Raw genomic sequence first — 70,345 nt, 5'->3', positions numbered from 1 at the left:
GGGAGAGCTCAAAACACGAACAAGGGTGGAAGAAAGTGAGGGGTGGTGCATGGGGGCGGCCGTGGGGAGGGACTGCCCCGTGAGTCCCCAGGACACCCTGACTGGAGGGTCCAGAAAACTTCAGATGCAGGCCACAACCGTTGCGTCCCTCCCCACAGGTGTCCCTCCCCCACGGGGCCCGCCGGGGGTGCCCAGAAGAGCTGCAGATCAGACTCCCAGGGGTCGGCCCAGAATGCCGCCCAGCAGTGCTCATCCGAGGCCTAAGGCCCCCCGACGTCCCCCGGGCCGGCCCGGCCCCACCGCAGCCAGGGCGATCCAGTTCCCAGACGGCCTCTCCAGCACAGGTAACAACAACGCTCTTGAGGAAACTCGAGAGGTTGGCGCCTTGAAACAGAGAAGGAGGTCAAGAGAAACATTTCCCGACGTTCAAAAGGAACAGTTTGGGATAATTAATCAGCACATCACCAACACCAAGGGATTGTTGCATATCAGAAGACATATAATTAAGGAAACAATAGAAGGCTTGTTGTGTGTTTTGTTCCTCAAGAATGCTAATTATGTTTAGCAGCCTGACACATCCCAAGCTTCGTCCCCAATATTTAGGAATCAAACGGAAGTTGGCTGCGAGGGCTCTCACTGCCTAGACTTAGAACAGGGAGGGTCGTGGAGCGAGACAGGCCTCCGCCCGGCCTCGTGGACGGGAGCTGCTGCTTGCTGCACCCGTGACGGAAGGCGCTTGCAATTACTAAACTGCACTCGCTGTTGCTTAATTACACCTTCGGATCAGCACCTCATTTGCCTAGGGTGCAACTGAGCTGCTGTGGGTGTAATTACTTGCCACGGACACTACTTAACAATGCAGCCACGACCTGGGGGAGCTGGGAGCCATGCTCAGCTCTGCTCGGAGAGGCCGTGGCCCCGTGGCTGTGGTTCCCAAGGCCCGGACCCTGGCAGACCAGAACAAAGGAAGGTAGCCCCGGCCCAGCTGCTCCCTGGAAGCGACCCGGGTTCCGGGGAGCTCAGAAATGTCCACCTGGAGGTGTACACAGAGCAGCTGGGTGGACTCTCCTGGACTGACCTCCCCCGCCCCTCTCCGTGGGTCCTTCCTCAGCCTCCCCCACGAGGAAGTGACTCTGGAGTGGGACAGGGACTCTGCCCAGGCTCTGCCTCAGCTGTCCTGGTACTCCCTGCTGGGGCCTGGCTCCCACGGGAATTCCATGCTGAGACACAGCCTGGGAAGTGGTGGCTAGAGGTGCTGGTATCCAAGGGAGACAGGCACGTGATCACGGGCCCCACAGCCCCAGGTAAGGGAGCAAACCCCACTCCTGAGACCCCTCGAGCCCGGTGAATACGTGTGGTATGGCCAGTCTGGCAGCACCAAGATCGCTGGTTCACACAAAGGAAAGGGAGGGACCCATATCAGCCTCAAACACGTAGATGGAAGGAGGACACGTGTTTACGGATGGGCCCGCCATCGCCCCGAGGAAAGTAGCGTTATCACGGAATCATGGTACTGCAGTTAAGCTTTTAAAGGAATCCTGTTAGAGATACATCCCGAATCTGTCACTAGTGAAAAGATGCAATGTCTGTGATTTGCTTCAAATTAGTGACAGGATGGGGCACACCTGGAAAAGACACATGGGACTGGAGTTCTTCAGTAACGTGTATTAGTTTGCCATGGCTGCTGTGACAATGTGGCACACTCTGGGTGGTCTAAACAGCAGAAAGTTCTTTTCTCACAGTTCTGGAGACTAGGAGTCCAAGCTCCAGGTGTCAACAGGGATGGTTCTTGCTGAGGGTCCTGAAGGGAGGGGCTGTTTTAGGCCTCTCTCCGTGGCTATAGATGACCAGGCCCCACCCCTTCCCATCATCATGCCATCTTCCCTCTGTCGGTCTGGTCCGGATTTCCTCTTTTTATAACAACACCCATCATAACGGGTCATGGCTCATGCAAATGATCTTATCTTAACTCGATAACCCTACCTCCAAATAGGGTCACGTTCAGAGGTAGTGGGGGTCAGGGCTTCACCATAGGAACGGGGGCACACAGTTCAACTTACACCATAGTTGTTGGAGATGGTGACATGCAGATTACACTATTATTTCTATGGTTGTGTACGTCTGCATTTTTTTCTCATGATAATGGGAGAAAATGAGAGGAGGAAAAGCTTCAAACAGTTACCATGCCACCAGATAAACTCCAAGGAGATGAGACTTTTTCTCCAGAGCACAAAGAAAATCCTGAAATTCGAAAAGAAGGGAAGAGAAGAGAAGAGAAGAGGCGAGACCTGAAACTCAGACCTGCTTCAGAAGAAACCAGAAGGCAACTTTGTGAGGTAGTGAGCTTCCCAGCTCTGGAAATATCCAAGCCCAGGCTGCCCAACCGCCAGTGGGGCCTTCTGCAGGACTCTTTCTTGGGGTGGGGGAGGGTGGAGTTGGCCTGGCAAACGTCTATGGCTTTGCCCAATACTCGGGTGCGTTGCTGAAAATGCCAGTGCTGTCTTGGGCTGCATTACCAGCAGTATACAGGCCAGAACACAGCTGGGGTGCTCTACTTAGAACTGAAGGGAACCACCTGGATCCAGGTGCCCCATTCTGGGAGCCTTATTGCAAAGGGGACATTAAGCATTTATGAACTACAGGGCTACATCTGGAGGGGAGCAGCCAGGTACTGAAGGAGCTGGAAACCATGCACGGCATTTAAGAAAGTTCCTTTCGCCTCCTCCTAGAAAGGTTAGAAGCTACTTTGAACAAATTATACACATCCTTTATGCACTCCTATTATGCGAATGATAGTTCACCCACTCTCTTTGCTTTTATCAATGAACATTTACATATGTTAAAGATCCCATTTTAGAACGTAAATGATGCTTCATTCTTTTTAACTGCTGCATAACATCCTACTCTAGGGTATTTATTTTACTAATCCCTTACCAATGGACATTTAGATTGCTTCAAATATTTCCCTACAGCATACAACAGTGATTATTAGCTTCGTGCATATGTCATTTCACATAAATGAGAAAATCTGTGCAACAAATTCCTACAAGTAAAAGGGAGGAAGGAAGGAAGGAAGGAAGGAAGGGAAAGGAAGGAAGGGGAAAGAAAGGGAGGAGAGGGAGGGAGGGAGGGAGGAAACTGATGCCCAGAGAAGGGGGGGGCGGGGCTCAGGGAAATGGCCTCCTGGAGACAAACATGGAGATGAGACCTGAGTGAAAACCACAATCAGGCAGCAGAAAGCGCACAGGTGGGGATGGGGCTAGGGTGGTTCCTATCTCTTTACCATGACCCTCCTCCCACCCCAGCTTCATCCACGTGACTGGGAGGAGAGAGCACGTCAGCTACGTGGGAGGGAGAGAAAGCAGGCCTCCCCCTCTCCAGGTGCTCTCCATTGCCCCGTGAGTCCGCCCTAGAAGGAGAGGCTGGAGAGGGCAGCCGGCAGGCGGGCAGTAATGTGGGTCTGACCTAAGATGAGGGGAGGGCCCAAAGCGATACAGTGCTTGTAAAGTGCTGGCACATAGTAGGTGTCTGGAGCAGAAGCAACAGCTACTCACCCCCCGCCCACAGGTTGGCCCACAGTCTGGCACAGGCACACGGGAGGGCAGGGAGCTTCAGAGAGGAGCAAGATGCAGATTCCCAGAGGCTCCCGGCCCCACCTGTGCCCTCCCCCGGGGCCACGACTCAAGTGAGCCTCCCGGACTCTTCTTCCAAGTCCGAGCTGTCCCACACAGCACCCACCCAGAGAGCTGACAGGCGACGAGGAACTGTGAGCAGACCTATGTCATCGGTCCACACACACAGCACATGCATACACACAGACCTAGCCACTTGTCTTTCTCTACCCTCCTGAGCACTGTAGTACATTCTAAGTCAAACCCCCTTGCCAGCTGGGAAAACGCAAGCTTCATGGGGCAGTCGGCCGGCTGTGTGGGAGGCAGGGCGTGTGGGCAAAGAAGAGGAGCCCTTAAAGTGCCCGGGCGTTCCCTAAGCTTTAGCAGTGACTGCACGCACACCAGGGCCTCCAGAGCTGAATGAGTCCCCTCTGTGCTGCCCCTGGATGACAAGTAGGGAAAGTGACATCTGAATCAATATGGCATCATTTACTTAATGAAGCAGCGGCCTTCCACTTGAAGTGATCTACAGTATTAGACACCACTTCTGTTTTTCATGGAAGACATAATTGCCATCATTTAGAGTGAGGGACAAGGACAGCAGGGAGGGAGGGAGAAGGCAGGGCGAGCCTTTCAGGAGGCAGACCGCCTGGGCAAAGGGGGTGCTGTGAGGCGGGGGGAGCCAGGACAGAGGAGCCAGCTGCACCCCACACTCCTTTCACGGCCCCCACCAACACACTCAGCCACGCCCCCTCGCCATGATCACACCTGTGCTCACCCACACACACTCACACATGCACTTGCAGGCTCTCCCCCACAAACACAAATGTTCACAGTCACTCTCAAGCATTTGTATACACACACACACACACACGTGCAGTCTCGGCTACTCAGCCTCACTCACCCATGGCTACCAGCCTTTTGCACGATGTTCTGGTACTTTGTGGTAGCGGACGGTGGTGGCCACTGCATCCAGCCTCCACGCTGGGAAAGGGGCAGCGGCGGTACCCAGCTAGGTGCCCACCAGGCAAGTAGGGGCTGCTCAGAACAAAACTGATTCTTAATAATAAAGGCGCCTTCAATAGCACCACACCCAACACACAGAACCCCGCCAGAGCTCCGGCGGTGGGCGGGGTACAGATCACGCACCGCCTAAGGGGCGTGGGGGTGCGGGGTTCACTCGAGTCCAGCTCTCATTTCACTCCCTGAGTCACAAGGCAACCATCCACCAGGAAGAAAAGATGCCTTTTCCTAAGTTTTGCAGACAGTACGGGCTACAGCAGGCCCATCTGCTACAGTGTGCACACCTACACTCCCATGTCCGTGGTCCGTGTGCCTGAGGTTACATTCTGTGCAAGCACCTTCAGGTGTTACCACTCACGCCTCCGTGGCCACCAGCACGCAAAGCACATGGCAAAAGCCAGGCACAAAACGCTCATCCTCATCATACTCACTCTCAAGAACCCAGGTAGCGATTCTCTTGGTGCGTCCTTGGTCTGGGCCCTGAACCCCAAGGAATCCTGTCTTAAGAACAGGATCCACTGACCGGGCAGGTCTCCCCCAAATGATTCCTCCTGTCCCCTCTGGCCTGGCACCAGAATGAGGCCACTGCCCAAACAGTCGCAGCTGAGGTGAGAGGCCGGGCACTGTGGGGCCCATTAAGTAGCCAAAACATGGCCCACCCACCTCTTGTGTCTGCAGTGGGTATGGGGGCGTCGGGGTGGGGGGGACAGTGAAACTCTGTCCCCAGGAAGTCCTGGCTCCCACCTGCCAGGACATCGCAGCCCCTGGGAGGCAAATAGGGAAGAGTCCACATTCACAGGCATGATTTCTAAGTAGGCCAGACCCTCTAAATACGGCTGCGGGGTCCAACAACCCAACCCCCAGGTAAAATTTCACTTGTCCGGGGAGCACAAGGGACAGGCCACAAGCCAGGCCTTAGGATATGTAGCTTTAACGACGACTCCTGAAACTTTCTTATCTTCTGTGAGCCTCTCGACAAGAAAGGCTCTCCAGCCTGAAGAGTCCTGGATCATCCGGGAGCACCCACCTGTGTCCCAGCATGGTGCCCTGGGTGGGCAGGAGAGGATGGACAAGGAAGTGCCAGCCCACACCTTCCTTCTGTCGCCCCCAACCCCTTACACACACACACACACACACACACACACAGGCAAGGTCTAGACCTGCGGACACCCGCTGACCTGGGTTTGGGGCCTCCCTGCCTTCCCCAGCCCAGCTCCAGACCAGCTCCCCTGGTTTAGGGGAGAAGAGGAGGGGCGTGCACATACTCTGGGGAGCAGAGCAAAGCCCGAGAAAGTGACCCCGTTTCTGAATGAAATTGAGCTGCCATTTTCATCTTCTTCCCAAATGTCAGCGGCGTTAGATCAGATTAGGAACTAATCTCTTGCCAAAATTCATTTCGGAACAAAAGAGGTAGGTGTGGGTGGGGTGGAGGTTCATTGTTTGTTTCAGTATTAACGCCCCCCCCCTCACTTTTTCCCAGCGACTGCAGCGGGAGTGAGGGTTGTAATCGGAATCGAGGGCACTGAGGCCCAGAGGAGGCCTAGGGGAGCTCCGGCGGCACGCCAGGGCAGGCGCGGGCTGGGCTCCGCAATAGCGCTCAGAGAGCAGCGCCGCTGTTATCTGAATGCTCTGGAGCCTCCCAGGCCCCAGGGTGTGCCCGGGGCGTCCTGCTGGGCTCCAAGAGGAAAGAAGCTCTTGGCCAGAGTGGGCAGGACCCCAACGACCGGCACTTCGAGGGCCTCGGTGCCCGCACCGCATCCTGCCGGCCAGACCAAGGTTCCTCCCCAAACACCGGCATTTCCCCTCGCTGCCCCGGCCTGACCAGCAGCCTCTCACCCGGCGGGTCAGGGTGGTAAAAGGGATAAGGAAGGGCGATTGGGGCCTAAAGAGAGAGGAGGAACAGGGGAAATAAACGCCCCGATGAACCGGTCAGCACCTTGCCGGAGGCCTCATTTGACAAGTGACCAGAACACAGCCGCTGGCCTGAATGCATAATTACCCCCAAGTGAAAATTCCCCATCTCATTTGATATTTGGTTCTTTGCAGAAGCTATAGCCTTCGTAAATAAAATACAAAGTAAGAAACCTAATCCCGCCTGCTAGAATGTTTAATTCATCATTATGCGAGCTAATTGGAAGGTGATTATATGGTAATTGCTCATTAGTGGTGTATATTTATCGCTGTACCTTATGTCAAGGCCATGGGAATTGTGTAGAGTCTGTTCTCTCATTTCAAGGATCAATTTCAGAAGCAGGAGCAAAGCAGGCAAGATCAAGTTCTTCCTGACGTCAGGGTCCAGCTGAGGGCTAGGGACACCCACGATATATATAGGGCCTGGAGCCCGCTGCGGACAGGGGCAGCTTGGGGCTGGACTGAGCCCAGAGTCTGGAGGTACGGGACAGCCGGGCAAAGCCGGTCCTCCCAGAAAGACAGAGGACAGGTGGGGCGCTGGGGACCCTGGGCCATTTTTAAAATGCCCCTCTCCTCATCCCAGGCACCGCCCCCCCCCCCCAGGCCCTTCAGATGCATCTTGGCCTCTGGGCTTATTCAGGAGAAAGCCCTACGCTTTCCAACTCCTCCAGCCCTGTGTGCAGAGGCAGTAGCTGTGGGCTAGACAGAGAGAGTGGGAGCAGGAAGGTGAGTTTGGGCTTGGGCGGAAAGAGCGAAATTACAGTGGTGGAGACCTGGGCTCGCTCCCCCATCCGATCCCGGAAGAGTCGGGCAACTCCCAACTTCCCACAAAATCCTCCCGGTTCCCCCACCCAGCGACGCGGGGTGCTGGCCTAACGGCAGTGCCTGATCAATGCCTAGGGAGGAGGAGGTCAGAGTCTTTGCGGGGTTGACGGAGAGACAGGGACGACTGAACTCGAAGCAGGAAGAAAGGTGGGACGTGAGCCCGAGCCAGCCCCGAGGCGAGTGCCTGAGCTGGGACCTTGGGAGAGGTCGGAAGGCAGATACGAAATCCCCAGGGTGCGGAGGAAAGAGGTGGGCTCAGGCAGCAGGCAGCGATGGGGGCGCTTGGAGACCAGCCTCCCGCCCAGCATCCTTGCACGTGCGCGCGATCTTTGGCGCGCTCTGGCGCCCCCTCTGAAGAGTGCGACGCGCCTTTGCCCTACCCGGACCCCAGCCCATGGCGCCTGGCACTCCCACTTGCAGCCCCCGGCCCCCCCCCCCAAGTCCCCGCTCCACGTCGGGCAACAGGCACTAATGAACAAAAGGCCAATTAGACGCTGGGGCGCGGCTGATGAATGGACCTTTCGCTTTCAAGTGTGGCATCGCTTCGCTTCGGGTTTCCTGGTGTACGGGGTCTCGCCGGGAGAAGCAGCCTCCCCGAACGGGGTCACGGCTGGGGTCAGCGAGTTCTCAAAACTCCCACTTCCCCCAAGCTACGGGGCTGGTTTGGGGAAGTGAACTGGACGGCGCGGGAGCGGAGCCGCGGACAAGGCGCGCCTATGGCGCGCACTTCGGCCTCCCCGTCCGCGACCCAGCTCTTTAGACCCGTTTCTCCTTCCGCCCGGCCCGCCGCCGCCCTGAAGAGTCAACAAGTAAATCAAACGCTGATTGCTGGAATAATAAATGCCGGCCTAGAAAAATGCGGTCACGAAAAACGACCTCTGTTTGCCAAACTTCGGAGCGAGTGTGGTGCGCCGTGGGAACAGTACCAGAACCCAGGCCTCCTCGCTAGACACACGCACACGCGTAGATCCCGAAGCGTGCAAATTGCCCGGGCGATGGCATGGGCGCCATCACGCGGGGACCCCCACCCAAACACAGAGAAATATTATCGCGAGTGGCACACATACACACTCTGAGGCCATTCCCATCGTCTGAGATCTCCGGCTACAGCCAGGCTCACAGGGTGCACTGCGCGACCAGACAGAGGCACACAAGTGCATTTCTACCCCTCTCTAGGCACCGTGCAGACAGCAGCACAACTAACTGCACGTCCTTGTCCTAACTCGACACAGCCTAGATGCACAGGGAGAGCGGGACAGCCTGACACACACAATCGACACCGGTAGCGCTGGCCTCTCCGCCCTCACACTCACGCAGGTGGCACGCACAGTTAGCACCTCCACATCCTGACTTAATTAAGTCCTGGCTCGGACACACCATTACCTCTCCGCACAAACAACTGTTTCACGGACCTGACTCGGACACTCGACCTGTGCGAACACACGAGCACAGCCTTTCACCCTAACTCACACCCACACCCTGATTTCCACTGGCAACTGCACACACGCGGGCAGCCCAGCCCAGACGCCCCCACCGCGCAGCGGGGCCCGGGGCCAGGCCTCCCGGCGGCCAGACTCCCTCCCTAAGCGGCCGGAGAGTCCGAGACTTTGTTTTCCTGCTACTCGAGGCGGGGACGGGGAGGAGCCGAGGTTCCCAAGGCCGCGCGCAGGCCCGAGCCCCCTTTCTGCCTGGCCCGCTTGGCCCGGCTCTCTGCCTACCACAATCCGCCCCTAGCACAAAAGTGGCCCGGCAGGTTCCCGGCCGTCGCCAACGCTCCCGCTTCGGCTCGGCTTGTCTGCCAGGAACTGAGTCGGAGGGAGCTGGGGGCACCGGACATGCAGAAGAGAAGCAGAAAAGGGTAACTGCCCGGAGATGGGGATCCAAGGTTTCTCCCACCCCCGGAGTTTCTGTTGCCAGGAACCCCCCACCCCCACCCCCACTACCAGGTTCCGGGCCGCGCGGAGGAACAGGATCCCAAACTCCAAACACTGGCTGGATTCACGTGTACCTCAGCGGAAGGGGAAGATAGCCGGGCACACAGGCCACATACACTCGGTCTGACTCTCGCAGGGAAATGCAAACCGAGAGCCCACGCCTCTCCTCTCCCCAAATCCATTAGGCACTGGGAAACGCACAGGGAAGGCCCGCAAGCAATCAACAAGGGGGGTAGGATGTGAATCAAACATGTAAAATACATCCCAGTTCAGGGTAACAGGCAGGACACGAGGCAACGTGCATGCGGTTCGACATGTTAAGGGAGGAACACAGAACGTGGCCGTCGATGCCCGCAGAGCCCTGCCAGGGGCGTCCGAGCCTGGCACTCAGGAAACACGAGAGAGGACCCAGACCTGGGGCGCATGGCTTTCACGCACCCCTTGTCCCAAAGGCCGCAGCCCAGCCCGTGTTTCAGGCACTGCCGAGGGGACGCAGCGAGAAGGCACGCGCGCGCGCCCGCACTGCCCTGCGCCCAGCGCCCAGATAGTCATCGTGGGATGGCATCTCGCAAATATTTATATTCCTCAGCGCCACTGCAGCCCGCGTCCACATTAGACGCTCTAATCCTGCCACTTTAAATAGATGAATTAATAAAGCAAACGAGCGGCTAATAAGCTGACTGTCCTGCCTTTTTGAGGTGGGGGAAGGACTCGAAAGTGCGCCAAATTTGTTTGCAGTGGATCAAGGCGAGCCGCCTCTGCTTCACTTTCTTTATCTTAATTCCGACTTGAAAAGATATAATTATCTAGTTTGAACAGAGCTGCTATCAAATCCTTCTTTGGGCCGGGAAGGGGGGCGTTGGAGTGGATTGCGGCCCTCTGAGCCGCTCCGTGCAGCCGGAGATAGCGCGTAATGAAGATGTGGAGGCCTGAGATACAAAGGGCATTAACCTCATTAGCATGAAACCTTTTCTTCTTACCATTGTGGGACCCTTTCAGCCGCCTAATCCCCCCTATTTTCAAAGCTTGGTTTGTAATAAAGCTTTTAGGGGTTTTTTTCAAAGCTAATGGTATTCTCTGATGATTTTATTGCTGTTACACTACATAGGACGTTTACCAAAAAAAAAAAAAATCTTGGTCACTCTCCCCCTTTTCTGGTACTTAAAAAAAAAAGTATATGGTTCTGCAGAAATAAACCTGTTATCCGACTGGGAGATTTTCTTCTGAAAAGTCCGCCTGAATTTTTAGCAGATCTGGGCTGCATGTTAGAGGTGCTCTGTCTGGGCTTGGGCAAGTGGGTAGAAGGAAAAGGTAAGTTATTCAGACAAAGGGGTGCCGGGTACTGGGGCACTGACTGCAGAGCCCTTGGGACAGCCATCGGTCACCGAGGTCTTGCTGACCATGCGACTGGAAACCCCACTTGAGTCTCCAGGAGGGTCGGGCAGCACCAGCTCCTTCCAGGGACAAGCAGGGTCTCCCGAGGCAGGTCCCCCCTGCCCTGTTCACCCCCACAACCTCCTGCATTCAGGTCTCCCCACAACGCACGCACCTTCCCAGGGGCGTCTGCATGAAAATGCACCTTGAACAGCCAGGGTTCTCAAGAGGAACGGACACGGAGGGGAAAAAAGAGGAGAGAGAGGCAGAGATATATTCAAAAAATAAAAGAGGGAGAAAGACCAAGAATGAATTCCACTTTAGAAGAGGGGAGGGAAGGGGAAAAAAAAAAAAAAGAAAGGAAAATTTCCATAGTGCCCTATAGTCCCCACACGTGCACAGAATGTCTAATCTTAACTTTTCAAGGCAGGATGTTAACAAAGCTTGTATTTTTGCCCTGCATTGTAACTTGGCCTTATCACAGTGTAAAGGGTGGGGAGATTGTCCTAAATTATGTCCAGGCAGCCCCCCTGGATCCATGGATTAAGAGATTAAAGGAGACCACTGGGCAAGGCCTCCTCTTTCCCCTTCATATTCCTGGTATGATAATTGCTTAAACTGATTTGCACTTTCACAAAAGCTCGCAGGACGCTTTGTAGCTCGAACAGAACAGACGAGGTTTCTCTATCAATGGAAATAAAACTGATTAATGCAGCCTATCAGGATAAGAAGCAAATGAAGCATGCAAAAACAACCTCGTCCCCCCAGAAGGGGGAAGGAGGTGGGGGGAGCGAAGTTTCCTTCAAGACTGGTTGCAACTTTTTCTTTAATGTGAAAATCAAGAGTTGGAGGTTTCTCAGAAAGCTTGCCTTATAAGGCTGCTGAGGCCCTTGGGCCTGCCTCACCACCTTGGGCAGATTGGGGGCAGAGAGAGGAAAAAAGAAAGGGAGAGGGAGAGAGTTACAGAGATGGAGAGAGAGAGAGAGAGAGAGAGAGAGAGAGAGAGAGAGAGAGACTGACTTGCACTTCAGGGCTTAAAGTCAGAAACGGTTTAAAAAATCTCCAGATTCTGATTCTGCCAGGTGTTACCCCAAATCCTGGAAGAATTTTCTTCAATGCATAACTATACACATCTAGATGTTTAAAAGATAACTAGAGGTTAACAGAAGCAGGCCTTTTTAACCTGCAGTTGAAGCTGAACTCCCTCAGTCAGCCTTGCAATGGGCCAAGATCTGGTTGGAAAAACTTTTCTCCCATCCCTTTTCTGAAGGACTTAGGTTGTCTTAATCCTCTCCCCTCTCCACCCTCGTCTCTCTTTAAAACGCCCAAGAATCCATCAGTCTGGCCCTTTTGTGGGTGGGGAGGCTGGGCTTCTTGAGCCTTAGTTGGGGAAGGACCACACTCCAATTATTGGACATACTTTTTTTTTTAAGAAAAAAGTTTCCTTCGGTTTCCCAAGACAACTACTCTGAGGGCATATTGATAAATCTTTATTGACAAAATATTGACATTGACATACTTCTTGGAAGTATATAGTGTGTTAGAATTCTAACAAATTAACACAAAACACAAAAATATTTACATTCTGGTATAGAAGACATTAAGGAAGCATTTGTCACTCTCTTTAGTAAGTCTATGATCTTGGAATAGAAACTCAGTGCTTGAAAACTTGCCGCCCGTGTCTTTGGCCACACGTAACATCCTCCCCGCTTACTACAGTCCTTCGGTTTTTGCGATAGACAGATTTAAAGTTTGGAATGGCCTTCACAGTAAATGGTTGAACTCGGCCAATATCTCCAACCACTAAAAGGAGTTTGCTTCATGGTTTTAAGCCTTGGGATGTTAGGAAAGGGAATGTCCAAGAAATACCATTAATTTGGATGGTTTTTTTTTTTTCCAACACAATTACTGACTCTGGTGGGCCCCCTCCCCAGCCCCCCCCAGCCCCCCATCCAGCTCCCCATTTCTCTGTAAGAGGACCACTACCGCTGAGCCTACTTCATTTCGCTTTCACGATCACTTTGACGTCAGAAGGTATCAAAAAGTGTTTACAGACTGCACATTTCTCGAAAAAAAAAATGCAAATGAAAAAGCACACAGAACCTGTCTTCAAAAGGAAAAGAATTACAATTCATTTTCTGTCTTTAGACACCATTCGCCCAACAACTGCTACATGCAATTCAAGTTTTTGAACAGGTGTGGGATGGGGCTGGATATGAAATTTCGATCGTTATTATACTAATTATTTTTTTTTAAAAAAAGATTGGGGAACAACACTGCGAAGTGCAAAATATAAAGTCCTGTGTCTGGTTGGGTTTTTTCTTTTATCATCATTATTATCATCGTTTTAAAAAAAAATCGGACTGCGATAAACGGAATACCTGCCAATCATCTTGTCTCGCCGGCTTGGCGTTTGACTGACAGCTCCCCTTGTCAGAGCGCCTTCCGCTTTGCCACATTTGGATCTCTCTCTGTCTCTCTCTGTCTCTCTGTCTCTGTCTCCCTGTCTCTCTCTGTCTCTGTCTCACTCAACCGCCTCTGTAGACAAGGGTTGCATGTCGGTCAAGGAGCCTCTGTCCTCCGCCTTCTTGGCGCGCCCTCCAATCGATCCAGACCCTGCGCACTCGCTGCTGCCCAAAGTCTGCGTCGCTCCGCCGCTGTCTCTCTGATTCCCTCTCCCATTCTCGGTGAATGCGTGTATGCGGTTTGTTTTTGTTTTGCAGGGGGGTTTTTTTTCCCTTCTTCCCCTCCTCTCCCTGTCTATTTTGCTCCGTGTAGTCCGTTTCTGTGGGGTTCGGTTTGTGTTTTTAATCGTCTGAGGTTACATCTATTTCCTCGGGACTCGCCTGCTTGGTGGCGATTCTCCACCGGTTAATATGATGCGTCCCTTTTTTCTTTTGCTGGGAATCTGAACCTTCTTCCTCCAGCTTCTGTCTTTTGAACTTGGTCCTTCGGTTCTGAAACCATACTTTTACCTGCGGGCCAAAGGCAGAAGGGGCGCGTTAGTTCCTCCACAGCGCCCTCCTGTCTCTTCTGCCTTTGCCCGGCTCCGACTCCGTCGGAAACGGAAGGTCCGGTCCCCCAGCGCGTGTCCTCAGGCCAGCCTCTGCATGGCCTCCCTGCAGGGAGCAGGGCCGGTGGGAAGCCTGGCTCCCTGCCCTGGCCCTCCTGAGTCACTCTTCCCCGCAAGGGCCCAGACTGCACGGACGGCCCTTCTCACCTGGCCCTGCACGGGACACCAACAGTCTGCTGAGAACAAAAGCCTTGCAAAGCACGAGAAACACCCCTATGAAAGTAGTAAGCAAAGAAAAATAAAAAGAGACACGTCCCTAACTCCTCGACTTAGCCAGTGCAGCGAAGACCTCGCTCCAGCTGCTGCAGCTTCCTGCAGGGCCCAATGTGCTTTCTATTTTCTGTCGGTTTCCGCAGCGCTGCCTAAATATAGCGCCTCCTCTGCGAGGCCTGGGCCCTGGGCAGGCCGGATTTGCCTGAGCTTCCTTCTCCTTGCCCAGGATCCTTGCAGGTGAGCAACAGTGGGTGGTAGGGGGTGCCGCAGGAAGCCTAGGGACCAACCCAGCTATTCCGCTGCAGTTAGCAAAAGAGGCTCAAAAGTGAAAGCTTCTGAAAGACCTCCGGGGAAAAAAAGGGAAAGAAAAGAACTGAGAAAAGGGAAAGAGGAGAGGAAGCGACTCCTTGCTCCCCCCTGACCAGTTGCAGGGCAGGACAGGGCCAAGCTCCTACCCTGGCCACATCGCTTCCTACCAGGGCTCCTCTGGCAGCCTGGCCCTTGCAGAGCGGCTGCTAGAGGTATGGGGATCAATGAGGCCAGGGACTCACTCAGCTGCAATCCCCACGGGCCTCTGGGGAACCTGGGTGGAGGGTCCCCAGTCACTGAGCAGGCCAGACAGTGACACTGTCCAAGCTTTCCACCAGCGAGGTGCAGGTAAGGGAAATAAACGGTGGTGGCTGCACCTCGCATGCCCACAGACCTGTCCAATCCTGATAGCACCGCCACAGGCCGCGGAGGTCCCCTCCACTCCCTCCTTTGAGAGTCCAGCCCAGGTCCCAGCTTGCTTTCCCCGCACGCCCAATCGCCCCAAGTGCCCCATGCAAAAGCAGAGCTGGAACAAGGCTGAGTTTAATTTGCTTTGAGTTTGCTAATTGAGGGGGAGGACGGTTCATTTCTCCCCGGCGCTCGCCCAAGGCGCGCGCCCCTGCGTTCGGGGCTTGACACGCACACAAAGACTGCAGGCAGCGTGGGCAGCGAGGCGGACAAAGACCACCGCCGCCTCGACTCTCCAGGAGAAATCAGCCGGGGCCGCGCCTTGTGCCGGCCGCGCACCAACCCGCGGGGCCCTCCTCAGTTTTGTCGGGGGGGACGTTTTAAAACAAAGCCTCGACCTCTTTGCGCCTCCCAGAAAAAGTGTTACAACTTAATCTTCACGAAAACGTTACTGTTTGCTGGGAACTCTGACCCCGCCCTGCCGCTCCGCATACAGTAGCACCTACTGTAGCCCTAAACCCCCTCCCGGCCCCGGGGCAGGCGGGAGCCAGGCCCGCCTCAGGAACTCAAGGCGAAGGAAGGGTCTGTTCCCAGAAGCAGCCCTTCTTAGTAGCCTTCCAACTCTGTTTCTCTGATTTAGGGACGCACCCAGAATTCACAGCTTCCGCCTTCCGACTCTCAGATCCCTTCCAAAGGAGTGAGTGGTGTGAGCACGGGCCTGTGGTCGCACAAAACTTGCCTTTAACTAATTCCCAGACTTCTCCAGCTTAGACACCGGACATGCCAACCCTCTACTGCTCCACCCGTCTTCCCGGACTCCAGCCGGGTCCCTACACTCTCACCAAAAGTTTCACCAGAAGTGCAAAAGTGACTTAGCCAGGAGCTGCAAGGCATGCCCAGCCGACAGAAGGAGCGACCCAGCCGGTCCGCTCGCCCCCTCGCCCCCCACCCAAAGCCTGGGGAGCACAGCCTCCTGCAGCTCCTTCTGGAGACCACGGAAGCCTGGCACCTGGAAACACACATCCTGAGCGAGGGGGCGTGGAACCAGCTCCCCGGCTCTTCGCCGCCCAAGGCCCTTTCTGAGCTCCGCGCCTGCAGACACGCCGCTTGGGTCCAGAAGTTTGGGGTGGGGTCGCTGCGCCTGGGCCCGGCTCACCTGAGTTTCCGTGAGGCTGAGGCTGTGCGCCAGCTGCTTTCTCTCGGCGCCCACCACGTAGTGGTTTTTCTCGAAGGCGTGTTCCAGCCTCAGAAGCTGGGACGGGGAAAAGGCGGTTCGGATCCGCTTCGGCTTTCGGGCCAGCGCGTTGTGCAAAAGGAAGCTCTCGGGGCTTGTGTCATTCCCTGCGGGGACACGGCAGAAGTCCCGTTAGAGGGGACAGCCCTGGCTGGGGCCGCGCGCTTCTTAGGAGCCGGGCTGGCGGGGCGTCGCGCTCAGGGCCTTTGCTTAGCCTCTGCGCCTCGGCCTGTGGAGCTGGGGACCCTCTGGAGTCGCCCGAAGAGGATACCCGGCCCGGGCCGCCGGGCTCTAGCCGTGCGACCCCGAACCCGAAGCTGCCTCTGCGCGGCCAATCAGTCCCCAGGCTCCTGACCTCCACGGGCTGCTCAGCCGCCCTAGTGCGCAGGCCTCCCCACCTCCATGCGGGGCGCGCGGGGCAGGGAAGGGCGAGGCAGGGGCAGGCCCGGGAACGGGAGCCCACGACCCAAAGAAGTGGCTTTCTCTTTTTAACCTCTCGGGGCACTTTGATCGGGGTGGAAAGGCGGCGGACCGATATCCAGGGTTTCTCGAGGACTTGTTTTTAAATTACGTATTTAAGGTTTTCCCCTCCGGAAACGGCAGAGGACGGGAGTGTCTTCGCAGCCCGGCTGGGACCTAAATCTCGCTGGCGGGTGTGCCTCGCTTCTGCGGCCTCTGCCTCGCGAGGACCCGGCTCCCCCGCTGTCCGGCTCCAGAGAACTGGGAGACCCGAGCGAAGGGATCGAAACCCATAGGCGAGCGAGCTGCGGGCGCCGGATCCGGCTCTCCGCGGCCTGGGAAGACCCGGGCTATTCCGGGCCTGGTGCGGGGACCCAGAACGTGGCTCGCAGGGAATAAGGGAAGGGAGCCCCAAACTTTGCGAGCAAAGCCTGAGAGTTTGGGGTACACGCATCAGGGTGGGAAACAGCTTCACTCAAAGCCCAAACAAAGAAAAACTAACCTACAGTTCAGGCGGGAATGGAGGCAGATCTGGTCAGGGAATACAGAGGAACGGTTGGTTTTGTCTTGTTTTGGTTTTTGTTTGTTTTTTAAACTAGAGGCGGGTTGGGATCTACCCGATTCTAGGCTCCGGCAGGAACGCAAAGGGTTAAGGGATGGACAAGCCGCTGAGTATTGATCGGCTGCCGCGGGAGGTAAGTCGTTTCCCGGCTCCGATCGCTCAACTAATTACTCGCCTCTTTTACTGGAGTTTTAACTTTCCTCCCACCCCCACACGGAGAAAAAAAAAAAAAAACAAACAAACCAAAAACTAGCAAGAAAGGAAAATACCCAAACAGAATCTTCTCCAGCCTTTCTCCCGACTCGGTTCATTTCTCTCGAAAGAAAAATAAATAAAAAACCAAAACCGGACTGAACCTGCCTTCCCGACGCTGCCGCTGCGCTCCCCAAATCGAGTGTGCCGAGCCTCGGAGGTCTCAGCCCGCGTGGGTTCCCGCCTCTCCCGAGCCTCCAAAAATCGGGGAAAAAAAACAAACCCCCCGATTCTGCCCCGGGCGCGCGAGGCTATCGCCGCGGAAAGAACGTCGTAGCCGGAGCAGTCGCGGGTCTCGGCTAAAGGGGCGCGGAGCGGGCGGCGAACAGTGTCGAACGCAGCTGAAGGTAAACTTGGCGGCTGGACCGGGTCCTCGACCCTCGGAGCCAAGGCGCCGAGCGCACCGCGGAGAAGAGGCAGAGGCTGGGGGGGCCCGCGGGCTCCGGGACGCCTACGCTGCCTGGTCGGCAACCCGAGAGCGCTCGGGGACAACTTTCGGCCGCAGGCCAGCCCCCAAACTGGCCGCAGCTTTGGAAGCTGGGGACCAACAGCACGCCCGGCCCCTTGCCGCCCAGTTCACGAATAGAGTGCGCGGCCTGCCAGCGGGAGGAACCTCCGGCCAGGCTTGCCAAGCGCCCACCCCGAGCAGGCCCAGGGCATGCGGGAGGCGGCGTGCTGCCAGCCCCGCGACGTGGCACGTACCTTGGAAGCGATGGCCCAGATATCGGTAACGATGGATGAGCCAGGGGTAGAAGGTGGACGGGTCCCGCTGCTGCGAGGCGAAGAGGGGGTGTGGCGAGTGCGAGGAGGGCAGGGGGTGGGCGGCCAGGGCGTGCGGTGGCGGCACCGGGTGCACGGGCACCGCGGGGTTGGGCGGGTGTGAGACCGCCTCGGCGAACACCAAGTCCGGGTTGGAGTAGACGCCCCTGCCGGCCGCGGCGGCGGCAGCCGCCGAGTGGAAGCCGTTGAGGAACGGGTTTATGGGGCTGGAGTTAGCGTAGCTGAGCGCCGCGGGACGAATGGGGTCCTCCGAGCGCGAGGCGGGCAGGGGACTGTCCTTGGCCACCAGCGACTCGATGGTGAAACAGCGCTTGGGCGCCGGCTGGAACATGCTGCGCCGAGGAGCTGGCGCCTGGGGCTCCCGGCTCCCGGCGACCGCGGCGCGCTGCCTCCGCCGCTCGCTGCCCGCGGCGAGGACGGACCAGAATTGGGGACTTGTTTGTTTGGGGTGGGGGTGGGGGGAGGAAGGGAAGAAAGAAAGGAAAGGAAAAAGGAAAGGAGGGGGTGGGGGAGGGAGAGGCCAAGCCGAGGATCCCGGGAATCTTGCACCAAAAGCGCCCAACCTGGAGAGAGGGGGAAAAATCCTTCCAGAAGAATTTGCAGGCGTGGATTGGGGTAATTTTTTTTTTTTGGCGAGATGGCGTGGGGGGGGGGGGGTCGGAGTTAGAGACAGGGAGGAGGGGGGAGTTTCTTGGGGGAGGCAAAAAAAGTTTTCTCTCCTCTGCAGAAGGCGGGCAGGGCGCCCTAAGTCCAAGGACAATCCATGGAAGTGTTCGCTTCTTCACAAGTTGTGCAAACGATTTGTTAGTTCATGAGCCTAATTAGTGCGGGGATCACATAAACAGCTTCCTCCGAAGCCTGGTAAATGGCTTGATGATTGGTCGCTATTACTCGCCCTGAGGTGGAAGGGGGGAGACTCTTTAAAGTGCGTCAGAGGGAGGCGAGCGCCTGGGAACCCGGAGGCCTGGATCCCGGCCGAGAGTGGAACGGAGTCGGCGCCGCCGCCTCAGCCATGCCTCCTGCGCCCGCCCGGCCGCCGCGCCTCGCCGCGCCCTCGCCCCGCGCTCCCCGCTCACTCGCTCCCGCGGCGCCCGCTGCGGCTTCTCCTCCTCCTCTTTCGCCTCCTCCTCTTCCCTCGGCTTCTTCTCTTCCTCCTCCTCCTCCTCCTCCTTCTCCTCTTCCTTCTTCTCCTCCTCCTCCTCCTCCTCTTCTTCCTCCTCCTCTTTCCCCACCTCCTCCCCTGTCAGCCACCGCCTCCTCCTCCACCAGCAACACTCCCTCCGGGGCACCCTGGTCCCTGCAGAGTCCCCGGCCGGCTCAGCCTCCGCTGCGTCCCCCCTGGATCCCCAGCCTGCTGAGCCCGAGCTGGTAGTACGGATGGACGGACGGACGGACGGACGGACAGCCAAGCACGCAGACTGCTCGCCCCCAGCGCTCCGGATGCTGCTGCTGCTGCCGCTGCGCCCCGCGGCCCCACGTCAGGGAAGTTGGGCTCGCCCCGGGAGCACCGCGAGGGTAAGCGAGCAAGGGCGCGTTCTGGGCGATGGCGAACGAAACCGTTTGGTCATTTCAATCCGCGCCCCTGGCAGAAGTCCGGGCGTCTTCCCAGGTGAGGAGGGAACCTGAGATTGCTGGTCCTCCAACCGCGCGTAGTAGCCTCGAGGTCCCGGGGTCTCGGTTTTCCTGATCTTTGACCCGGCTTGTTCGGTTGCAGGTTAAGCCGGGAGCCCCCCCCCCCCCCGACTCTGCGGGGACAGTGGGCTTCCGACTCTCCCCACAGGCTATCTGCGGGAGAGCGCTCCCCACCTCCCCGAAAACGGGTCCTTCTGGAATATCGGGGACCGAGGTTCCAAGGTCAGGGGAGAGTTGGTGTGGTGCTACTGTTATCGTTCCGTTGTCGTTATTGTTGGGTTAGTGTCGGCATCACTGTTGTTATTAGTATTGCTGTGGTTGTTATTATTATTTCTATTATTATTGTTTTGCCATCTGTCGTCCCAGGGGCGGGTTGCTGTGCAAACCTAGGGCTCACATCTAGGGACTGCAGATCGCGTCTCCGGTTCCAGGCCGTGTCCGCATTTTCGAGCTCGCCTTCGGTTTTGGGATGATTTTAGGGCCGAGTTCCCTCGTCCCCATTGGCTCACGCCGCGGCATAATTATGATCACATCCCCCAGGCTGCTGGCGCTGCTCTCTGTTTATTGGTGGTTAAAGATCTATTATCTATTCATCAGCCGTCTCTTTTTTCCTCTTTTTCCCTTCTTTTTTTGCCAATTACATTCTTCTAAAGTGAAGTACCAGCAGGTATTTTGCGCGTTTACAATTAATGATAAAAAGAAATCTGGCGTCCTTTAAATCTTTACTTGGAAAGCCCATGTCATTTCTCTTAAGGATGAAGAAATGCCTGTTCGGGGGCTCGGTTGCCGTGAGACCCGGAAAACGCGGATCTGAGGGAGGGCGGAGAAGAGCCAAGTCGAGCGGTGGAGGCTGAGCCGCCACTAGCGTTATCAGTGGAGGGTCTGGGTTCTTCCGACCTGTTCCCTGCGTCCCCAGCTACCTCCGCCCCTGCCCGGGGGTCTCCCTTGGCCCTCTCTGGTTTTACCTGCTGTGTGCTTCTGTTCATGTCAGATGTTCCACCTCTTTCTTCCAGACACGGTTTGTGTTCGGGTGGGGGACCCAAAACGCCCTTTCAGAAAACTCTTCAGGCAAGAGGAGAGTTAGCTTTCTGGGGGTGTCTAGGCACCAGACTGGAGTGAGGGGCCAACAGGGGTCTTGGGTGCTGCCCGCCCTCCCCGCGCCAACCTTCCCAGGGCAGGCTCATGCACACCACACACTCACACACACACACACACACACACACTCACACACCCCAGACAGGTGTGGGCCTCAGCTCTGCCCTCACACAGAAAAACCTGCCCCTGCCGCAGGCTGCGGACCCAACTCCAGCTCTGCACAGGGGCTGCGTGCGGCTGGGTTTCATCCTTACTGGGTTTTCATGGCCTTGCTCTGTGGTTCTCTCCACCCCCTCCCACCCTTTTCCCCAAACCCAAGGGCTGCCCCATGTTCTATCCAGCCTCTTGGGGTGGGGGGGGGGGTGCGTTCCAAGACGCACCTCCCTGGGGCCTGCACCACCAACCTCCAAAAATATTGTCTTCAGTTCAGATATGCCTCCTTCCTTTAGGTGGTAGGGGCTGCAACCCCACTAGGTCCAGGCTGGGGGGCATCCCAAGCCACCTGGGAAGGTAGACGTGCCTGAGTTGTGCCAGCCAGTGAGCCTGGGGTGGAGGTAGGGGTCAGCCCTCCGAGCTGGAGAGAAACACCCAGTTTAGGCAGGCTGTCAATCCAGGATCCTGGAGTGAAAAGGAGGGAGCCCCCTTCTCCATGGAAGGCTCTCTAGGAGGGCTGGAGGGTCAAGCTCACCCTAACTGGTGAGGCTGACAGGCCCTGCAGAGTGGGCCTTAGACTCTACGTTGAAAATCGGGGGCACTGAGTGCCACACCCTGGCTGCAGCCATGGCAGTGAGCACTTACTGCCCAGTTTGTGTAAGTCAGTGATTTTGGCTGAGGCTGTAAGAGCAGATGACCTTGAGGGCCAAGGGAACCCAGTCAGTGTCTCCAGTGTGTGACACCTAAGGGGGTCTCCCCTCTCTCAGAACTTTCAGGCTGAGCCCTAAGGTGTTGTCAGCACCCCCCTTAAACCCTTCAACCTCTTTGGCCAGGATGTGGCTGGAGTGTCCCAGAAGAATGAGTGACAGTTTGGAGCCCAGACCCCTCAGCTTCCCCTTCCAGGGGCAGAGGGCCCAGGCAGCTCACAGCCAGGTCCCCTCCCTCAACATCCTCTGCTGACCGGCCGGGGTGACCGCCTGCCTCACGAAACCTGCCTGCGAAGGTCAGGTTTGCCCCCAAGGACTCTAGTTATGGGGCAGGTGGGCAAGGGTGTGGAAGCTGTGGGCTCCATCGCCTGCTCTCCCGGCAGGACCAGGACTTGCCGGTCCCTCTGCCTCCCTCGGCCGTCCAACCACTGGACCCACCTTGAGGAAGAACAGGTTTCCAGGGAGTCAGGGGCCCCAGGAAGCCCTGGAAGCTGGGTAATCTATGCTAATGCATGGGCCCAGACTTGAGGAGTTTGGGAAGGTTCTTTTGCAGGCCAGGCTTCTATGGTGGGGGTGGACGGGGGTGGAGGGGGAGGGGGAACTGAGGAAATGTGCAGGAATTAACTAGGAGAGTAACTCATTAACCAGACTGGCGGGTGGAAGTGAGTGTGGGTCCTGGACACGCTGGTCTGGACTCCTCTAGCCTCCAGTCCCCGGACTGGGTGGCTGCGTCCGCTTTACTCGTGGCTTTGGCCTTACGGAACCCTGCCCGTCTTTGTTCCTCGGCTACTCTACAAGGGGGGGGGGGGGTGGTGTTTGTTGAGGCAGCGCACACAGTGGGAGTAGGGCGTTTCTGAGCCTCCGTCTTAGGGCAAGGGGCGCCCTCTCTCCCAGCCGCCGCTGGGGCTGTATAGACTCGGGGATCTACACTCTGCAGGCAGCCGGACTAGCAGGCACGTAATGAAGGTTCTAATCTCGGATCTGATACTTACTGGCTGAGTGATCTCGGGCACCGAGGCCATCTCTCCCGACCTCCATTTTGTCATCTGTAAAAATACACGGCCAGCGCTGCCTGCCAGGCAGTGAAGGGCAGGAGTCAGGCCTGTTTGGGGAAGTAATCGAGCCCCTCCACTTCCTGATGGTAAGTACACGTCTGGACACGTTTTTCCAAGCTCACGGAACTGTACACTGCCAGAGGTGAATTGCACTCTAAGTTATACCTTATTGTCCTGCCCCCCCACCAAACTAAGTCAGGCCAGGGTAACCTTGGGCACTGGACTTAACCTGTCTGTGCCTCTTTGGTCTCTTCTGTGAAATGGGAATAAGGAAGGGTACCTCGGCCCTTGGGGTTGTCCGATGAAGGAAGCCCAGCAAAGTGATCAGGCAGTGTCTATGGAGCACTAACAAGCTGCGATAAAGTTAGCTCCTGCCCTTGACATTGCTGGTGTTACTGTTGCCCCCCTATCTCCAGGGCTTGTTGCTGGGCTTCAGTACCAAACAATAAAGTTGTAGAAACATACGCCATTGCTGGTCTCGGGCTCCTGCCATGAGCTTCTCCCCGTTCCCTAAAAGGCCAGGACTTCCCTAGGGAGGCGCTGGGGTGAGAAAGGCCTGGATCGCTGGTTAGTGGGAGGCATCAAAGGGCAGAGGTTTCTGGGGATCGCCCCAAACTTCTGGCTCTGAGTTTCCCTGCCCCCAGGCCCCTGTCTTTGGAAGAGCAAAGAGCTGCCCTTCTCCCTGCTCGGCCTGGGCAATAACTGGGGTGAGTGCGTGTCCAGGTGTTGCCTGGGGTCACTCCCTACCTCTGTGACCTTCACCTTCCTGAGCCACCGTTCTCTCCTCTGTGAGAAGGAAATATCAGTAGCTTAACAGTTTTCGAGAGGAGGAGGTGAGCTAACGCTTGGCATAGTCACTGTTCATCGAATATTAAATACTGTTAGGCCATGGTCTGGTGTGGTCCAGTTCAACCAGAGTGCTCTACCACTTCCCGCTCACAGAGGCGGAAACCCCCTGCCGGAGCCAGTACGGGGAGCCCTCGCCGTGCGCCCGGCCAGGCTGCGGGTGGCGCAGACGTCAGTGAGGGGCGAACTCCTTCCCCCCGGGCCCTGGGCCTGGCCTGCACAAGGTGTCTGTGGATGGAAATGCCCCCAAACCAGTTAAGAACTCCTTCATCCTTCTGTGATTCAGCCACTCAGCCTCTCCGAACGGGCAGGGTGGTGAAGAGAAAATGAAAAGAATAATTAATACCTTAATTTAAAAAAAACATTTATATCAAATCCCTCTCTGGCCTCCTCCCTAGAGGCGGCTTGCTAGGCGGGAGTGGGGGCTAGGGACTCGGATCCGCGTGCGCGCAGCGGCGCCTAGTGGCTAGGGCCCGGCGCAAGCGGGATGCCCACTGAGTTTAGCTTCTGAAGAGAGTGCTGGGGCTGTACCCCACTGCCAAACTCTTGGCGTGACCTCCATCCTCGAGCCAGGAGAGGAAGTCGAAGGAGGCTCCCTGGTCACACAGGAGAAAGACGACTTGGAAGTGTATCCCTACTCCCTCCAGCAGCTCCAGCTGTTCGCTGCAGAGTTCACCATCCACACTCGAATTCCAGCTCCACTAGGAGTCGGGCTTCCTTCCGAAAGATGCCAAAAAAAAAAAAAAAAAAAAAGAGGGGACAGGTTCTGCTCTAAAAAGGACGAAGCAGTAATGATCGCTACACCTGGGAACTTGATGGCTGAGCTACCGCGCAATGCGGCCGCAACTGTGGCTCAGGAAATGGGCCCGTAATGGCCTGCCCCAGCCCCACCTGGGGTAGAGTCGGAAGAGTGAGGGTCTGGGAGTGAGACTCTCCCAGCTTCGCGCCCCCTCGTGGCCGTGAGGCCGGGCTCCTGGTGGTTACTGCGGATGTGGCCTTTGGTCGCCCGACTGGGAGGCCGAGTCCGGGGCTGGGTGACCGACCCCTTTGTCCTGCAGCGCGAACGCCATCGGTTTCGGTACAGCCTGGCTTATCCTGTGAGCTGAGGCTGGGGAAACCAGTGTGACAGCAACCACACAGTTGTTCCGAGTCCACCTAGGTGGCCGAGCCCTAGCAGGACAGCCTGGACCCTGGTCCCTGCCTCTGCTGCCCCAGCTGCACTCAAGAGGCCCTGTCCGTCTCTGGATGTCTGAATCCCCCAGGTCTGTGCGTTTTGAGACCCAACGATGCAGAGCCAGGAACTCCTCACTGAGGCGTGGAGCCGCTCTCAGGATACCATGTGGAGCTTTACTTTCTTCATCACGTTGAAACTTGCCAATCCCTTAATGCAGGGGGTCCCCAACCTCCAGGCCGGGGGCCGGTACCGGTTCCAGGCCAGTGAGGAACCGCGCTGCACAGCAGGAGGTGAGCTTGAGTGTAATGCACTTGAATCATCCTGAAACCATCCCCCCCCCACCCCCAGTCCATGGAAAATCTCTCTTTCAGAACCGAAACCGGTTCTTGCTACCCCAAAGGTTGGGGGCCGCCGCCTTAATGCATGATCTCCTTCACTGTTGAAAGCAAGAAAACAGCATCAAAGGAGGTCTCTGTCTCTTTCTCCCTCACCTGATTTTGAACAAAAGTCCAAGGCCCAGCAAGGATGGACGAGGGACCAACCGGCTGGGCACAGGCAGGGGCACAGGAATTGGGAAACGTGGGTGCTCTTGCTCTGGCAACCGCCCAGGCGAGGGTGGAGACTCCTTGTCCCCTGCACTCTGCCTCGCCTGGTGGGGGCTGTCCCATTCCCCTGCAAGGTCCCAGAAGCTGCCGTCCCCTCGGGCCACACAGGCACAGACTGCTGCTGGGCGCTCCCAGAGGCAGGACCGGCCTCCAGCGGCTGCAGGACCGGCATGGAGGCAGGGGGCACCTTCCTGCTCTCCTCCGGCACTGCTGCCTCTTCCTGCATCTTTTTGTTGGAAACTGCTCTCACTACCAGGCGCGGGTTTCGTGACTTGGGATCCAGGCCCTCAGGGAGCTTCTTGGGGTTGTAAGCAGCAACCTGCCTCGGAAGCCAGGAGTGCCTTCTGCAATGCTGGCATTCCAACAGCCCCTCTTCCAGGAAACTGTCACTTCTTTCAGTACCTCCCCATTTTCTGGATTCTGGGGGCCCGGGCTAGGGCTTGCAAAGGGGGTTGTGGCCTTGCGAGGAAAGGAAACTAGAGGCTTTTTATCTTGGATGAGAAGCTCTCCGTGAAACCTGGGGAGGGTGTGGGGAAGACTTAGAAGAACAATTCCGCTCACCTGCGTCGAGTTTCAGCATTTAAAAGCATGTTTGCTCACACCCATGGTTGCAGGGAACCTCATCATTTGGTGTGGGAAAGGGTTATGGTACCCATTCTCCAGATGAGAAAAACTGAGGCTCGGGTTACACAAATACTCAGACTTCCTGGCGGTGCATGCAGTGGTCCCTCCCCCAGGAACCCTGGGACAGCCCTGCCTCGCCTCTGGCCCCTCCTGCCCCTCTTTCCCTCTGCCCACCCCCCACTTCGATTGCTTGGTTCTCCTGCATTCAAGCCAATGAGAAAACAGGGCGAAGAGCCCTGGCAGGTGGACAGGGCACCCAACCCATCTCTCGTGGGGAGGCTCAGGCAGGAGTCCCTACAGCGTAACTACAGCTTGCTTCCAGCCCGCATGCCCACCACTGTCCTCCGAGCCCATTTTTCCGGGCTCAGACCTCGTCCCTTTTTCCTTTTCCAGTCGCCTTTTTCGGACTGCAGCCCCGGGAGAGGACTAGAGGGCCGCCGGTGGCCTCTTGGTGACCAGAGAGCTGAAGAACAGGCAGGGCAGCGCTGGGTGACCCTGCGCTGAAAGGCCGCAACCCAGACTCCGGGCAATCCACACCCTTGCGTCTCTCTTGCCGGTGACTCAAGGCGGCCCTGAAACCTCCGGGAGTGCCCAAAAAGGGTGCCTGCGTCAGGGAACGCAAAAGCAGGGGTGTGGCCTGAGCGCCCCTCCAAGCCAGCACCGCAGCCCCAAAGCCCTTCCTCCGGCGACCTCTGCGTCCCTAGCTGTGTCCAGCCTTCCCCAAGCTAGGGAGACAGAAGAATGGACAGGTGCTGGGAGCTTTTGAAGGGGTCCACAGGCCGCCCCTCCCGCGGAGACCCCCTCACAAGCCGCAAGCCGACTGCGGCCCTGGAGGCCTTTAATTACAGGGGATCCCACGGTGGCCAGGCTGCCTCCCAGGGCGAGCGGGAAAAAGTCCTCCAGTTCTGGGTCCACGGCTGGCCTCCCTCCCCTGCCACCTCACATTCCGGGCCCCCAGCCCAGAGGTTTGGACACACCAGGCCCCGCTCCCTTATCTGCGTCTGGTCTCGGGCACACGCCGCACTCCCTGCTGCCCCTACGGCCCCGCGGAGCCCTGGGCTTCGCGGCCAGCCTCTGGCGGCTGGAGGAGAGACGGAGACTGAGGCCCGAAGGGACCTCCAGGAGCTTGTAGGCGATCAAAGCCAGGCTGCGCCTCCGAGGCTTCGCGCGGGGTCCGGCGTGTCTCCTCCACCCCTGGCGGGGCCCGTAGAGGCCCGACCTCAGCCTCCCCCCAGCTTAGCCGGCCGTCAGCGGCTCGCCGGGGCTGCGCCACAAAGGGTGGCATCGCGGCAGCGCGGGCAGGGACCTCATTGGTTCAATATTAGCTTTTCATTCCAGTCTATTGTGCCCATCTGAGATAATATTGACTCTGAGGTGAGAGCCCACAGACGACAGGGCTTGTCTGACACTCCGCTGCAGGGCGCTGGGAGGGAAGAGAAGCAGAAACCGGGCGTTAAAGAGACTGCAAATGAAAGCTGCTCGCGCGCGGCCGCGCGCCTCCGGGCCGCGGACTGCGGGCCCGGGCAGCCGGGAGCCGCCCGCCACGGGCGCACGGGCTCCGGCCGCCGGAGAACGGGGTGTCGCAGGAAGGTCCGGGGTCCGGAAGCCGCTCTGCGGAGGAGCTCCGCGCATTCACATCGAAAAGAGCCCGCTCACACGCACCCCCCGCTTCCGGACAGTTGGTTTGCGGCTCTGCTTCTACGTAACTCCGGAGAAAAACGAATTCCCATACACGCTGTTTTAGTTGGCCAGTGAAGCCAGCGCTGGCCCCTGAGCTATTTTCCCCCCCTTGAAACGATGTAATTCGTTAGGGTAACTCCCCTGTCCAAGTCTTTTTCCTCGTCCCCAGCCAGAGAAGAGCAAACGCACGCGGCAATCATCATTAGGCTGCCTTACTTGCGTGTGCGCGGTTAATAAAAAATTTCTAACTGCGCGTTTTGCTTTGCTTTGAATCGCTGCCTTGCAGCCCATCCGCGGGTTTCCTAATTGCCTTTCTAACCGCGGCTTTAAAGGGCCACCGCAACGTTCCGGTCTTGCATATAAAGACTCATTTCAATTTCCAAATTGCCTCTAAATGCCTGTGTTGGAAAATGGCACTTGAAGTTAGTTGTCTTACGAGCCCGAGACGGAACGCTTGATTTAAGCTCCCGGGACCAAACGCCAAATGCTTGGGGTTTGTAATGCAAGAGGGGAAGGATGCCCTCCGGTCCCATATACGAATTTTGTGCCCTCTCCCCAGTGGAGTGTGACCTCTATAACAGATCATCTGTTAACGCCAATACAGAGCTGGTCTTTTGGAATCTTTACCTCTGCCCAGAGACACGTGGGCCTGTGGGGACCTAGCAAGGGGCCAGGAGTGGCCGCTGCAGCAGAGGGCTGGGGTGGGGGACTGCTGTGTGCCTCCCTGCTTCCTCCCAGGCGCCCAGTACTGAGCGGAGGCTCAGCCATACTGACCTACAGCACACGTGATCTATAACACATCATATATGTATAGCGTTTTATTCCAGTCGCCGTTTGTATTGTATATTGTTCAACACACAATATGTATACTGTGGTTTCATATTATATACTATTTAACATGTACTTAACGTCTACTTCCTACAGTAAGTGATTATATTATTTATTTAAAGTATTGTATGCTGTGTATAGTTCTGGTTATATGTTCATATATTTCTTGTGTGTGTGTGTGTGTGTGTGTGTGTGTGTGAAAATATTTGGGTCGCCTTTAATCTCCCTGCAAGTACGTACCCTATCGTTTTAACACAACGTTATAAAGTCCTAATCGAAACCACTTTGACATCCCGCGACGTCTTTATAACAAATACCCTGGAGTCCAATTTCGGCGCCAGAGAAAGGTGGGGCGATGTGAACCCTGTGGTCAGGGACATCGGGTCCCCTCTGAAAAGTGGTTTTCCAAATGCCCATTCGCGGAGGACAGAGAAGGCGCCGTTCTGGACCCGGCGTCTCCTCCTCTCCTCTCCGGCGTTGCGCTGGTGGTTTTGGTTTTGAAGAGAGCCTCTTTCGAGCCTCCGACGGTCCCTAAACTGTGGCCATGAATTGAAAATGAATTTGAGGAGTGCAGCGTGTGCTCCGCTGAGGCGTCTGGGAAGGCAGCGGAGGCCTTTCACCCCGGGTTCTGAGCTCCAGACGCCGCCCTGCCCGGCTCCGGCCTCCGCTCTACCAGGGCGCGCAGCAGCGCTCCGGGCTCTCGCGGCTTCCTGCTGCAGCTGGCCGCCGCCCTTGCGACCCCGCGCTGGGGAAAGCTGTGCGAGGCTTGGAGTGCTTGCGGATCAGGTGGTCCCAGCCACAGCCCGCTTCTAACATCCCTTAAGAGCAGCGGCCAGGTGGGCCAAGGAAAATCCAGTCGGGATTTCAGATGTCCGCACGTTATCGCTGCTTTAAAAAGCAACAACCGCGCCGGAGATCCATCTAGCTGGTGGAGGAAAACAGGGAGGGGGAAACAAATCAGAAGTCAGGTATGGCCCGTAAAGGATCAGAAGTGAGAAATAACCCGACTTTACAACCAGACGAACAGAAGGTGGCCACCTCTGAGGCAGGGGAGTCCTGAAGGGAAACTGGGGCGAGGAGCCCAGAGACTGCTGGCCAAGGACAAGGAGCGCACAGGGACCTCCAGGGTGCAGAGCCCTCCGAGAGCGGGAGCGGAGGGGCTGTTTATTTCTCTAAAGCACTGCCGCTCCCCGCCCCCCGGCAGTGGCTACCTGGAGAACCTGGGTGAAACAGAACAGTGAAACTTAGCTAAAGCCTCACCAAGAGGCTGGGGCTCCCCACTTCCAGCAAAATCCCAGGTTCAGTGAGACCCCAGGGCGGCCTCTGGTCCAGTCCAATCCTCAGCCTTGGGGGGAGGTGTTCGTGGTCTTAGAAGAAGAAAGCAGGCTGTGGCCTCCCTGCTCTGCCCACCGGTGGGGCCCCCAGGCTGTCTGCCAGGATGAGCCAGGGATCCCCAAGGGGGGCACTGCCCTCGTGCTCACACTGTTCAGAACAAAATACCCGGCCCCTGTCCCTCCCCAGGGGCTACAGTCTACTGTCCTGGCTGCACGGGGTGGCAACCACACACACACACACACACACACACACACACACACACACGCTGGCGCAGGACTCAGAGCCCTCCAGACGAAGAGCGGACCGCAGTGCCAACCATGTGGATGTGCGTCTCCCCCAGATCGGCTTTGGCACATCTGGCCTGTTGGCAATATTCTCTCCATCCAGGTGATTCATCTTGCCCAGGCGCAGTGTGATGGAAAACTTTGTTCTTACTGCGCTAGCATCAGAGTTCCCTATCCCTGCCCCCTGCTCCCAGCCCCCACGATCCCGGTTTTAAGGAGCAACTGCTGGGGTGTCTTGAGAACAAGATGTTCACGGGCCCCTGATCTGGCGTGAAAGACAGTCCATTTCTACCCCTGATGGCACTGTCCCAGGGGCTGTGCTAAGTACCCATTTCAGGATCTGCCTCGCTCTGTCCTCCCAGCAACCCACTGAAGTGCATCTGTTTCCATTTTCCAGATGAGAAAACTGAGGCCCCGCAAAGTTAAGGGGTTCACCCAAGGTCACACACAGCTAGTCAATGTGGGGATCTGGATTCCAACCCAGGTCTGTCTGATGCGAACACCCCACCCCTACCCCATCTCTTATTTCCTATCAAAACACCCCCTTCCCCCAGTGAGGAAGCTGAGGCCCACAGGGTAAAGAAAGAGACAATACTTTGCTGCCAATAGCCAACAGTGTAGGCTGTAACAGCAGTCCCCAAAAGTCAACACTCATAGGACATAGGGCCTGGATGCCACATCCTGTCAGAACTTCCATGCCAGGTCCAGAAGTGACAATAAATCGCTGGCATGCAGGTAGTGCATGTGGTTTGCAAAGGCCTGGCTCACACCTCACTTCCGTCACCTCTCCCACCAACCCAGTGAGGTGAGTACGGCCTTTATTTCCCCAGTTGAGAGAGGCAGAACGGGCTGGGTGAGGTTAAACAACTTGCTCCCTGCCCAGCCAGCTCACCCGGAGCCCTGGCACCAGCCCCGGGCTGGCCCGTGCGAAGCCTCCGGGCTCTGCAGACACCACATATGGGACCATTTAACCAACCGAGCTGGGCCTGGCCTTCTGTTGTGAAATTGCTAGGTTGTTTTCTCTTTGTTTTAAGTGTTCCTGCAAATATTATTACATGAGTCAAAACTTTCTCTGTATTGATGCCTCGCTTACACTCATTCTTTCTCCATGGAAGCACCCATCTGGGTTGCAGGGCGCATACAGAGTTGTTCCTCATCAGTGTTCAGATGATGTTCAGAGATCATAGAGTGTATATATATATATATATATATATATATTTATACACACATTTTATCTGCAATTGTATAGTTTGCTCTATAACCATTTGCCTAATGCACCTCATGAAAACTCAAACATGTGACTAAGAGTTTACAATTATATGTGTGTGTATTTTTTTCATGATTTTAATAGAATTTTAATGCTTGCTTTAGACACCATTTCTTCTTTGCTAAGATCCAAGGGGAAGAGCTGGAGGTTGGAGGAATCCCCTGGTCTAATGTTTCCATATCCGAAAGGATAACCAAGAACCCAGACAGAAGATGCCTTGAGGAGTCTTTGACCTTGAGATGATGGGCCAAGGGCCCTTGCCATTAGCAAGCGCCTTGGCAGGGCTCCATCCCACACTCCTCCCAACCTCATTTGTTCCCTCTCCACAAGAGCCAGGTCACCTCATTCCCTGAAAAAGCTTTATTTTTCTCGTGGTTATAAAATTATGTGTATGTGGTTTTATACCAGACCAGATTGTCAAAGAATAAGGTAACAATCATTTAAATCCCCACTAGCCAGGGACCACCATGGTCAAACACTGGGGGATGTTAACTTTGGACACCTTAGAAAATAGATTTTGCCTACACATTGTGGTTGTTGTTGCTCTAGCCAATGAAGGGAAGAAGCACTCTGTATGTGATTCCGTTTCCGTGAAGTTGGGAACTGGATGTAGAATTCAGAACAGCAGTTGCCTCTGGGAGAGGGTTGACCAGAAAGAGGAACCAGGGAACTTTGTGGGGAGCTAAAAATGCTCTATTTCCCAATTTGGGCGCCGGTAACACAGATGTATACAATTGCTGAAACTCATCGAACTTAAGACCTACCTATGTGTTTTGCTATAAAATTTTATATCTCAATAAAGAAAAGGAATCTTGGATAAATATTGTAGCAAAAGGCCCTGGCTGGTGTGGCTAAGTAGATTGAGTGCCAGACTGGGAACCAAGGGGTAGCCAGTTCGATTCCCAGTCAGGGCACATGCCTGGGTTGCGGGCTGGGTCCCCAGTAGGGGGCACTCAAGAGGCAACTACACATTGATGTTTTTCTCCCTCTCTTTCTTCCTCCCTTCCCCTCTCTAAAACTAAATAAATAAAATCTTTTAAAAAATATTATAGCAAAAGACCTAACTGGAGAGATGGAGAAGAAGGAAAAATAGACAAGCCACACATAATACGTAGAACTTTACAGAGAAGGATCCCAGGCTTCCCCGTCCCCATACACCAGCCTCTCCCTTTTCCATTCAAATGCAAGGGGGCTGGGGCCTTCAAAGGGCAATGCAACTTAAGACCCTGCTGAGCCCCACCCCCCACCCACCATCTACTAGACTCTTTCCTTTGATGGACTGCATTTTCTGATAGGGGTGGAAGTCCACTGGAGTCTAACAAGGATCTGAACTTGAGTCAGGAAGGAAGATCAAAGGTCTTAATTTTCAAATAGATGATATTCCAAAAGTTTCTTTTGTAGTCATTGTCTAAGTCTCAGAATGTTGCACCTCATAGAAACAATATTATAAGTAGTGGTCAAGGTTCCAGATTTCTCCTCCCAAAAGTCTATTAAATGCCTACTCATAAGAATTTTAAGCTTGGTAGGAACATAAGTGTATTAAATTATAATGGTTTTATACCATGGAAAAAAAGGGGAGAAAAGCTAAATCTACATTTGGCCCCAAATACCAGTTTTCTGTTAGGCACTATGTTGGTATTTGGGATATAAAAATGAAAAAATTTCATATTTTCCAAAAAGCAGCTCACCATTTAGAAGATTACCTTGTAAATAAATAAGTGCAATACAATCTTATACAATTGGAACCCCCAAAATTATCTGCTGGAGGGTGGGCTCCTTGTAGTATAGGCTTTCCCCAAAAGGTGAGTGGTCTAGGAACCCATCTGGATCTGTGTACCAGCTGGAGTTGTTGTGAGAGGCTGAGTTCAGCTTCAGTGATTTTTTTTTTTTGAAAACTTTTAATACATTTGCCCATTTCATGATGGGTGATTTACGAGCGCACCTGCCAACACCACACTGAACGGTCAGCAGCTTTTCACCAAAAATGGCATGACTCCTTACCCAGTCTCACCTGAGCAACTTTTTTTGTTTCTCTGGATGAAAAAAGTCCTCAAAGGGAACTGTTTTGCTGATGTGGAAGAGGTGACAAGAGAAAAATAGCAGAAGCACTAAAAGGCATCAAAATCAACGAGTTTAAAAACTGTCTTGAGCAGTGGAAAAAATGTCTTGATAGGTGTATTGTATCAAATGGAGAGTGCTTTAAAGGTGACTGAAGGTTACACATGTACAAATAAATACACAATTTTTATAAATAAATTCTGGGGGCTTTTGGGTCCCCCCTCATAAGTGTTATGGGAGAGGTTGTTATAATTAAGGAAAACTAAAAAATACAGTGAATGCTTTGTTGGCAAAGGAAAACACATTTTGAAGCAAGCAGAGCTGATAGGATAAGGAATTAGATTAAGACCTGCAGAAGGGTCATGGGGTTGAAGGTCAAAGGCTCTAGGTCTGATTCCACTTCAGAATGTGTTCCCTCCCTTTCACTGGTCTCAGAGCATTGCCAATCGGACTTCTCAGCCATGATGTGGGCTGCTTCTTCTTGACTTTCACACCATTTGAAAGGCGTACAGGTGGGCAAGATTTGCAATTCCAAAGAGAAAAGGAAAGACGATCTTGAAGGCATATAAACCTAGGGGAAGGATGGTCACAGGTGACTTTGCCCAGTAATGAGAGAGGAGAAAGCAAAACCTCGACACGCGGGGGAAGAGAGAAAAGGCTGCCCCCACACCAGGTGCCAGATGGTGAAGATGGCTCAGGACAGCTGGGCTGCTGTCTCGGAAGCAGAGTGGGTTAGGAGGCCCTGTGCCCCCAGAAGCATAGGACCACTTAAAGCCACATATTGACAGTATTTAGGGATCATTTATTCATTCAAACCGTATTGTGCATTTACCATTTGTAAGGAAATTTGCAATTGACCTGCAATTAACAGGGTTAAAGAATTTAGTGAATTATCGTCCTTGCCTTCAAGGACTACTAGGAAACTAGGTAACTATTATTTCATGTGCCCAGACATAAAATCTCTTGTTTTTTCCTCCTGATGCAGTTCTCATCAGTAAGTCAAGGGTGATGACAGTCGGTGCAGGATCTAGTAACCTCACACAATTGTTCCGAGGACAGAATGCAATCAGGGTACAAAAACTCCTTTGTAAAGTGCAGGCACTAGACAAGCATTACCGTATTTTGCCACGTATAATGTGCACGTTTTTGCCCAAATTCCTGAGGGAAAAATAAGGATGCGCATTATACATGGGTTATAATGATTACCTACCAGAGGTAATGCACACAAAAAATGTGGGTGCATATTATACACAACGAAATATGGGGTGGTTGTTAAAATAATTCTCAGCCATGTTCTCCGCTTGCTGATCTAGTAGTCATTCAACAAATGCTTATTGGCACTTCCACTGAGCAGGCACTGTTCTGGCACATGGCAGTGAAGAATGCAGACAAAACCTCTGCCGGCGTGGAGATGACATTCCCCAGCGGGAGTCTGCTGTCATAAATAAAAAGACCCATCAGCCACTTGAGAGAGGAAGCAAGCTTAAGTTCATATATATATATATATATATATAATCTCCACTATTTGTAATATTGAAAAATTGGAAATGATCTAAGTGTGCCTTAATGGAAGACTGATACAAGGAAATGACGGTGCTTCCATACTACTGAAAACTGTAGGGCTACTAAGCAAAGGGAAATGGCATTCTGTATGTAGTATCCTGGGAAGATCTTTAAGACCTGTTAAAAGGAGAACAAAGCAAATTCCAGGACAATACATAATATGATCCCATTAATGTTTAAAATAAACATTACTGGTTTGTGTTTTATTCATGCACTAACATATAGTTACGTAGGCATGCTTAGATCTCAACCAGAGAAAAGTTCTGGAAAGATATATACTACTTCAGGGAGGAGAGTGGGTGTATGTATTGCTTGTGTAATTAAACAAGGAGACACATGCGTGTGGGGACAATTGAGTTATAGCAATACGAGTATGGATGACAACTGTTACTCTTTTAATCTTCTTTAATGTCTATAGAGAGATATAGACACGTAGATGAGATGAAGCCAAAACATAAAAGGTGGAATTAAAACATGGTGTCCTGGCTCAGAAATCTTGCCTCTCCCCACCCCACCTGCAATTTATAGTGAAACCTTTTTTTTTTTTTAAAGAGCATCTCTTGGGATGTCGGAGAGAAATCCTTGATCTCCCAGTTCTGAGGCACATGTAATTATTTCACAGTTAAGTAGCCTCAGGATCTTTGTGATAGATATGACTTCATTATGAGAGCATCATGCCCCTCCCAGCAGTTAATTGAGCTCTGGCTGGAGCCAGTGTGGGGTTCTGGTATGTGATGGGTGGCTCCCCACAGGGTCCCTCTGGTTCCTAAACCACGCCAAGTGAGACAGCCTTAGCTTTGGCTGACCTCTGAAAACCAGCTCTTACATCCAAACTGCATCTCTTCCGTCGTCTCTTTCTGTGACCTTAGACAAGTCTTTGCTGCTTTTGGGTCTCCAATGGAGGGACTATCTGACCTATAATAATATCATCACCAATCCTACACTTCTGAGTTTTATTGTAGCAAGCTGTTACAAGAGGAGACCCCATTGACTCACGTGCATTGGTTGTGTGCCAGGACAGGGACGCAGAAAAGCAAGATCCCTAGGCCTAACAAGCAGAGTCAGATTCTTGGGGATGTGGAAGCTTAGTGAAACTTCCGGAAAGGTAGCCTGAGAACAGAAGGAAGGAGTCCCCCTCCACTTCACTGCAGCCTCTTGCTCTAAGTCTCTCAGATCAAGCTGGCCTCCGTTCCTCCAGCCCCTTTGTCCCGAAAATGAGGTTGGTGGAGCCCCTTGCCAGCCTGGGTGGCGTCGGGTCCTAGAGAGGAACCCACATCATCATGTTTCAGCAGGGAAAAGAGTCCCAGGGGTGGGGACAGGGAGAGCTCCGGGTCAGGAGAGCTCTTGAAGGACTGGAGATGGCACCTGGGTCCTCATGGCCAATCCACTGAGTCGGCAAATTTTATGGAGCACCTGCTGTATGCCAGGTACTTGGCTCAACTGTGGGAGCCCAGTGAGCACCTGTCACATATAGGGCTGAGAGACCAGGGCTTTAGGGGTTAGAAGCCTTTCCTGAGTAGGACTTGACCCACTGAGAATGCTCCGATCTGTGCCTTTCCCAGGCCCCCCCGCCCGAGCATCAGCCCAACCAGTCTTAGCAAAAGCTTCTAGAGGAGGCCCAGGCATGCTGGACACTGAGTCAGGAGCCAGGGGTCAAAGTCATCCTGACAGTGCAGAAATCTCCACAGTGCCCTTGGTCAAGGTCAGTCTCCAGCCAGGGAAACTTGCTTCCATGGACTGAGGGTGGGTGAGTGGATTTCCCTCCCAAGGTTTCCCTCAGGAGGCAAGGGGGCAAGCTGGTGCAGGTACTGGCTAGCTGCCCCTGGAGATGGGGCTGGGGAGGCCCCATCGCTACTGCGGGTTCAGGCCCCACCCCGAAACCCATTAAAGCAATGCCTCCTAGGTGGGCCCCTCCCAACCAAGCATGCCTGGGGATGGGGTGGTCACAACCTGGCAGGTGGCAGCAAGTGGCATTTTCAGGGCGCTTATGGGCTTGGGGGCATCAGGAGCCTTGGCATGGGGAGACCCAGAGCCTTGAGTCCTCATGTGCTGCCAACCTCGGGCAAGTCGCCCCCTTCTTCTCTAGGCACATCGGTCAGATGTGCATTGTCGTCTTTTGTTATGAAAGTCACCCGTGATCATAAAAGATGTAAATGTGCCAGGAGAGGAAAAAGTCAGAGAAGATACCGCCCCTATTCTACCATAATTGATAGTCCACTGTAAAAATTCTCCTCAATATACAATAGCTACGTGCGCTTCTTACACAGACATTGCAATGGCGAAGCTACGTTGTCTCTCGGTCGCTCCCCAGGTCGGTGCCCTCTCCTTCCACCTACTGCCTGGTATCCCAGCATCCCATGGGACATGTTCCGGCTATTTCCACGGGGTAAATTCCTTGAAAGGAAATAACTGACTCAAAAATATTTCTTCACGTCCTCAATACGTTGACTGTTATTATTCTTTTTTAAAATGTTGAGAGGTATGAATGAAAAGAATCTGTTTTCTCACTTGAACTGATTGTTAGTGAGGTGGAGTGTGTTTCTTTGTTGTGTGTTTAGTGGCTGTTCGTATTTCTTTGGTGTAAAACTTGCTTGGATCTTCCCAGTTTTTCTACTGGAATGATGGCCCTTTTCTTACCTTAAACGAGCGCTTTACATAGTAAAGCCCTCGATGAATTGCTTGTCACACAAGTTACATTTTCCCCTAGTTTGTCATCTGTTTAGAGTGTGTGTTTCCCATACCAATGATTTACATATTTATGCAGGTAAAATTGGTAAGTTTTTTCCTTTATGGATTCTGAGGTTTAGCACATTTTAAGAAAGGTCCTTCTCATTCTCAAGATTATGGAATTATTATTCTTTAGGTTCTTTTGCCACTTTTATAATTCTTACAATGTGTGCATCTTTAACACATTTGAATTTTTCCTCTGTGAATATGACCTGAGGTGGAAATCTACTCCCCACCCTAAATGGATAATTATTCCAACACTGGTTGGCGAACAATCTAGCCTTTCTCCACTATTGAGAAGTATAACCTTTATCACATACTAGCTGCCCATACATCCATCTTATTCCCCATTGAGCCATTTTATTCTGTTTTACATTATATTTTATTCATTAATCTATTTGGTAATATTACAGCATTATCATAATGATTAATTACTCTTTTTAAAGCCAATAGGGCAGGTGCAATTTCATTGTTCTTTTTCATAAAAATTGCAATTCTTATGTGTCTATTTTCTTAGATACAGCTTGATTTAGAATCAACTTGCCAGTTCTTCTAATCAGAAATTATTTTGGAATTGCATAAGCCGTATAAACCAATTTAGAAGAGAATTGAAACCTTCGCCATACTTAGTCATCCCAAGCAGAAATGCAAGATTTCCCTTGGTTGAGATTGTTTTGGATATACTGCAGTATTTGCTTCTCAGCCGATCCTAGATATTTCTCGCATGAATTAGTCATTGTATTTTCAGTTTTGCGAGTGATTTATGCTTGTTTTGTTTTTGCTATAGTGAATGGAATAACTTTTTATTTTGTCTTTTCAATTTGTTGCTACTACGTGAGGAAAGCAGTTTGTGTCTGGGAATCTTTGTAAGCTCTCTTATTATTTCTATTAGGTAATCAGCTGAGTCTCTCAGACTTTCCTTTTAATAACTGCTTCCTTATTACCAGATGAAAGTGTGTCTATTGTAGAGGGTGAAAACATACAAAAGAAAACAAACAGCATTTGTAAAATCTACGCTTCAGAAGTCGTCACCCCGAACATTTTGGGAAAAAAAGATACATACAGTATATATTAGTATATATACTTATAAATACTTAAAAAGAGTGTGTATATATATAAATACATAAAACAATATCTGCTGAAGTAGACCATATGTGCCTATAGCTGTTCAAATAGCATCACCAGATGCGTGCTGTTTTCTCACCTACTTTTCTTACTTAATAAACTATAAATCTTTTCCACATCGTGATATTACATGGCCGTTCTAACAACTGTAGTAAATGTACGAATGTGCCTAGGCGCCCCCTAACTTCAGACATTCAGACCGAACCCACTTTTTACTATTATACATCTATAGTGAACGTCTTATTACCTAAATCTGTGAACATTCGTGGTTATTTCTTCAGGAGAAATTTCTGCACGTGGAATTGCTGGGCCCAAAGGTATGCAGAAACCTAAGTCTTTGGGGACAAAGGGACGAGCTGCCCTCCAAAAAAACTCCTGCCGATTTAGGCTCCCACCTCTACCTTGTTTTAGTAGGTATTTCTGCTTCCTCTCCTCCTTTCTTCAATAAGCATCATCAGCAGCATTGCCGAAGTTCTTAAACTCACTGGCAACATCATTTTAATGGTAACAGAACATCGCGTCAGCACCCACCCTCGGTTGGTGCCTCCGCAGTGTCTCCGGCTTGGCTTCCTGGGATAAACCCGAGAGTTCCCGACTTCCAGCCCCAGCAGCTTTGTTTGATGGGGAGCCTCAGCTCTGGGCTACAGCTGCCAACGGAGCCATAGCGTGGTGAACTTGGCCTCCATCCCGTGCTCCCTGCAGCCAGGAGGTGGCCAGGGGACGCCCCGAAATGTTCATCGTTCTGGAGAGATTGCTACCTCCTAGTAGCAAAAGATCTATTTGTGCTCTTAAACAAGGCTCTTCCCTGTCATTTTTTATCGATGAAAAGGGTATCATATTTCTCCCTGTCAGGTGTTCCGCTGGCAAGAAACTCCTAATTCAGGATCCCTTCCAGCAAGGGGACACATTTTTCTAAGCAGCAAATGGCTACAAACACATCTGCCTGGACAAGTCACAGCCTGTATCCTTCTATGGTGTTTCTGCTCTTTTGAAAATGTTAATAAAAACTTAATGTGGAAAAAAAACAACTTTTTCCAAATATGTGTACCAATGAGCCCGAGGCAACTCATACTTTCTTATAAAATAAAGTAGGTCACTCGCATCAATCATGGTTGTCTTAGCGCATTTTTTCCAAATTAGGAATTCTCAATCCATCATACCACGTTATGGCATCCCTTTTCCAAACATTTCCTTTTAATATGCTCTTTAACATGATAAGAAAATCTAATAGAATACATTAGTGTCACTTTTCGGTGATGGAGTGTTTCCTCCTGTTGCAATTCACAATGAGTCCAGGGAAACATTTTTACTAGTTCGCTCTCTAGCAGCGATCAGTTGTTGAAAATATGACAATGGCCCCAAAGCTGCCAAGGCCACACTTGGGTGTGAGCCCTCGCAAGATCACAGGGCCCCCCCCACCCCGCCTTCACCTCTCCATGTGTGTAGAAAACGCAAAAGATGTGTGTGTCCCAAAGCGAAATCGTAAATCCAGATTCTGTACGTGAGGGGAGTGTTTAAACTTAGCCTGTCGATTCAATAGGGCTGCACATGCACACATACTACTCTATATAGATCAAAAGCTGGTACTGGGCTTCATTTTAAAACCACATTGCTCCCAGAACATTTCTAATTCTCCTGCGTTGTGCAGAAAGGGAGGATCCTTGGTTTAATATGAGTGAAATTCTCCAAAACCACTCACCACCCTTTTAAAGGTAAGTTTGGCCCCTGTGTGACATGCAAGCGCTGTTCACAACCCACGCGAGAGAGCTCTGTGTGCGTGTCCATGTGTTTGACAACATGTACCCGCCCAAAACAGAGTATCGGTTTCCACTCCGATCTCTGGGTCTCTGACTCATGGGCTCAGTGTGGGCACTTGAGTCTCTTCAGGGATTTTTTGATTTGGATGAAATTTTGGAAGGAAACATTTGGGAAAGTTGGGAATCCGAGAGGTTTGCAGAGCGCCCAAGAATTCAGCTGTTTCAGGCTTTTGGCTACCCAAAAGGAAAACATCTAAATGGGAAAAGGAAAGTTGAGTCCATTTTCTGGACCTTTCGTCTGGACAGGTGGGGTCCTGTAGACACTCCTTAAGTCACATCACTATGTCTTGGGAAAGGGGGAGACACAGTTATGGTCCCTGATCAGCCATAGCATCCTGGCACTGTCCCATGATGGCCCCCGGCCAATAACTGAAGGCTGTGTGCCCAAGAAATGTCATTAACTCATGTATCGCAGAAACAACTGTGCCAGGCCAGTGATGGACACGGAAAAATGAGGCACAGCTCTTGCCCTGAAGGAGCTTGAAGTCAGGCTTGATAGTCAAGCAGAACATGATAAAGAAAAGAAAAAAAAATACGCCCAGGGAGTTCAGAGAGGGAGAGGGCCCTGCCAGGTAGAGGCAGACATGATCAAAGATTAAGAAGACGATGATCTTTGAAGCAGGCCCTGAGTAATGAGTAGGCTTTGGATCTGCACAGAGAGGGAAAGGGCATTCCAGGTCAAGGGCACAGAGGGAGCAAAGGGGCAGGCGTGGGAAATCATGCCGGAAGTGCAAGCATGAGAAACGATTCAGGACCTGGGGGATGCAGGCTGCATAAAGAGACACACGAGAGGAAATCGAAGGAGATTGAACCAAGTGTGTGAAGAGCCTTGAAGGCCGAGCTAAGGACCAAGCTTCTGAGGACTGCTTCCTCTCCCACACTGCCCCCCCGCCCCCCACAATCGTTCTGGCCACATCAATGCATTTGTCTGGAATAGGGAGATTACTAGGATGACAATATTTATATAGTGGTGCATCTGAACCCCCTCAATCTCTTTTCTCCTTTGCACTTCCCCTTCACAAACAGGCCGATGCTATGGCCAATTAAAGTGGTTTCCATTGCTAAGGTTGGCACACCATCCAGGAAGTTCCTGCAGGCCTCAAAACCATTGCTAAGGAAATGCTCCGTGTTCCGGTGTTTTCCGTGAGTTGGTTAAAATGTGTGGAAGAAGCTGCCACTTTCCTTCTGGCCCATGGGCCCAGCGGGGACTACACAATGTAAGACTTCAGATGCTTTGGGTCGATTCATTCATCTGGGCACCAAAGATTTATTGAGCAACTACTATGTTTGTGCTTAACCTCATACTGTATGTGCTGTGGACAAAGTGTGGAAATAAAACGGATGGAGCTCCTGTCTTCATGTGGTTTTCTTTCTGGTGGGAAAGAAAGAGTTAACAGATCACTCCAGAGAGTTCTAAGGGAGATAAAGGGCACAGAGAGCTCCGGGGGCAGGGGGCAGGGGGAGGGCAGCCGAGCCAGGGCAGCTGGTTGGGGAGGCCTGCAGGATGGAGGCTAGAGGGAGCGAGGCAGATGAAGGGCTGGGCAGGCCGCAAGTGCAGCCGTGTGGACCGCTGGAGAAATCCACGCGAGGGAAAGGGAGTCGATTTGGGATCTGAGGTGTCATGGGAGGTACCTGCAGGGTTTTTAGCAGGGTAGTGACTGAGCTTTGAGTATTGGGGTACCCGCTTCAGAGCCACCGAGAGCCACCATCTGTGTGCTCTGGCCTCCCGGTTGCCGGCTCTCTCCGCCAAGTCAAAGCGAGTGCTCGGGGTGCATCAGCTTTTATTTTTACAGCAATCTTTGTGCCCAAACCACCGTAGCATTTTTAATAATAAACTGGCAGGGAGTCAGACATCTGTACTTGAAAAAAACAGCCCAAGCCAAGTATTTCTAAATGTTTTATATTTACTCGTAACATTAGAATAACCACGAGGTTGCTCTTTGCATAATCGGAACCATTCTTATTAGGGTTCGACAGACCTCGCCCTCCCTGGGCTTGGGCGGTGGTTTTCATTACAGCAGGGACGTGGCTCTGACGGCAGGGAATCTCTCCTTGTGCGTTTGTGGAAAAAAGCGGGGAAGAAGTTGAGGGGAGCCAGGGCAAGCTAGGGAGAGAAGAACCCTGCAAAGATCATCGTCAGCTGGGCATTGGGGCGCCATGAAGAGAACCCAGGCTGGGCAACCTTGTGCAAGTCACTTGCCCTCTCTGAGTTTCCACGTACTCGCGGGCGAAGTGGGGGTGATAATAGAACCTACTTCCTGGGGTTTTCTGGGGAGGTCTAAACAAAATAACATAGGGAAAGGGGCCTGGTACAAGGCCGTCTCTGGTTGCTTTCCTCCAAAATCAGTCTTTAACCTCCAAGGTTGAGATACTACCCCCATTCGTTTATATCTTTTTGCTAAAGTGGGGTTGGTTGCAAGATGGATCCAATAAAAATACAGGATTCCCGGTTACATTTGAACTTCAGATGAGCAACAAGTAACATAAGCATGTTTCTTGCCGTCTGTGGGACATGCTTAGGGTAAACAAGTGTTTGCTGTTTGTCGGAAACGAACGTTGAACTAGGCATCCTGTATGTTATCTGGAAACCCTATTCTAAAGGTGTAACGGTTCTAAGACCGTTAAGGAGAAGTGTTTCTGAGACGCAGTCAGTCAGTCCTGGCACATTCCCTGGGCTCCTGCATCAGAGGTGGTTTAACAACCTGGTAAAAGCTTGGCTTTCTTGCTCACTGAGCCCCCAGTGCCCAGAACAGAACCTGGCATCCAGGCGCCCAGTAAAGATGCACCGGATGAACAGCAGAAAGGCTATCAGACCTTTGATGAGTCCATCAGATTGATAAGTAAACATGCTTTCAATGTGCCTTATAGATCAAGCATCTCTTCCACCTGAAGTAGATGAGAAGCTGGGAGCCACTGACCTTGCCCCCTGCTCTCCAGCGCCAGGGTCTATCTACCTGGGACGGAGGAGGGGGGCAGCCTGCCAGCTCTCGCTCTCTCTCTCGGCCACCTGGGCCACCGACACGGAGCCAGGCCCGTGCCTTTTACCCCTCAGCCCCTGTGCGGAACGCCTCTCCATGGCGTCCCCCAAAACTGTGTGGGCTGGAAGGTCATTTCACACCAGTTCATTTCATGCTTCGTTTATATTATTAGAAAAGAAGGTAAAACTTCCAGGTTCAGAGGCCACTCTTTGCTCCCGCTTCCTCCTGGCATGCCGGAGACATCTGGGCTGTGCCACGGGGAATGGGGGGGGGGGGCGCTGGGAGAAGCTGCTGGGGGGACGGAAGGTCAGGTGTGGCCCCTTCTGAGCTCCCCGGGCCAGCAAATGTCTGCGTTTCCTGCAAAGTTGCACGCACAGAGGGTTTCCCCGGCAACACGGGCTGGGAGTATAGAGAACTGGTCCCAGCATCAAGAAAAGAAGCTGGCCAGTAAATTCCTAGTTAGTTCATTTTCTAGGACTTCTGAATGTGTTTTAAATTTTCTCTAAATTAAGATCATCATAAAAGGTTAAGATATTGAAACAGAGCCCCACCTGATCCCAGGACTTGGTCTGCACACTTAATTAGTTCCCGAACACACGGCTCAGAGCTTCTTATAAAAACAAGGTAATGACTCAAGGTATATTTGGGTATCAGATGGAACGCTGTTCAAGGGACATTCAGACCCATCTCAAAGGCCTTGACCTGCCCTTGATCTGTGTCGGAAGCTTTTGCTGACATCTGTTTCAAAGAGATACCCAAAAAAACTTTCCAGTGGCCTCACGATAAAACCAAAATCCATACGGAGATAGACATCAGGCATTAAAATACTTCAGATTCAGCCCTGCCGGAGGAATGCGTGCCCCCAGAATATGACGGCGGGGGGTGGGTTGTGAGGAGGGACGCCCAGAACGGGGAGTGCAAGGCTTTGGCTCCGTGTGGAGAGGGAGCAGCTGGGTCGCAAATGTCCCCAGGGCCTTTTGTTCATCTGGGTTTCAGTCCTTGATAATAAATCAGGTGCTCCTGTGGGAGGGACATAATTCAAGTCGCCAGGAGTCCCTCCCCCAGCTCCCATGCAACCCCGCTCTTCCCCGCCCCCCTCCCAGGAAAGCGCTTCGGAGACTGCCCCCCACAGGAGGGAGGTAGGGCACGGACTCACCCACGTGCCCTGGCTTAGGCGGGGAAACCGGCCCCACCCCTAACCGGCACCTGCAAGGAGGGGCATCTATACACATGCGCATGCGTGCTCCTGTGTGCTTTGCATAACACGGCTTTCTGACAAGCCCCCTCCCCAACCTCCAATCAGATTTCTGCCCCTAAGCCCTTCCTATGGGCCAACTCTGGGCCACGCGTGGGAAACGGCAGAGTCATCCAGGGCCATGTAACAGGCCCCAGGTGGGTCCCATCTCTCTGGCTTCAGCGAACCATGACTCAACCCACATTCATTCATTCATGTATACAGTCACCTCTCCTTTTAGTAAGCGCTCCTCAAACACCTATTGTGTGCATGGTGGGGGGGGAGGGTGGCGGTGGGAGGTGCGATGGGAAAACCAGAGCTGATCCGAGTGGAGTCCCGCCCAGGGGGCTCCCGGCCTGAGGAGAGGAGGCGGCCACGGGAAGCCAGGTGCGTGGCGGCGAGGCCACCGCAGGGGCTGGAGAGTGGTGTGAGCACCGCGGTGTAGGAGACAGGAGAGGGAGGGACCGGTTCGCGGGCGGGGCAATGAGAGCAGCTTCCCAGAGGACGAGGCATGTGCCCCGGGCTCTGAATGCTGTGCCCATTCAGACAATGAAGGTGACGAGGCACTCCAGGCAGAGGGAGCGACCAGAACAAAGGCCCAGAGAAAGGAAGCCACTGTGTGGCCCAAAAAACAGTGAGTCACTCTCCAGGTACAGACAGCAAACACCTCTCACTCCTCCGATCTGACACACCCTCGCGGGGTCGACAAGGCAGGTATAATTATTTCCACTTTACAGATAAGAAAACCCAGGTGCCTAGAGGTTGTATGCATTTCCCAAGGCTTCACAGCTCAGGGGCTGTGGAGCCCAGATCAACACTCAGGCTTAAACTCCCCAGACCCACCTGAGGCTGAAAGTGAAGAAAAGGTCAGATGGCCGAGGGTCTTCAACGAAAAGCAGAGGAGGCTGGTATTTCCTCGGCAGCCACGGGGAGCCGTCGAGGGCTTTGAGCAGGACTGGAAGGTCCGTGGGTCAGCTCTGGGCAGGAGACGGCAGGGCAGGAAGACGCTGGGCGAGGGAAGACTGGGGGCAGTCCTTCGGGGGTCCTTAGGCCCCACCCCGTCCAGGGGCCAGAGGAGAGAGGAGAACAAGGCTGCAGGCGAACAGGGCTTACACTGCTCGGTGCAGGAGGAGGGAGCGAGGCTCCCAGAGCTGTTGGCTGTGCTTCCAAAGCGCCGGTGGCTTCCTCCCCGAGTCAGCTGGGACTTTCGAGACCGTTGGGCGGGAGTACAACGAGCCAGGCACTTTCACATGTATTTCTGCGTTTCATCTTCATAACAGCCCCAGGAAGTGGCTACTCTTTTAACCCCATTTCACAGAGGAGCAAAGCAAGGCACACAGTAGTTAACAGAATGTGGCCCTGGCTACCCTGGGAGAAAATGGCTTAGAATGCAAAGTGACAGGTCCCACCCAGAGCCTGCACACCTGATCACTACCCACGACTGCCCTTCTTAGCTCTCAGCTGCCACTCTGAAGGCCAAGGCCGGGGATGAGACGGGGGCTCTCCTCGCCCACCAGGATGCACCTGCCTCGCTGCCCTGGGCCTGCACAGCCTTCCCAGGCCTGGCCCAGAGCTACCTGGTTCCTTTGTTACCTCCCGCTGGGTCCTCAGGGATCCTGCTGCCATGGCCCAGCAGGCAGGAGGCCAGATCAGGGCTGTGATAGAGGGAGGGAAGGAGGGAGGGAGGGAGAGAGAGAGAGAGAAAGAGAGAGAGCAAGAGGGAGGGAGGCCCAGCCTGGGGCGTCTCAGCAGGAGACGTCAAACCAGGCCAAGCTCAGTGGGGCCGAGATCAAAGGCAGCGGGGTGGGGGTGGGGGGCAGAGCAACAGGGAACAGAAATGAGCAGGGGTGAGGCTTGTCTCGTATCATTCCTGTGGCTGCATCCATGCGAAACCAGGGCTTCTTTGAAGGTCTGGGCACCCCCCCAGGCTGGGGTGTGAGACAGAAGATCTCCTCTTCCTGGGTTCCCCTGCCAGGAGCTGGGGGCTGAGAAGTTCTCTGTCAATAAAAGAGATTCAGTCTCCCAGTCCCTCCGCAGCGACCTCTCCCCTGGGGGCCTGTCCAGCTCCTACATGCAGCGTCTCGGGACGCTGTGTCCACATCCGGGCTCTCTGGTGTTGCTGCGTTCCTTTTCCTGTGTGGGCGTGGGTAACTCATGGCTTGGTCTGTTGTGTTCTTTGTGGCTCTGGTCTTAGCACCATGCACCTTGTAGGGCTTCCAGAAATCCTTAAGATCTGCCCGAAGGAGAGACCCATCTGTCGTATGGCCCTAGGTCCATGAAAGCACTCAGCAGGGACACTTACTGAGAGCCAGAGTGGTACCTGCAGGGGGAGAGCCCTGTCCAGGGAACCCGGGTCCGGGGTTCTACCCCAGCTTTACCACCGGCTTCCAAAACAAGCCATATCACCTCAGTGTCCCCACTTGGGGCACTAAGGAAAGGTTACTTAGTCCTAAAGTTTCCACAAAGTTTCTTTATCTTCACCTACTTGTCCCTTCTTGGTTAGTTCTTAGTTCTGGGTCACCTCCTCCAAGAGGCCCTCCCAGACCACTCGGGCTACAGCAGCCCCTCCCCTCTCCCAGGCATCTCTGACATGTCCCCTGTTCGCTGTCTCCATCTGACCTTGCCCTGCCTGGGTGTTTTTCCACTTCCTTATTAACTGTCTCCCTGAATAGGATGGAAGTTCCGGAAGAGCAGGGAGCTGGTCCGAGCTCGCCTCTGCAGCTCCCTGCTCTGTTTCCAGAGCCCAGGATAGGGTCTGGCACACAGTAGGTGCTCAACTACTATTCGCTGCATGAATGAATGAACCGTGAGCACTTTCCTGTGCCATCAGGTATTCTCCAGAAACCACAGACATAGTGACCACAAAACAGTCCAAGGTGTGGGTGTATTAAAATATATTAAACCTAGATTGAGCTCGGGCTGCGAACCAAAGTGTCGCAGGTTCGATTCCCAGTCAGGGTACATGCCTGGGTTGCAGGCCATGACCCCCAGCAACCGCACATTGATGTTTCTCTCTCTCTCTTTCTCCCTCCCCTCCCTCTCTAATAAATAAATAAATAAATAAATAAATAAATCTTTTAAAAAATGCAGTTAAGAATGTGTGCTGTGCATGTTGTCTGTATCTCATCTGAGTTGTGCATGCATGGGGATCTGAGTTTTAAAATATATGTATATTAAATATATATATATATTAAACCAACACCCTATTGTTGACATTGAAATTAATAACTACCATGCACGAAGCACCTAAACAAGGTCGTTTTTGTTTCCCTATTGACTGTCGCAGTCAGCAGCACGTCAGCTCCTCGGGAAGAGGGACCTTGTCTTCTTGTGTGTCACTGTCCTCACCCCCAGCGCGTGTCCGGCACACAGGTGCTGCACGAGCGTATTTAACACATGAAGGAAGGGCTTTCCTCCCTCCAAGAACGCTTGCACTCACTTCGCCCCTCCCTGTGGTTCAACTGTCTCCCGAGCAAGGGCACTTATTACGTTCTAATTTCCTCTCCTGTTTTGAAAAGTCAGTTCTAGCTGGAGTCCTGCCGTTCGGGCAGCTTCTGGCCACCGGAGAATCCAGAGACTCGACATCACCACGTCCAGTTGATGTCATCCCAGATCGCCGCAAAGAAATGTGTCAGCCAGCCCACATGACCTGGCTGGGAGTCGCTGCACCGTTGCCCCAGACCTTTGGAAATTGCAGACACGCTCAGGGATCCACAGAGCAATCTCGGCCAGGCCTGGAGTCCCAGGGTCCCTGGACTGGGCTCCCTCACTCCTGCTGGGGTGCCGGTGCCAGGCCGCTCTCACCGCTGCTGGCCACGGCAGACTCCCACGGGTCAGGATTGACACGGAGGCTATATAGGGGCTGGAACAGGACAACTTCCGGGGTGCACTGGGTGTCTGCGGACCAGAGACGTGGTTGGGCACAGGAGCCTCCCAGTGACTGTGAAAGCAGGTTCACCCTGGCTGACATAACTCAGTGGATTGAGCTCGGGCTGCGAACCAAAGTGTTGTAGGTTCAATTCCCAGTCAGGGCATATGCCTGGGTTGCAGGCCATGGCCCCCAGCAACTGCACATTGATGTTTCTCTCTCTCTCTCTCTCTTTCTCCCTCCCTTCCCTCTCTAAAAATAAATAATAAAGCTCAAAAAAAAGAAAGAAAGAAAGAAAGAAAGAAAGAAAGCAGGTTCGGGTGGCAGGAGGTCCGGTATCACAGATGAAACACTGGATGTGCCCCTTGGGGTTCCACCTCCACGGGCAGCCGTGGCCTGGGCACGAGGCACTCCCGACGGCTGGCTGCAGGGGCACAGGACTGCCAGCCTGCAAAGGACATGGAGTGAGTGCTTCCGTGGCAGGAACCACACCTCTGGAGAGGCCTCTCCACTCTTCCGTGGTTTCCCGCGAGCAGTATCTCCTTCAAGCCCGATTCAGGAGGAAGACAGAGCAGAGAGAATGAAGGCCAAGACAGATAATATGACAAGTCTGAGGTCGACCAGCAAGACGGGGGCAGAGAGGCCAGGGCTGGAGCCCAGTTCCTCCCGCTGGGCCCCCCAGACACTTGGCACCCCCACGGAAGGAGTGCCACCACATCCTGGACATCACAGATTCGTATATTTATTTCATTTCTCTGGATTGCAATAAAGCGTCTATTCTAATAAAATCGGTATATTAAAACACCTTCCCAACAGACAGGGCTCACATGTCTTGGCCAAGAGGCCCCTCGTTTTGGTCTGCACAGAGGTTCTGCGTGGCGGGCAGCAACCCCGACGGCAGCCACTCATCCCGGGGAGGCTTGCGCTTTCCTGGGCAGAAGCAGGGAGGAAGAAGGTCCTGCTGGATCCCCGCACAGCCAGCTGTCCCAGTGGCAGAAGGAGCTGGGGAAGGGAGCTCGAGGGGTGGAGGTACCTACAAATCAGTAAGACAGAAAAAGGCCTAGGGGGGAAATGGGCAAAGGACGTGATTCATTATCACGGAAGGAGAGAAGGCAGGGAATGTGTGAAGGTTGGATGTGGACATTTGTCACTGTGTGGCCTGCACAGCAGCCCGATGCCCGCTGCAGCCTCCTGAGCACTCACCCGAGACGTGCCAGGTTCTGGGCTGAGCGCCGTGTGGGAACGACCCCATTGTTGCTATCGCCCCGGGAGGCAGGAGCTCCTACCTCTTCTAGCAGGTGGGGAAGCAGGTGAGTCCGGCCCCTGGGCATGGTTTGTTTTCTAATTTGAATTTTTCCAGATGGGGCAAGGACTGTCCAGTTGTCACAGATTCCATCATCCTCTGTTACAACCACGCTCACTCACAAACATAGGACCTTTTCTTTTTTTAGCGGTTTCACTGAGCTGTAATTCCCATTCCATACAATTCATCGTGCAATTCAGTGGTTCCCTCTATGTTCACAGTCTTGGCCACATGAATTTTAGACCATTGTCATCACCTCATAAAGGAAGCCTGTGGCCCTTTAACTCGCACCTCCTTACCCCTGTGTCTCCCCACTGGTCCTCAGCAATCACTAACCCCCTTTCTGTCTCCATAGAATGCTTATTCTATGACTTATTCTAGACTTTTCATATAAATGGAATGAGACCTGCTGTGTCTGGCTTCTTGCGCTTAGCACAGTGTTCCCAGGCCCATCCACATGGTGGCTGTACCAGTACCGCATTTCTTTTTTCTTTTTCTTTTTATTGAATTAATTGGGGTGCCACCGGCTCACAAAGCTGTACAGGTCTCAGGTGCACGATTCCACAGCGCATCATCTGGACACCGTGTTGGGTGTTCACCGCCCCCAGCCAGGTCTCCCTCCAGCACCGTTTATCCCCCCCACCCTCCCCCACCTGCCTCTACCCACCTGCCCCCAGTGCTGCACGTCTCTGCAGGAGTGAACATGAGTCCCTTGCAGGGACGTACTACCTTTCATGGACCCATTCATCCGTCTGGGAGATAACGTTTCCCTGGAAGCAGTCCCGGTTCTAAGGGCCTTATCGCATTGAGTCCTCCCCCTGACCTTATGAGGTACCTGCAAGTATGACCTCTGCTTCGTAACAGAGAAGGAGACTTGCCCAAGGTCACCCAGCCAGTGAACACCTGCGTGGCCACTGAGTTTGCCTCCAAGTCCCAGGGGCTGAGGATTCCTCCCCTTATGAGGGTCTTCAGGGGCAAGTCAAGCATACCCCAGCCCGCTCATTGATCCCTAAGTGGAATCCAGAATGGTGCCCCGACAGCTCCCACCCTCATGACCCGCCCCATCCCCACCCCCACCGGGCTCCTTCCCCATGCCCTTCGGGCATCCCCTCGGTCAGGAACACTCCGGACAACCACTTCCGCAACACACACACCTTGTTCCACAGACGACGTTTGGTCAACACTCCCCTTCAAAGGGTGTCATTTGGGCCTGTAACATCCTCATCATGTGGGACCTCGCTAATTCAGCATCTGTGATCTTTTCAAGAGGCTGTGCTGGGCTGGAGTACGATTCGGTGAGCAAGCTTTGCTTCACCATGAATTTGTAATTCATCGTGTAACCAAGACGGGAGAAGGCATGTTCAAACAGAGTATTTTCAAGCCTCCTCAAAAATCACAGAAACACCCAGGAGCAACCAAGGAGCTGAGATGCAAGTGACACCCAAACCGTATGGATCCCTCGAGCAGGTCCCCTGAAGACCAACAGGCAGCCTTGCTAAACGTGGTGGTGACAAGACTTGGGACTCAGGCGCCGTGGCTGCCTTCCTGCAAATACGGGGCGCCTCGGACTCACTCTCCGGTTCTCGGAACCAGCCCTGGTCCTCAGCTTAGGTTCTTCTACAGCAAAGCTTGTTGCTGCCAAACAGACATTCAGCGGAACTAGGTAGTGAGCCCCCAAAGTCCTCTTGGGCCACACCAAGCTGGGAAACGTTTAAGGTCAGGCCTAGAAAGGACCACCAGGAAAGAGGCCCTGGAGGGGCTTCTACAAAACCTGGTATTTGTCCCCCAGAGAAATCCCCTAGCGGAAATGTCTGAGGACGGGGGACAGCCCACAGCCGCGGACACGAGCACGCAGTATCTCCAGACGGTCACGTCCTGGTTTAGACATTCCCTATGGTCCAGCTGGGGACACAGCAGCAGAAAAAGCTGGAGGGGGGAAGTGTCTGTCACTCGTACTATATCCACAGTGCAACCTTCCCCTTCTTTCTAGAACCGTAGGCCTCGGATTGTCAACTGTCGTGGGTTCAGGCTGACGCATTCTGTCCCAGTTTAGGGGTGAATTATTGTAAAGTGACAAAGAGATTGCGATCTGCTGCCGCTTTCCAGGGGACGCCTTTTATCTTGTCCACAGAGCAGATTCGGTGACATTCTAGGGGGCTGGAGGGCGGGGGCGAGAACAGAGACTCAGCACAAGGCAGAGGTGTAGGACCCGCTGAGCCTTGGCCTCCACCAGTCCCCCTGGTATGGATGCACAGAATCCTGGGGAGGGAGACAGAGCGGCTGCTCGAAACTGGCTTCCTCCTGGCTTTGCAGCTGACCGCTCCGCCCTCCACCCAGCTCTCCCGCCGAGAATGGGGTCATTCAGCTGGAGGGGACTGCAAACAGCTTTCAACTCATGCCCTCATTCTCATCTGTTGATAGAGGCCGCCTGGGGAGCTGAGTGGAGAAGCATTTGCAGGGTGAGTGGGAGAGAGCGAGTCAGGACCCGTCAGCAATGTCTCCTCTGAGCCAAGGACAGCGGTGGCTCATGTCCTTGACATATCTTTGCCACTCTTGACACGGATATCCAAAGTCCTCTTTGGTTCAGATCTTGTATGATTTTATGATGCCTCTCGACCGCTGTTTTCTTTGCCATCTCCAAGGACCGGTTTCTAGGGCTCTTCCCCGCCCACCAGGAACACACAGCGGCCTACAAACAACTGCTTGTAGCACGGAGCCATTCGAATCAGAGAGAGCCGAGGCCAGGGGAGGCAGCTCTCCTTGGGAGCGGAAACAAGCCCCGAAGAGTGTCTCCCTCTGTCGGCACTGCACCGAAACCCTCAGGGCATGGGGCGTGGCCAACACGAGGACCCCTTTCTGCGATGAGACACACGCAAGATGTGGCCTCTGTCTGCTTGGTGTAGGCGTGGAGGACCGAGACAGCCAAACACCCTCTGACAAAGGGGAAAAGCATTCTGAGCAAGACTCCTGCTGGGAATGGAGAGGTCTCCCTGTCTGTAGAGCAGAGACGACAATTGCGTCCCCTCCGACAGGGGTCGCTGCAACCGTGCCGTGAGATAATGCGGAGTGCTCGGCACAGGGCCTGGCCCCAGAGCTCCGCGTGTCATAAAAGCGGTCCCGTGTCCGTCGTCTTACTCTCCGGGATCTCTCCTGGGCGACAGCAGGCCCACGGAGATGAAATCCCTTCTGCAACCAGCCCTCCCATCAGCAGGGCGGGAGCCGGCTCTCTCACCGCCAGGCCCCGCGTTGGCCAGTTCCAATACCACGATTAGTCATTTTTCATTCCTGAGATGTCTGCCCATGGGTGGGTGCGCGTGTGCATGTGCGAGTGCGTCTGTGCCTTTCAGGGCAGGGGAAAATCCATATTCTCTCTCTTCTGACCGAATTAATCAAATAAATCTTCTGTAAGGAGCTGCTAAATGAATCACAGATGTCTCTGCCCTTTTACAGGTTGCAGAAAGCCCCCGTTACAGTTCTTTTAATTTATCAGAGGAAAAAAGATGCCCTCGTGTGCCCCTTCCCGCTTGCAATAATAATCAGAACCAGTCTATTTTCCAAGGGTCCGAGGCTCATTTTCAAAAAATGTGTATCAATAGATGTAACAGCGGGAAGATTATTTTGCCAAGTCCCAGCCTCCAGCACAGCAAAGGTGCCCTGGCTGGGGAGAGCGTTTATAAAACCACATTTAATAAAAGAGTGTTATATTAAGTATGTTTGCGAGTGTATTTAAGCATATGGTTTCCATATCAGGCGTAAAGATGGCAACCACATGGCTTACCTTCTTTCTAACCTTTCCTGGAGACGTCCTTTCCAGGGGGCGCTGGGCCGGGAGGCTTTGGCCCGGATGCCAGTACGTGTGTGCTGTTTGCTTTTGCTTTTCGAGACTCCGGCTCCCACGGAACAGCACCGAGGAAGGTCCAGAAAACACGAGGAGACTCCCTGCCTCCTCCACGCCTGTTCTTAGCCCGAGAAACTTGGCTTGGCTCACTCTCTTCGACGGCCTCGACACCCTCCCAGCTCTCCCTGGCCTTGTCCAAGGTGCCGGGGGTGGGGGGGCAGGGGGGCGGCTGGCAGGCCTTAACGTGTGAATCAGTTTCAGCCGCCAAGAAGTTGAGGTCCTGGATTTTAAATGTGAGCTCTTCGGTCAAGCCAGAGGTCTTAGAAAGAAGGCCACCCAGCGTGGCGTCTAGGAGCCTCTGTTTACCGGCGAGTCACCCACCGGCCCCAGGATTTGCCTGTCTGGAGACCCCCTTTCGGTACCTGCGCTGGGACAGAGGATTTATCTTTTTCCTTTAGGTCAACAGCAGTGGGCTGTGGCTCTGTGGGCCCGGGGTCCCCAGACATGCAGCAAGGAAAGGCCTCCACCATCTATATAATCCCCCAATTCTGAGGCAACCCTAGAAGCCAAAATGCCAAACTAGGAAGGGCATTTGGGGAGGTGGGCGGGGTGGGGGGGTGTCTCTTGCCATGAGGCCACCCTGCCCACCCCCACCAGCCCAAACAGATTTGCCTGTGCGAGTTATAAATCTACTGGTACCATTTCTTTTTCGTCACTTGCCTAATCCTGTGCCCTTCGTTTCATGTGCTGTAATTATTAACATCTGCTTTCGGAGCCCGGACCGTGTGGAGTTTGCAAAGGCGGTTCTCGGCCCAGAACAATGGTGACAGCTGTTTCATTTAGCCCCGGGCCAGCACTTCCTGTTCAGTCTGCATCTGCCCTCCTGTGTCCAATTTCTGTTTCGGGGGTTCGGTGTTTTGTTTTCTGGGGGTTCCCCCCCCATCATCTGACCTTACGATACGTTTCAGAAGAATTTCTAACTTAGCGCCCCAGCTAGTGTTTGGAGCACATATGCTCGCTAGGTTGGTGACAGCCAGAGAGAGAGAGAGAGAGACGGGAGGAAGCCAGGATTGTCCGCAGGGGCGAACACGGCGGGGGGCTGCCCGGGGACCCGGGGAACCAGGTGCTAAGGAAATTCCTGGGCCTTGAGGCTGGGGACTAGGCTGAACTCTCTGAAACTTAGATACAGAAAAAAAATGGGTTTTGCTCCTCTGTGCCCTGGTTGGTGTTATCTCTTGGGCTTCTTTGGTAAGGGGGTCACCAAACATCCCACAGGGGACCGTGTTTCCGGGTGGCCACCAGCACGCAGGGGGCCTTCTTTGGGAACCAAGCGGGCTCGTCAGGTGGGGCTTGATCCAGAGGCCCCAGACTCACTTTTCCCCGCTGAGTCTCCCGCAGTGCAATAAAACCCTCCCCGGTTTGCACAGGGAGGCCCATGGCAGGCAGAGAGGGAAGTGCCGTGGACAAGAGAAGAAGAGGAAGAAAGCTTTGGAGGGTCTGCCCGGACCCCCTGGGCACGCATAGCTGCGCACGACCAGAGGGAAAAGAGGCCGTGCCCTGCCCGTACCCTTCCGCCCACCCCGCCTATCCCCCTGCCCCCCTACCCCGGGCTCCCTGGCTCGGCTGGCAGGCAGATGTCAAGTTATTATCTGAGACCCCACCACAAGCGCTGGGTTAGAAGCCTCGAGACGTGTGAAGGCTGCCCTCGGGCATTGCCGGGTAGTTATTGCCATCCAGGGTACAAACTGGTCTCCACGTGGGCAAGAACTGGCAGGGATGTGTAAGTGCCCTGTGGGGGCACAAAGCAGAGCATGGCAGCCAGGGGACAGGTGTCATCCCTCCAATCGGGAGGTCCGGAGACTGTGCCTTTTGCCGGATCTCAGAGCATCGGGGTTGGCAGAGACCCTGGAGACCCAATGCTCCCCCCTCCTTTCTTCTTCTTGTATTTCTTATACTTATTCAAGCTTGAGTATATTGATAGAGAAGCCAAGGAAGGTACGCCTATGTTGCTTCTAGAAACTTCAGGCATTTTTGACCATTTCAATATGAAACATTTCTTTCCATCGCAGACCCTCTCCACCCTTCTAACTGGCTCACGTGAAAATCACCGGGACCCCGAGTGCACATGGGAACCATGAGGCGAGGTAGGGAGACCCCAGCCGTGGCCACCAGTGCATCCACCAGGCTCGCTCCAGGCCCATCTCTCCGGCCGCCCAAGGAGAGCTGAGCCCAGCGGTCCCGAGAAAACACTGAGGGCTGCCTTGACACCTGGGGGTCTCGGAAGTCCCTGGCAGGTGCTCAGGGGCGCCATGTCTGGCAGCAGAAGAGCTCAGGTATAAAAGACGCAGCTGGGAGGGTCCTGCTCCGCCCCTGCCCCCCTCCAGGTGTCCGGTGTGCAGAGCGAGGAAGGCCCCAGAGCCCCGGAGACCCCCACCCCGACCTCTTCACAGGAGCCCAGAGGTGCTGGGGGCCTGACCCAGGCATTGCCAGGGGCTTACCCTGCACCCCGGAATCCCAGGAGCAGTGACCACGGCTTCAAGAGGGCCGGATGCCCTTTTACCCTCCCAGCGTGCACCAGGCCCTCCTGGCGGCAGGCCCCAGCCCCTTTCCCTGCCCCCACTCCCAGTCTCCCTGCCCCGCCCCCTTCTTCTCTTTCTCACTCCCTTTCTTCTTAAAGTTAATTGCAACTTTTTTCTCAGCGCTCTGATCTGGATAAGCCACATCTCATTAGAAAAAGATTTAGCGGGAGCCCAAAGCAGCCTGGAGAAGGAATCCCTAATCAACAGAGAAAAGATTTGGGTGTAATTGCGCTCTCCCGCCATTCTCGCCCCCTTCGGTCTTCCTCCGCTCATTAGCCTGGAAAGAAAGTCGCAGTCGAATGTCTTGCTGTTCAAGTATCTGCAGCTGAGGCAAACCAGCCCAGGGGTTGCAAACTAGGGGTTCGTTCGTGGCTCCGGGGAGAGCTTTGCTTGGCGGGTTCTGTGGGGGAGTATGGGAAGCACTTCGGGTGGGGGAGTAAAACTTTTGGGGGGTGTGTGTGTGTGAAGCTCTATGGTTGATAAGGGAATGAAAACTCATGGCATGTGCACGCGTGTGTGCGAAGTACACTGGTGTCGGATGCATGTGTGTGCAAAGAGCTTTGGTTCTTGGGGTGCGTGTGTTTGTGGGTGTGAAACACTTGGGGCATTGGGGTACGGCTGCAAAGTGTTGGGTGAACACCCTCTAGTGGCCAGTACGTGGGCGTGAGGTGGTTTGGTTGCTGAGGGTGCGTGCGTGCGTGTGTGCGTGTGGGGTGTTTGTTTATTGAGTGCATGTGTGTTCACATGGATTAGTAGTGCCTTCGGTCTTTTCCTCTCACCCAATTAAATCCCAGCAGATGCTTAAGTGGTGATCCGTGGAAAATTAATTTCGGAGCAAACCATCTCCCCAGGTACGGACCTCGGGTCCCCAGCACCCAGCAATGAGATGACAGCATCGTCATGCTCTTCCTTCAAGGTTTGGAAATGATCTTCAGTGACTATGTGTTCCTTTATAATTAATGGGGGGTGTTTTAATTAGTTTCGTTTTAATTGAAGAAGTCCTGTGCGCTCAGAAGAAAAGCGGTAACACACACTCCTGGTGCCATGTGCACACTCAGCCCCTCTGGCACCCCTGTCCCCGGTCCCCCGCCCGATTCAGCACGTACCGGCCGTTTCTGTACCCTCCCAACCCAGGCCTCGCATCCGTTCATGGTCCGCGTTGGCTCCTGGTGTTCTGCTCTTTGCTTCTCTCATTTAACAAGATATCTCAGAGTTTGTTCTCTAGCAGCATAGTGTTACGTTAATGCTGTGTTTTGAATTTATGAAATTAGTTAACTGAGAAGCTGGGACAGCATCCAGGTGCCATGGTGTCCAGACCTCCAGACCCCAGGACCCCACAGGGCAGGGAGGACACAGTGCCTCCAGCTCTCCTGTCCCCTCCCCTCCCCCTGTCTCCGTCTTCACCCTGACTGGACCTCAGTGTGTTGTATGGTTGTCACAAACACTCCTGCTGCACCGAAGACACATGGGCACACATATTTGCCGAGGATGCAAATGTCCCATCTGTGATGCTGGAGGAATGGTTGTGGGGAGGGAAGGTTTTCAAAGGCACCAGTGACCAGCTCAGAGCAGGGAGGGTCCAGGACTGATCAGCTCCCAATGCCAAGTCCAAACTCAAACCCTCCAGACCTGCCAGGTCCCAACAGGTTATCTGCAGGCTACAGTGAAGACGGCATGCCCCAGACAAAGTATCCATGCACCGGCCCTTAACTCACAGAGCCACGTGCTCAGAATGTTTACCGAGGCCTGGAACACGCTGCCCAGGATGGTAGCCACTTGGCCACACCTGGTTACTGAGCCTTTGAAACGTGGCTACTCCAACCTGAAATGTGCTGCAAGGGCAAAATACACACCAGCCTTTGAAGACTTGTATGAAAACCAAATGTGAAGTAGCTCCTGAATAATTGCATATTAATTTGACGTTAAAATGATAACAGTTTGAATAGGCTGGTTAAGCAAAACAAACTATGATCACTGACAATGGAGCGTGCATGTCGAGTGCTTTGGCTCACCTGTTTCCCTTACTTTGTTTTAATGTGACTGCTAGAGAATGTAAAATTACACATGCGGCTTGCATTTGTGGCTCCCATTATATCTGTGTTGGACAGCACAGACCTGGAATGTAATACACCCTTCCACAAACATCGTTATCCCCATTTTACCAAGGAACAACCCAGCTCGGAGCTTGAGCGGCTTGACCAAGGACACCAGCTGATGCGCTGCAGGAGCCCAAATTCACATCATGAGCAGCCATTGATCCCAGCTGGAGGGTCTCCTACTTGATGAAACTCCCTAAACAAGAGATGTGTTGTTGTGTTTGACAAGCTCTTATACAGGAGCGGGTAAGGCCATCAAGGACCGAAGCCAACATGGAATCTGGGAAGGCAGAATAAAAGCCTGTGTGTGCCTCGGGGTAGGATGACTTCCCAACACTCACTGGGAATGTTAAGGTGCAGGATGATTCTTAGTGCACAGTGTTTGGGGGGGCTCTCCAGCTCTCTGTGTGACCTTGGGCCAGTCTCTTCCCATCTCCGACCCTCAGCTTCTCCATCTGCAAAGAGAAAGCACTGGATTCAGTGTTCTCTGAGGTTCATCAGGACCCCTGGTATACTCAGCAGCTTTCTCCCTCCCGGTGGTTAGAGGTGGCTCGAGAGCAACTTCCAGAGTCCTTAGGCAATTGCCACCTCCCTGTGTCATCTGTGAGATGGGGACAAGAACAGCGTGGACTTCGGATGGTTGCTCTGGGGATTAATGAGATAATGCAGGGGATGCACTCAGCACATGCCCGGCACACAGAAAGAGCCCAGTAAAGGCCAGCTCTTGTTGTCACTGGAGCAGTACCCAGGTCGACCAGCTGGCTTGGATAGTTCTGGGTCAGTAGACTCAGATTCTCAAGCAGTCTCTGCCTTGGAGCCTCCCCCTAACCTGACACACTCAAAAGCCAAATTCGATCTAATGCAGGTTCCCCTGGACTTGGCTTTGAAGGGTTGGTTACAGCTGCAACTCAATATCCTGATTGCACGGGTAACAGAAGCGCCGGGAAGAGGGTGGTTTGGCAGGGGCCCAGAGGACGGTATTTCAGCGGGAGCCTCAAGGTTCTTGTAACAGAGCATCTTCTGGCGTGTTCAGAGGAAGACGGGAAACCTGCACCCCCAGGCGATATGTTAGTTCTTAGTGTTATTTTTTCCCGCCGGGATAGTGGTCGCATGTCACTTCTCCATCGTTTGCAGGAGTGAGGCAGGTCCACGGCCACGGGCCTGCTTCGCCCCCTTTTCCCACCGTGGGAAGGTTCTGACCTCAGTTCTTCGTAACAGCTGTTTTCATTTTCTCACCGCTGAACTGTGGGTAAACAGCCTCCTGTACCAGATAAAGGCTTTATCGGCTCAGCAGCTCGCCTCCTACGTACAAGCTCTTTCTCACGCATGCAAGTCTGTCTGCTGGAAGAGTGAAGATGAACTTGACTTTTTTTCTCCTGGGTTATCTTAGACTTAATTGGGAGGGACCTTGAGTTCAAAGGATAGGCTCCCAGCTGTCTCTGGCGTTCATCGGCTGCCATCTGCTGGCTCATCCTGGTATGGCATGGTCTCCTTGGCAGGCAGGCTATTTCACCAGGGGTGAAGAAGGTCATTCCTCAATCAAAAAATATTTACGGACCAGGAACCGTGTGCCAGGCATAGTTCTGGGCACTTGGGATTCACCAGCAAACAAAACAGACAAATACCTCTGTTCTTCTGGAGCTGACATTCTTGCAGGGCAGAACAGACAGTCAACAATAAACCTAATCTACAAAGAATACCATGTGTTAGAGTGATAAGTGCATGGGGAAAAATTTAAAAGTAGACCATGTAAGGGGAATGGAAAGCTCTGGGTGGGGGGGGGGAGTGAGTTTAAATTTTAAATAGTGTTCAGGGTCAACCTCCCTGAGAAGGCGACTTTTGAATAAAGGCTTGAAGGAAATGAACGACCTTACCGTTGGAGGAAAAGCCTATCCACCCGGCAGAATGGACAGGAGCGCTCTGTGCACTCGGGTGAGACCTGGGAGCCGAGGGGGGCTGGAGGGAGTGAGCCAAGAAAGAGAAGCCAGGGAGGTCATCAGCAGGAGGGAGAGGTACAAGGTCCTGTGGGCTCTTGTTGGAGGACCTTGGCTGTCGTGACTGGCTCGGGCTGTCAGAACAGAATACCATAGGCAGGGCGGCAGACACAACAGACATTTATTTCTCACTGTTCTGGAGCCTGGGAAGTCCAAGATCAAGGCAGCAGCCCACTCAGTGTCAGGTGAGAGCCCACTTCCTGGCTGTAAAGGGCGGACTTGTTACCGCGCCCGCATGGCTTTTCCTCGGTTCCTGTCTGCGTCTTCTCCTTTCAAGGCCACGAATCCCAGCAGGAGAGCCCCATCCACGGGACCTAATTTAACTCAATTACCTCCCAAAGGCTCCGTCTCCAAACGCTGTCCCAGCGAGGGTGAGGGCTCCCACATATACGTTTGGGGGACAGAGCAGGGACACAGATGTGCCGTCCCTAACGCTGGCTTTGAGTTCAGAGACGCTGTTCCAGGGACGGCAGAGGAGGCCCAGCCTGCCATGCAGCGCCAAGACATCTGGGAGAGGCTCTCAAAACACACGCCATTTGCTTCATTCATTCAGCAAATATGTCCTCAAATGGGGAGAAGTAAAGTCAAACCATGTGTGTCGAAGGTGATGAGTAAGAGACAGAGGAGGCTGTGGGTGGGCGCATGGGGGTGAGTATATGAAGGTGTGTGTGTTGTGTGTGTGGGTGTGAGTCTGCGTGTGCAGAACTGAGCAAACACTCACTGAGTGACTGGATGCTTCATTCTTTAATGCTGGTGCCCCTCCAAACAACAATAACAAAAAGAAACCAACTTACACCACAAGCCTGCTTTCTGAGTATCTCTTTGCTGAGACAGGTGGTCTTCCATCAGTCTCTCACGCCCCCCTCCCCACCCACCTCTGTGCCAGGCCCTGTGACAGGGTCCTCTTGGCATATTTACATACAGCAGGCTGTACTCCCTCATCCCTCAGCCCTGCAAATTCATCTGGACGTCTTTTTTATAAGGATTTTATTTATTTATTTTTAGAGAGGGAAGGGAGGGAGATAGAAAGAGAGAGAGAGAGGGAGAGAAACATCAATGTACGGTTGCTGGGGGTTATAGCCTGCAACCCAGGCATGTACCCTGGCTGGGAATCGAACCTGCAACACTTTGGTTCGCAGCCCGCACTCAATCCACTGAGCTACGCCAGCCAGGGTTGGACGTCTTTTCTTCCATAACTTTGGCTACACACCCTCTTTCTCAGGAGAGGAGCCCGCCCTTCACCTAGCCTCTGCAGAAGGTGCAGGGTTGGTTGGGTAAGACGGGCCACGGCCCCGCCTGGAGGAGATGGCTATCCCCTGGAACCCCAAGGTCGTGACTAGACTCAGCTGCCCGGTGTAGAGACAGGCAAGAGGCTTTCGAGCTCCGGAGGCCGAGTGCGTGGCTTTGCATCCTGTGTTTGCCACTTACCAGCTCGGACTGGAGATGATGCTTTAATGTCTCTGAGCTTCTGCTCCAATGGGAAGGTCAACACCCATCTTGAGGAGCAGGTGAAGAGACCAAAGGGGTCTGTCGTTCACGTTCCTGATGCTCACTGAGCACCTACTTTGTGCCAGGCGCTGGCCTAGGTGCTGTGGGCACGATCATGAGCTCTCGTGTGTGTATATTCTAGTAGGATGTCATGTTAACGGGCATTGATTAAGGACCTCTTTTCAGAGCAAGGGTCCACGTTTCTAAAAGCACATCTCTACTATGCTCCCAGCTGTTAAAATTGTGTGTGTGTGTGTGTGTGTGTGTGTGTGTCTCTGTGTGTCCATACATACACATGAATGTGTTTAAAGAATGGAGCATCTCAACGAATACTGAGATACTGCATAATACCATTTACGTTTATTTGCCAATCATGCTCCATAATTTTGAACATGTACTTGATAGTAATACTATTAAAACATTTGCTAGAAATATATACACTAACAACTTCCGGATAATGTTCCCTGGAGAGTGGGGGGGGGGGGAGAGAGAGAGAGAGAGAGATGGAACTAGATGTTTACCTATATCTATAACATTTTATTTCTCTATAAGAAAAAAACCTGAAGCAAATATGGCAAAACAACATCTAAAGAACATTTTGAAATGCATTTCATTTACTAAATGCAAATACTAATCCTAAATTGTGTGGATTCTTCCTATATTCCAGATCAGTACACTGAGGCTCAGTGAGCGATTGCACCAAACAGCAAGCTGCCGGTTGAAGCTGAGTACGGTGCATCTAGCTTTGGAGTCTGAGCTCATTTCATTAAATCATCTGACATCTGGAATGTATGCTAATACATAACTGATTCTATTTGTGAACGTTTTGCTGAGGATTCATGCATCCACGTTCATGAAAGATATTGGGCTGTAGTTTTATATTTTTAGGATTAAACTTTATTCTTTACAGCAGTTTTGGGTTCACAGCAAAACTGAGTAGAAAGTGCAGGGCGTTCCCATGTACCCCTTGCCCCCAACCCCCCCTCATTGTCAACATCCCCGCCAGAGCAGCACCTTTGTGACAGCTGACGGGGCTACACTGTTGGCAGATGGTGATCACCCCGAGTGGGTGCTAGACATGGGTTCAGTGTTGGTGTTGCGCACTCTGTGGGTTTAGCCAAATGTATAATGACATGTACTCACCATTGTGGTATCATAAAAAATCGTTTTATTGCCCTAAAAATCCTCTGAGCTCTGCCTACACGCCCCTGCCTCTCCCCTAAACCCTGGCAACCACTGATCTTTTTACTCTCCACGTGGCTTTGCCTCCTTAACAATGTCACGTGGTTGAAATCATACAGTATGTAACCCTTTTCAGATTGGCTTTCTCCACTTCCTAATGTGCGTTCAGGTTTCCTCCATGTCTTTCCAGGGCTCGAGAGCGCGTTTCTCTTCAGCACCGGACGATGTTCCATTGTCTGGATGGGCCACGGTGTGTTTATTCATTCATTTACTGAAGGACATCTTGGTCGCTTCCAGGTTTTGGCACTTATGAACAGAGCGCTATAAATATCTGTGTGTAAGTTTTTGTGTAGGCAGAAGTTTTCCGTTCATTTGGGTAAATACCGAGGCATGCGGTTGCTGGATCATATGGTGAGACTATAATTAGTTTTGTAAGAAACTGCCAAACTGTCTTGCAAAGTGGCTGTGCCATTTTGCATTCCCACCAGCAGATGAGTCAGAGTTTCTGTTGATCCACATCCTCGTTAGCATTTGGTGTTTTCGGTGAATGGGCTTTGGCTGTTACAATAGGTGTGTAGTGGTATCTCGTCGTTTTAATGTGCATTTCTGTGAAGGCATACTTGTGAGGCACAGGTTTATAAGCTGTTTTGCTATCTGTATGAAGAGGGATCCCCCCCAAAACACATAATTTACTTATTAAAAAATGTGTATTTATTCTTACATGCTTAAACTTCAATCACCTTCAAAGTACTCTCCATTTGATGCAATGCACCTATTGAGACTTTTTCCACTGCTCAGAACAGTTTTTGAACTCATCGATTTTGATGCCTTTTAGTGCTTCTGCCATTTTTTCTTTCACCTCTTCCACATCGGCAAAACGTTTGCCTTTGATGACTTTTTAAATCCAGGGAGGCAAAAAGAAAACAGTCACTCAGAGCAAGATCAGGTGAATAGGGAGTGTGGGGCACAGGGGTCATACTGTTTTTGGCTAAAACTGCTGAACACTCAGCACAGTGTGGACAAGTGCACTTATAAATCACCCATCATGAAATGGGCAAATGCACTGAGTCTTCAAAAAGAAAATTCACTGAAGCCGAATGCAGCCTCTCGCAACAACACCAGCTGGTACACCAATACAGATGGGTTCCTAGAACACTCACCTAGTAGGGGAAGACTGTACTACAAGGAGCCTGCCTGCATAAGATAATTCCTGGGGTTTAGGGGTCCCCCCTCATTTATCCTTTTTGGTGAAGTCTGTTTAGACCTTTTGCCAGTGTTTTAATTGTTTGTTTTTATTGTGGAGTGTTAAGAGTTATTTGTATATTTTAGACAACAGTCCTTTATCAAATGCATCTTTTGCAAATATCCTCTCCCGTTCTACAGCTTCACATTGTCTTTCACAGAGCAGAAGTTTTCAATTTTAATAAAATCTAGTTTATCAATTACCTCTTTTATAAGTTGTGCCTTTGATGTTGTATATAAAAGCCAGTGCCATACCCGAGGTTATCTAGTTTTCTTCTTTGTTAATTTTCTCTTATTTTTCTAGTTTGCTAATGTGGAAGCTTAGATAATTGACTTTAGACATTTCTTCCTTTCTAATATATGCATTCAATGTCATAGATTTCCCTCGAAGCCCTGCTTCACTGTGTCCCACAAATTTTGATAAATTGCATTTTCATTTTCATTTGGTTCAAAATATTTTTTAATTTCTCTTGAGATTTCTCACTTGACCTGTGTGTTATTTACAAGCATGTCGTTTAATCTCTCCATGTTTGGGGATTTTCCAGCTATCTCTCTGTTATTGCTTTCTAGTTTAATTCCACTGTTGCCTAAAGCAGACACTGTATGATTTCTAGTTCTTTCATTTGTTAAAGTGTGTTTTATGGCCGCCAATATGTTTTAGCTTGGTGATTGTTCCACGTGAGCTTGAGAAGAATGTGTATTGTGCTGTTGTTGGATGAACTAGTCTATAAATGCCAATTGGATCCAGTTGATGGATGGCGCTATTGTGTTCGACTGTGTCATCGGTGGTTTTCTGCCTGAAGGATCTGTTCATTTCTAACAGAGGGGTGTTAAAGTCTCCAGCTATAATATTGGAGTCTTCTACTTCTCCTTACAGTTCTATCCTTTTTGCCTCATGTGTGTTGATGCTATGTTGTTAGGCATATGCACATTAAATATTGTTGTGTCTCCTTGGAGCATTGCCCTTCTTATGGAATGCCCCTCTTCACAGCTGTTTCCTGAAGTCTGCTCTCTCTGAAATCACATAGCCACTCCTGCTTTCTTTTGATTAATGTTAGCATGGTATAGTCTCCTACATCCCTTTACTTTTCATTTATACGTGTCTTCATATTTCAAGTGGGTTTCATGTAGATAATACACAGTGGGGGCTTTTTTTAACCTGTTCTGGCAATCTGTCTTTTAATTGGGATATTTAGGCCATGGACACTTAAAGAGATTGTTGACTTAATTAGATTAATATCTGTCATTTATGTTACTGCTTTCTATTTGCTGTCTTTTTTTTTTTTGTCCCTGTTTTTGTTTACCACATTTTTTCTGCTTTTTGTGGTGTTTTTCTTTTTAGATTAGGAAATTTGTTTTAATCATGAGTAAGCTATGTATCTGTCCATAAATTGGGTGGAATGAAGACCTCACATCTGGTGTTTCCTGTGAAGAACTTGATTATCTATACTCCTGATTGCGTTTTGCGGTTTTAATGGAGCATTTTATATGATTCCATTTTCTCCTTTGTTAGTATATCAATTATACTTCTTTAAAAAAATTTTTTTAGTGGTTGCCCTAGAGTTTGCAACATACATTTACAACTACTTCCAGTCCACTTTCAAATAACACTATACCACTTCGAGGGTGGTACAAGTACTTTATAATAACAAATAATAAACCCTAACTCCTCCCTCCCATCCCTTATATCCCTGCAGTTACTCCTTGTAACAGTTTGCTTGTATATAAGTGTATGTATGGACACACACAGTAAGCATACAATCTGGTGCATTGTTGTGATTTGGGAAAAAACATACCTGTAAGGTCATTTAAGAATAATAAAAATAAATGTTTTTTAAAAATATTTACCTTAATTGATTCCTTCTCTGATGTCCTTCTTTTCTTTTTGTAGATTTGAGTTTCTGACTGATATCATTTTCCTTCTCCCTGAAGGAATTCTCTTAACATTTTTTTTGCAGGGTAAGTCTGCTAGTAACATATTCTATCAATTTTTTTGAGAAGTTTTTATTTCACCTGTAGTTTTGAAACATAATTGGCAGAGCACAGAATTCTAGGTTGGTGAGAGGTTTTCTCTCAGCATTTTAAAATATTTCACTCCATTTTCTTCTTGCTTTTATGGTTTCCCAGGAAAAGTGGATATAATGCTTATCTTCGCTTCTCTACAGTTAAGGTGTTTCTTCCCTGCCTGGCTTCTTCTAAGGCTTTTTAAACACTATATTTTACGGATTATGCTATTACAGTTGTCCTGATTTTTCCCTCTTTGTTCCCCTCCACCCAGCACCCCCCACTCCCTCAAGCAATCCCCACACATTGTTCATGTCCATGGGTCATGCATGTAAGTCCTTTGACTACTCCATTTCCTATAGAGCCCCATGGCTAATCTGTAACTACCTATTTGTACTTCTTAATCCCCCCCTTACCCATTCTCCCACACCCCACCTCCCATCTCTTCACCTTTAGCTTTTGGCATTTTAATTACGATGTGTCTTGGAGTGGGCCTCTGCATCCATCGCATTTGGGACTCTGTGTTTCTTGGACTTGCATGTCTATTTCTTTCACCAAATTAGGGAAATTTCCTTTCATTATTTTTTCAAATGGATTTGCAATTTCTGGCTCTTTCTCTTCTTCTGTCGCCCTATGAAGTGAATGTTAGATTGCTTCCCGTTGCCCCACAGACTGCTTACACTGTCTTTGTTTTCTTGATTCTCTTTTCTTCTTCTTCTGATTGGTCATTTTTTGCTTCCTTATGTTCCAATCATCGATTTGATTCTTAGCTTCATCCACTCTACTGTTGTTGCCTTGTAAACTGTTCTTTATTTCAATTACTATATCCTTCATTTATGACTGGATTTTTTTTATACTATTAAGGTCCTCACTAAGTTCCTTGAGCATCCTTATACAAAGTGTTTTGGGCCATGGCTGGCATAGCTCAGTGGATTGAGTGTAGGCTGTGAACCAAAGGGTCACCAGTTTGACTCCCAGTTAAGGCACATGCCTGGGTTGTGGGCCAGGTCTCTAATAGAGGTCACGTGAGAGGCAACCACACAATGATATTTCTCTCCCTCTGTTTCTCCCTCCCTTCCTCTCTCTCTAAAACTAAATAAACAAAATCTTCAAAAAAATGTTTAAAAAAAGTATTTTGAGCCCTGGCTGGTGTGGCTCAGTGGATTGAGTGCCAGCCTGCAAACCAAAAAGTCACTGATTTGATTCCCAGTCAGAGCACGTGCCTGGGTTGCAGGCCAGGTCCCCAGTTGGGGGCATATGAGAAGCAACCCATCACTGTATCTCTCACACATTGATGTTTCTCTCCCTCTCTTTCTCCCTCCCTTCCCTTCTCTTTAAAAGTAAATAAATATTTAAAATAAATAAATAAATAAATAAATAAATAAAAATAAATAAGTAAATATTATTTACTTATTTTTAGAGAGGGAAGGGAGGGAGATAGAGAGAGAGAAACATCAATGTGCGGTTGCTGGGGGTTATGGCCTACAACCCAGGCATGTACCCTGGCTGGGAATCGAACCTGGGACACTTTGGTTCCCAGCCCGCACTCAATCCACTGAGCTACACCAGCCAGGGCTTAAATAAATAAAATCTTTAAAAAAAGTGTTTTGAACTCTGCATCTGATAGATTGCTTATCTCCATTTTGTTTAGCTCTTTTTCTAGAGTTTTGATCTGTTCTTTCATTTGGGCCATGTTTCTTTGTCTCCTCACTTTGGCAGCCTCCCTGTGTTTGTTTCTATGCATTAGGTAGAGCTGCTTTGACTCCGTGTCTTGGTAATGTGGCCAAATGTAGTTTGGTGTATAGGTGTCCTATAGGGTCCAGTGGCACAGGCTCCCCTATCACTCAAGCTGAGTACTTGATATCCACCTTTCATGTGGGATGAGTACACCTCCTAAGTCTCAGTTGCTGTTGGCAGATCAATGGGATGAATTTACCCAGAACAGTCAGCTGCAAGGATTGGCTATGACCACTTACCCTCCAACCTCCATGGAGGATCAGCTATATGGGGCAGGGTGGTGGTGCTCCGATGAGGTATGTAGCTTTCCGGTGGGTGTGCTGACCCTGGGGTTTCCTGGGTGGTGCAGGCCAAGAACAGCCCCCACCTGTGTTTGCCCGTGGCTACTCTGCCTGAGTTATGAAGCAGTCTGGGATGGCTGCTACTTGTGCTGGGCTTGGTGATTTCCAGGCAAAGCCCAGCTGTGCTGTGAATCTAGGCTGCTAGTTCCAGGACTGGAGCTCACTGAGGCCAGCTGCTTCTTGTTGTTTATATGGAAAAGCAGCTTGGGTGGGCCAGTAATTTGGGTGGGGCAGAGTCTCTGGGGATCTCCAAGGCAGGTCAAACAGTGTTAGTCAGTTTGATGGAATCTTAGATATCGCACCAGTCTGCTGGCTCTGTGCAGGGTGAGCCCAGAGAAGGAGCAATGGCCTCTGCTCTCTTTGATGCCACACACTTCAGCCTCCCCCACCAGTGGCCCCTCAAGCCACCTCCCAGAGAAAGTGAGTCTGAGCAGGTGAGTCTGTGTGCAGGTTCTTTAAGAGGAACTGCTTGGGGCTCCAGAAGTTCCTTCCAATGAGTCAATCCCCACTGGGTTTTGCAGCCAGAAGTTGTGGGGACTTACCTTCCTGGCACTGGAAGCCTGGGCTGGGGGGCCTGGTGTGGGGCTGGGACTCCTTACTTCCAAGATACCCTCCCGAATTTTTATCCACCACACATGGATGTGGGACCAGCCCATTCTGTACCTGTGCCCCTCCTACCAGTCTGGATGGATGTGGTTTCTTTAATTCTGTAGTTGTCAGACTTCCATTCATCTCAATTTCTGTTGGTTCTGAGAATGGTGGTTTTATATTTTAGTTGTAATTTTGTGGTTGCACGAAGAGGTGAGCCATGTCTGCCTATGCTGCCATCTTGACTGGCGGTCTTAAGATTTCTTTTCGTTGGTTTTCTGTGTTTTAAATATGGTACGGGCATAGCCTGAGTGTAGTGTTTGTTGTTTGCTTGTTTGTTTTGGCATTTACACTGTTTGATGTTCTCTGAGCTTCCTGGAGCTGTTGGTTTAGTATTGGACATTAATTTGGAGAAACTCCTAGTCATTGTTACTTCTGATGTTTCTGTTGCTTTCTCTCTCTCTGTTCCTTCTGATCTCATTACCATTACCTATATGTCACACATTTTCTAGTTGTTTCACAGTTCTTGGACATTCTGTTCTATTTGTTTCCCAGTCTTTTTTCTCTTTTCTTTTTAGTTTCAGAAGTTTCTCTTGAGATATTTATTTTAACTCTTTAATGTTTGGAAGACTTCTCCAGTGAAATCATCTAGGCCTAAAGGTCTCTTTTTCAGAAGCTTTTTAAGTTGTAAATTCAATTTCATCAGTGGTTATAGGGTTATTCCGATTGTCTGTTTCACCTTGGTGCAGTTTTGGTAGTTTGTGGTATTTGAAGAATTGGTCCATTGCTTTTAAGTTGTCAAATTTAGGAGCATAAAGTTGTTCAGTGTTTCTGCTTCTCTTTTCAATGGTTGCAAGATCTGTAGTGGTTTCCCCTGTCTCTTTTCTGATACCGATAATCCATGTCTTCTTTTGATCTTTGTCAGTCCTGCTAGAAGTTTATTCATTTTATTAATATTTTTGAAGAACCAGCTTTTTTTCTCTATGGTTTTCCTATTTTCAGTTTCAATGATCTTTGCTCCTACCTTCATTGTTTCCTTTTTTATGCTTAATGTTGATTTAATTTTGTTCTTTTTTGCTAGTGCTTTGAAGTGAGAACTTGTAATACTGATTTGAGATGTTTCCTCTTTTCTAACGTAAGTATTTTGTGTTATAAATTTCCTTCTCAGTTCTGTTTTGGCTACACCCACATATTTTGATGTTATATGTTAATTTTCACTTAAGATCTATGCATTTTAAAAATTTTCTTTGAGATTTCCTCTTTAACTTAAGAATTGTTTAGAAGTTTGCTCCTTCATTTTCCTATTGTCTATCTACATTGAGTTTTGATA

General features: G+C 52.1%; 1 protein-coding gene and 1 long non-coding RNA gene across 3 annotated transcripts; one reads left to right on the top strand and one right to left on the bottom strand.

Annotated features, from left to right (window-relative positions):
• Positions 1-12,936: 12,936 nt before the first annotated feature.
• On the bottom strand, positions 12,937-19,059 carry EMX2 (empty spiracles homeobox 2). 2 transcript variants are annotated; one of them, XM_028514192.2, is made up of 3 exons: positions 17,891-18,699; positions 15,838-16,022; positions 12,937-13,653 (listed from the first exon to the last, which is right to left on the bottom strand). In XM_028514192.2, the coding sequence occupies exons 1-3, from the start codon at positions 18,297-18,299 to the stop codon at positions 13,486-13,488; spliced, it is 762 nt and encodes a 253-aa protein (XP_028369993.1). In that variant the 5' UTR covers positions 18,300-18,699; the 3' UTR covers positions 12,937-13,485. The 2 variants fall into 2 exon arrangements, with proteins under 2 accessions (XP_028369993.1, XP_028369994.1); XM_028514193.2 differs by lacking the exon at positions 15,838-16,022 and having other exon boundaries at positions 13,550-13,653; positions 17,891-19,059.
• Positions 19,060-19,174: 115 nt separating this feature from the next.
• Positions 19,175-50,220, top strand: LOC118500915. Its single transcript, XR_004903500.1, has 3 exons — positions 19,175-19,483; positions 48,274-48,707; positions 48,938-50,220. It is a non-coding gene; the product is annotated as an uncharacterized LOC118500915 (long non-coding RNA).
• The last annotated feature ends 20,125 nt before the right edge of the window (positions 50,221-70,345 follow it).

The sequence above is a fragment of the Phyllostomus discolor genome, chromosome 5, assembly GCF_004126475.2.
Source record: "Phyllostomus discolor isolate MPI-MPIP mPhyDis1 chromosome 5, mPhyDis1.pri.v3, whole genome shotgun sequence".
Lineage (NCBI taxonomy): Eukaryota > Metazoa > Chordata > Mammalia > Chiroptera > Phyllostomidae > Phyllostomus > Phyllostomus discolor.
The sequence above is the reverse complement of the archived record's forward strand: the minus strand, read 5'-3'. Positions and strand labels throughout refer to the sequence as shown.

Bases quoted from the DNA above. Each gene is read 5' to 3' on its own strand.
- EMX2 (XM_028514192.2), bottom strand. From the start codon at position 18,299: ATGTTCCAGCCGGCGCCCAAGCGCTGTTTCACCATCGAGTCGCTGGTG. The intron at 16,023-17,890 runs GTACGTGCCACG...GTGTCCCCGCAG, and splicing joins TCTGGGCCATCGCTTCCAAG to GGAATGACACAAGCCCCGAG. The intron at 13,654-15,837 runs GTGAGCCGGGCC...TTTGGCCCGCAG, and splicing joins TCAGCCTCACGGAAACTCAG to GTAAAAGTATGGTTTCAGAA.